Source organism: Camellia sinensis, chromosome 1 (assembly GCF_055761805.1).
Source record: "Camellia sinensis isolate YWXY chromosome 1, ASM5576180v1, whole genome shotgun sequence".
Lineage (NCBI taxonomy): Eukaryota > Viridiplantae > Streptophyta > Magnoliopsida > Ericales > Theaceae > Camellia > Camellia sinensis.
Window position 1 is genome coordinate 136,179,492 of NC_138961.1, and position 68,684 is coordinate 136,248,175.

The window sequence follows — 68,684 nt, forward strand, 5'->3', positions numbered from 1 at the left end:
AAGCAGAGTACTTGATCGGTCGACCGGACTAATATCTGGTCCGTTTGACCGGCCGAGCTTCTGAATTTACCTTCGTGACCGAGGTGGTCTGGCACTCCATCTGACCGAGCTAAAGTCAAGCTAGTTTTTCACGATTGTGCTTCCACTTACACTTGCCCTCATTTTCCTGTAGAGTCCAAAGGGACCACACCAACTCTGAGGCTCTCAAAGATCGAGCAGCCATCAAACAAGAGTTTGTGCCAAACCACCTCAGCCGAGCTAAAACTAGCCGGCCACACATGGGGCGCTACCGCTTCCTAGTCGACACCCCAGTCGTCCTAGCCGCGTTTCGGGAAGAATGCGATATCCCGGACAACATTCATTTAGAGCTCGGCGTTGAGGACACAACCCCATGAGGCAAATTAGACCAGTGTCCCTTCACCGTGCTGTCCATTATAAAAGGGGGCCTTCGCTTCCCGGTTAACCCGCTGATCTGTGAATTCTTGCGGCGCACCGGGTGCCAGTATACCTTCAGGCATACAGGCGATGGCCTTGCCTGCTATTTAAAAATCAGACCGGGTAAGGAGAAGATAGTGATCGGCACCCCAGACAAGGACTTGCATGACGATGACTTTTTCTGGGTGTCCGGTAATTACGAAACAGCCGACGTGCCGGGCTGGTTTATCAACAAGAAGTTCGGCAAAACATGTAAGCCGTGCTAATTGCTCGATTAGATTACATTCATTAACCATTTTGTACTAATGTACATTGTTCCTTTCCTTTTTGCAGCAATCGACGCTTTGCAAGCCAACTACCATTATCCCAACGAAGCAACCATCAGAACCGTGCTTCGCTACCGCAACCGGGATTGCCACGAACTCCTCGGTTATGTGCCAAATTATAGGTACTTGTAGACACCCCATTTTTGACCGACCTTAAGACTCAGACGTCACTGATTGAGCGCTTGGTGATGTCGCATATGGTGCTCGTTCAAAAGTTTCAGAGTCCCGGCTGCAAGCCTTGCCTCCAAACTTCTGGACTCTTTTGTGTCTTGCCTCGGTTTGCGAACCAGGCTCCGTTTTCTCTTCCCGAAGGGATGGAGAGGTCTCGTAGATCATCTCTCAATAGCCGTGGGCTACGTTTTGTGGTCGTATGCCATTTTTCCCGTTTAGAGCCCGGTTTCCGATTTTTAGGAGCCGACGGCCGTGTGCCTCGGTTCAAGACCGCCTAACCACCTCTGTTTGCTCCGATTTTTGGTATGCACCCTATTTCCTCCCTTTTAAGGACCACTGTGGCCCGAGAGACCAACTTCGTGGTCGAATGCCACCTCCGGTGCTTAACAGCCCATTTTCGGGGCCCTAGGCCGCGCGTTTCGGTCCCCAAACCTCCGTTTTGCATCCATTTTGGTTCATTTTTGTGGAGACCTTATTTTCATTGTTAGAAAGCTTGTAAGAGGGTGGAAGGCCAACATTTTTTCTGAAAAGCCAGTTTTATTTCTTCATCGCTCTCCGTCGCCCGTTTTTCTCACTAGAAAGCTAATGTTGACCACTCTCGAGCCACTTTCTTTAGCCCTAAACCCCATATTTGTGTTGTACACACCTGGGAGGCCACCAATGTGAATAGGCCGGCCAGTAATTGTTTCTGACCCTTTTGAACCCCTCTAAAAAGTTGGCTTTTCTCTCTCTTGGTTCATATTTTCTGGGTTTTGACCACATATTTGTGTTGTGCACACATGGGAGGCCACCTTTTTGGGGTGGCCGGCCAGCAATTTTGATTGACCCTTTTGACCCCTGGCCGGCCGGCCACCTGAACCTTTTAAACCTGGCCGGCCATGATCCTCTCTCCAAGTGTATTCCAGCTGTGCCAGCTGTTTTCCCCCAGATTCTGTATCCGAAGGTCTGTCTTTTGGGGGGAAATTTGAATTGTTTTTCCCCCCTTTTCCCTTGGCCTCTCTCCCTCTATAAAACCAACACTTGAGCTTCATTTCTAAGGGTTAGAGATTTTTGCTAAGGCACACAACCATCTTCCTCCATAGCTCTCCCTTCCAAGCTCTAAAGTCCATTATCCTTGGCCATTTACACACCACCTCCAAGCCTACAACCTCCAAACTCCATTCCAGAAACTTGAGGCTATTTTTCAGAGGTTAGGAGCACCTTTCCTTGGTCCAAAAGCTACTGAAGACTTGTGCTACAAGGGTGAGTCCTCTTCTCCCTCTTTCTTGCCTTATTTTGTTCTATATCTTAGTCACTTTTTCTTACATTTTTGAGCTCCGACCTGAACTATAAATAGTCATATTTTGAGCTTCTCTTCATGTTTGATCAAGGACTTTTTTCTGTTTGAGGTCTTCTCCTTACCCTTTGTGTTTAATCTCTCTTTTAGGCCTATTTTTGCATGGTATTTTAGTCTTATTTTTGAGTTGTTTTGGACTAGTCCATAAACTGTAAAATATCTTATTTTGAGCTCCTCCTCAACTTTGTTGAAGGGCTATCCTCTGTTTGAGGCCAGCTGCTACCACTTGTCTCTTTATCCCTCTCTTAGGCCTTTTTCTTGCATGTTATTTTAGCCTCACTTGTGATTATTTTCAAGACTTGATTTAAACTGTAAAGTACCTTTTTTTGAGCCTCTCTTCAACTTTGTTGAAGGGATCTTTGATATTTGGGGCCATCTGCTGTCCCTTGTCTCTAATCTCTCTTTTAGGGCCATTTTTGCATAATAGATTAGACCTATTTGTGTTCACTTTTAAGATTTGTTATAAACTAGAAAAAGTCTCCTTTTGACATCATCTTCATGTTTAATTAAGAGTATTTTCTTGTTTGAGGTCATATGCTTCCTTGTATGCTTGATTGTCCCTTATTTTGAGCCTTACACCTAAGCTCTTGTTGCATGCTTGGTTTGGCCTTCTAGCCACTGAAATCCACAGGATTTCAGTGGCTAGCACACTATTTTGAGCCTCCAAATCAGAGGGGGGTGACCCCCTTCCACCTTGACTTGTTTGGTGGTCATTTTTGGCCTTCCAAAGAGACCCTATCTTGCATGCTTTGAAGTCACTTTCCAGGGTCAATTTGGTGAGTTCTAAGACTACCATATTTGATTTTCATAGTTTCTTATGTCATACTAAGTGTCCACCTTGTATGTGCTTAATAATCCATTGCATGGCCCTCTAAAGGAGCTCATCATTTTTGCATGTATTAGTTGCATATCCATGGTTATTTGGGCATATTTTCACATGTTTTATTCACTGATTTTTTCTAGTTTGGTAAGATTCCATGTGCATCCTATACTTGCCATATAACTCACGTTTGCTAGTCAAAGTTACATGCTACTTTAGTCCATCTTGCTAGCATCTTTTGGTCATGCTTTGAACTGGAAATATTCATGTTTTGGGACTTCCTAGGCTCTGTCTTTAGAATTCATGATCAAATAATGCATGCTTTGTATAGCTATAAGTCATTCCATGTGTCTAGTTTCGAGTTTCGGGTTTCATCTCATGCATCGGGTGCCATTTTTCCATGTTTCGGGGCTGTTTAGCATCATATTTCGGTGCTGGAATTTGTGAGCCTGTATGCCATCTTGCATCCCTTGCCATGCCTTGTTAGAGTTGCATGTTATGCCTTAGGATCGGTCCTCGGTTTGTGTACATGTGTGCACGCATTTCGATAGTCCCATTTTCATCTAATGGCTACTGATGTGAGTGTGGCTGAGGTCCACTCATGTTGATGTAAGTCCATCATGCATTGTGTATGCCGTTTCATTTCATAGCATTGTGTATGCTAGGTTGTATGTTAGAGCATTGTGTATGCCTCGTTACATCATGCATTGTGTATGCCATTTCATAGCATTGTGTATGCTAGGATACATGTTAGGATCGCATTCATGCATGTCATGTATATTGCATTGTGCTTGGGATAGGAGTTAGCCCAAGCACGGGAAACGAGGGACGTTTCGTACTACAAGTGACGGAACGTGTCTCAATTCCCTGTCGCCGACACTCCGGATTATCCATGATGAAGTCTAGGCCTTGTTGTGTCCATATGTGCATTCATTTCATATTGAGTCATGCAATTCGACTTCTCGGCCATCATGCATCGAGATGTGTGATTGATGGCATGAGGATCGAGGACTACATTCCCTGAAGAGTAATCATGCATACATATGTAAAAATACTTTGCCATGCCCCTTTGTTGCTCTCTGTTGCAGCAAATCAGAAATCAGCAACCTTCCGGAGCCTGGCACGCATCCCAAGAATAATTGCAAACAGAGGCAAACTGGGGCATCGCAAGGGATTCTCCGTACAAGGCAACTCGAGCATGCATCATTCATCATTTGGAACAGAGCTGAGACGGTCCATGGATTTGTGTGCCAATTTACTGCTTTCCTAGATTAATTTGATAATTAATTAGGATTCTGTATTTATTCGGGACTGTATTATTTATTCATTTGGGACTGTATTATTTATTAGGACCCTCTGCGCGAGGGCAATGTTGTAATAAGTGTGTGTATGTGCGATGTATGTCTTCCAACCCCACGTCTTTCTCCCTTTTATTTATCAGCTTATGATGGTTAGATTAGGGCATGTTTCAATTAGCATACAGTATGATAGCATATTTGCATTCATTCATCTGTCTTGCATGCACCGGGCTCGGCGCATCATACTAACTGCATTTGTATCTCAATTCCAAGTTGAATACATGTTAGTTATAGCATTTCACATGCCATCTTTAGAAAAAGCCGAGCCTATCTTAGTTGCATTTTGCATGTGTTGCATTAGGCAGTTCTGTATAGTTAGGATCATGCATGGATTTCTAATTAGCTTCTGTTTTGGCTTGGAGTACTCGGTAAGTTTTATGCTTTAGCATCCTTGCATGCGTGTGAGTGACTGCCATGATAGCATGCTTATCATGAGGCTATATGCTTATATGATATAACTACCTAAATGCCTGTGGGTGAAGGCTGGGTTTTTTTAATTGGAACAATTCGTTGACCGTGAGTTTTAAGCCCACTAGATAGTGGCAAAATCATATTTTCTAAGCCCATCCGAGGGTGGCAAATCCACGTCTTAGCCTACTTGAGGGTACCATCAAACCATTTTCAAAAAAACAAACATGAAATGTTTTGTTCCAATTCAGGCGACCCAGTCTATACTTGTATGCTGTGCGCATCACATAGTAAATCTAGGCTAATAACCGGAATAAGAACCCATAATGTTTCCAAAAATAGATATCATGGTTAGTAGAGGCCGATCTTTGATTGGGCGAGCGGGGGTGCTCACAAAGTGACCTTCCCCAATCATACCCAAGTTCCCGAGCCGAGGCAACTTTGGTGATGACGGACACGTGGCCTTAGGCAAACGAGTCAGGGTTTCCTAAATTTCCCCAAAATAAAACATTTAGGTGGCGACTCTGTATCTGGCAAAGCAGTCTATGTTTGGCACTTCTTTCAAAATCTATTTTCTCAAAACGATTTGCCGAATTTGGACTCTTTGGTTCAGATTTAGAACCGTGACAATTTGAGAGTCCGAACTTGTAGTGACCCCAAAATGAACAGAACGGGACTCATCCTCCCGGGGCGTTCGGGGACGTCTACAGTTTTCTAGCGACTCTGCTGGGGACTTAGAGAACTTGACTCGAACTCATGATATCTGTTTTTGACTACACTTATGTGTTTCTTTACATTGCATGTGCATTGGTGCGCCTAGGACACCGTGTTTGCCATCTGCTATTCCTGAACGGTTTGCCAGAGGCTTGTCTTGTCAAGGCATGACCATAAGGCTGACCGGTTGTGGGCTCTGTCAGTATGGGAACACAAACCCCGGTTTTACCGGGGCACCCTTTTGACCATTCGACCTAGTGCATATTCGGAATCCATAGTGACCATTCCAAACTAGGACAGGTTGCTTACCCGATAGGTTGTTTGAAACCGCTGCGTGCGTAGTGAAACCCTAGCTCCTGACAAAATAGGACAGGGAAACCCTACCCCTCCATAGGGGTGTTTTGGCTCTTACTTGCTTGCTATGTGCTTTTAGGGTGTGTCCCTACAGGAATGCATGTAGCAGTTTATAAGTCTGGGTATCAGGCCGGCGGGCATCAGTATCTGGGAATCAGTTTTACCTGAGGGTATCAGTTCACCGGCAGAATTTTGGGCAGAATTCAGTAGAGAGCACACTCATTCAACTATGCTCATATCTGTTCAGGTGAAATCAAGCTGAGATGCTGCATGTTTTCCCTTTTGCTAGGTAGTCTGGGAACCATAGCTTCAGAGGGCTCCAATATCTCCCGGGTACACCGAACTTGTGTTGATAGACTTTGTCGGGTCAGAGATTCAGTTCAAAGGCAATCAGTGTTCCTTTACCAGAGGCATGGTGAAAAGGTCAGTCAGGCATAGACCACCAGTACAGTAACTACCAGCTCAGTGGTCTTTGAACAGCCAGGTTGAGATTTCTAAGCCTACTGTAGACACAGGTATACCAATTGCTCACTTAGATCAGGACAATATGTCGGGTCTGGAAGAGATGGTGCGCCAACTCCAGGATAGTATGAAAGTCATGCAACAAGATACTATCCGTCAAGCGGAATTCACCAAGCAACAGGCCGTGGTCATAGCCCAACAAGCAGAGACAATTGCCAGGTTAGAGCAGCAAACTAGAGTATCTACTTCACACCAGGCTCCTTCCCCACCAAGAGTTCCCATACTCAGGGAGGCAACCCATGTCCAGGATGATACGGACATTCCAGGCGGGCCAGCTCCGGCCCCGATGCTATCCTAGCTGTCTAAAACACCTACCAACCTGCCAGACTCCCCCTTTGAGGTCGAGACGGACCCCACAGCATTGAAAGTGAGCAAGCTTGAGAAATTGTTCAAAAAGTCTTAGGGGGCCCGCTCTATTCCTAATATAGAGGATGGTTATACCGACTCAGTGGTGACCTTGCCGGAGCGGTTTAAAATGCCACATATCGATCGATTTGATGGCTTTGAAGACCCAATGGTGCACCTCCAACTGTTTTCTGATATCTTGAGGCCAATGGGTTTGAGCACAGCCCAGAATTGTCACTATTCGGCCGAACCCTGTCTGGGATAGCCGCAATCTGGTATGCAAAATTGGAGAACTCTGTGAAACAGAACTGGGAAGGGCTGGCTGAGGCCTTTATTGCTCAATACTCCTACAACACACAGATCGAAGTCACGACTCATGATCTCGAAGTCACCCGCCAAGAGCCAAAGGAGGGTTTCTCAGAGTTCGTGACAAGATGGAGAGCAAAGGCCTCAATGATGGCTACAAGGCCTTCCGACAAAGATCAGATCAGGATGATTGTTCGGAATCTGCATGGCAAGTTGCTGCAAAAGATGGTCGTTCTACCTCTGTTTACCTTTCCAGCCCGTCATGAAATGGGGGTTCAAATCGAGGATGCCATCAGACAAGGGATCTTTGCAGAAGATAATGAGCCTTTGAAGAGGAATGTTGCTCGCAGTTCCAATGCTACTACTGATGATAGCACAACTGCAAAATGCTCAGAAGTAGACACTATCACCACTTCCCTCAATGACCAAAAACTAACCACTTCAACTCGGCCCCAAGCCCAAAAATTCCATCCTCTTTACATGAGTCTCTCCCAAGCTTTGAAAAAGCTGCAAGAAGAAGGGCACCTAGAACTCCTAGAACCCCAACCCCTTCCAAATCCTCTTCCACCAAGATATGACCCAGCTAAATACTGTGCCTATCATCAATAACACGGTCATGATACGAACCGTTGCATCCGCCTTCGTCATAAGATTCACGATCTTATTGACGAAGAGACCCTAGCTCCACCAAAAGGGCCTCAAGTTAGTACTGATTCGTCACCTCCCCATCTTAACCTCATCCATACACTACCATCCACCTTCGACCCCAGCATATACATCACCCCAGTCCATCTACCCAAGCCTGAGGACCCCAATCATCTCAAACCCATGAGCCCATTACTTCTGAGCTGAAGAGAATGATCGAAGATCTTCAGAGAACTATGACAGATTTGGCCTTCGGGACATCGGCTCCGTCATCAACCACATTACATACCAGGGAGTTCATGTCAAAAGGCTCCCCAGTCTTGGAACGGGCTGTATTTGAGGAATGCCAATCCCTTGGCAAAGTGGAGGCGAGTGAAAAGAACAAGATAGGGGTGGACATGGATCCCCATGAACATCTTCTGTTGGCTGTTGAGGCTTTAAAAGCCGAGGGACTGAACAAAGAGCAAGTGCTCGCAGTTGTTGCAAAAATTGTGGACGACATTTTCGCCACTCAAGTTAGGGGCAGTTTGAATCAAGGGGCAAGCCGGGAGAAGGGTCGTTGTATCAGAAACGTTCCTTTCAGCTATAATCCTGCACTCAGAAAAGATCAACAAACCAGGCCAGCACCTGCCAAGCCCTTTGCTGGTGCGTCTAGCAAAAATCCACAAACCCTAAAGTACCAACCCCGAGGTCGGAGGGTCTTCCATGCCCTCTATATGCCTCTGTCCAAAGCTCTCCAAATCTTTGTTGGACAAGGCCATCTCAAACCCCTCGAGCCTCGGCCTCTCCCGAATCATCTTCTGGCTACGCATGATGCTACCCAGTACTGCGCGTACCATCAACAAACTGGCCATACCACCGACAACTGCTTCCGTCTTCGCCATGAAGTACAAAATCTATTTGATAACGGGGTCATCCTCCCGCCGAGCTTAGCAAAGTCTACCGGCACTGGATCGGTGAACTTGGGGGGATAATGTGATGTGATCGGAGGATGAACCAGCTGCGGGTGGCACTCGATTAAACTCTAGACGTGGGAATGGCTCGCACTGTTCTGAGCAATACGCAAACACCAGTTTTCGTGCTTTCTAACTTGGGCATTGAGTCAGTCTTGTTGTTTTATATAGAGTCAGTCTTTTCTTACTGAGTCAGTTGGGTCTGTCATGTTGTACCGAGTCAGTCCTATTTTGTTGGAGTCGGGTGATTTCGGGGGTGTTACCTCGGACATCACTTGCTAGTTTGGTGTTTGTCTTTTCGTTTTCTTTTGAGTCTATTTTTGCCTTGGAGCCAGTAATGCCAACAGATTTGAATGAACAGCGGTGATTTTCACATTCTTGTGTTCGCTTCTGCCTTGTGCCAGTTGTGCCAGAAGTTTTGAATGAAATGGCAATGCTTTTCGCCTACTTTTCTGTGCCTCGAACTCATTGCATCAACCTAAATTTTCAAAACTTTTCTAACAATGTGATAAAAAACGAAGAGGGAGGAATTCCTCGGGTTTTGCAAAATTTGATCAATTGAGAGAAAGAGAGGCGTGCTAAGCCCTTAATGAATGAGATCATGTTTGTTAATGTGAGTACTGAGAAGGATCCTGGCTTGGTCCAGATTGGTTCTACACTGTCTTCAGCGCGAGCGATTAGTCGCTTTCTTAAAAGGTTTCAAAAATGTTTTGCGCAGTCCTGCGAAGACCTGTGTGGAATCGCTCTTGAGATTATACGGCTTAGGATCGCTCTCAGCCTCAAGACTCGACCCCTCATTTTCGAACCTTGAACTTAGATTCAGAATGTTCAATGGTCAACCACAATGTGAGACCTGTGTGGCCGGATCAGAAGTAGCCCTCGAACTAAGGGCAAGGAAGTCAGATCAAGAAGATCAGATGTCGTCAAAAAAAGCTTGCAAAGCTAGATCAGAAGCACCACTCGAACTAGGGGCAAAAGATGGCAGATTGTGCTCGAAGAGCCGAAGATGGATCGTTCCACAAATCAACGAAGATCGACAAGAATGCCAAACCCCAGAAGGGAGGAAAGAAGAAAGTATTGCTGAAGAAAAACTGAGTTCTGATCTACAACACTAAGGGCAAATTCAGCCTCCACGAGATGGACTCCTGCATCGTCAGCAAACAGCAGCCACTCTCTTAGATTTAGACGTATTCGAGATCTCAGAACCATTTGACATGGACCAAGCTACACTTTTACCCTTGAGAGGCTCGCTGGGCCGAAAACCTGAAAGGGCGACCCAGGCAAAAGTTAGAGCAAGAAAAAGAACAAAAAAAAAGAAGAGAAAAAGAAGAACAAAAATGCAAAGAACAAAAAAAAAATGAAGAAAAAGAAATGAAAAATTCTGAAAAAGAATGAACAAAGTAGAAAAGAAATGAAAAGAATTGAAAAGAAAAGAAGAACATAGCTCGCAAGGTTGAAAACTCGCAAAGGGCGGCCTTGGCAAAAGTTAGAGCATAAAAAGGAGAGGTTAAATACCCGAGTGTACCTTAACCTCGAACTACGTAAGGCTTGATTCCCATCTTTGGGATACGTAGGCAACTTCATTCTAAAGTCCAGCTGTAAAACACTTCAAATTGATTGTGCCCATGTAATGGTTTTGATCATCTTCGCTTTCTCTGTATCCGAGAATTTGGTTGTGTTCGTCACTTTGAGGATTAACTACAATGCGCTGCGGGGCCATTCAGACAAGAGGCAACTTTCCGTTGCCATTCAATGAGCTGTGGTGCCGTTCAAACAAGGGGCAACTTTCCGTTGCCATTCAATGTGCTGCAGTGCCGTTCAAACAAGGGGCGACTGTCCGTTGCCATGCAGCTCCCCTCAAGCAAGGGGCAATTTTCCTTCGAATATGAGGTTGTGCATCTCGAGAGTGGGTTCTATGCTTGTTGAGCAGTGGTCGTTTGAAAAAACAGTTTTTGAGAATTTTTACTAAGGTTGACTGATCTTCTCTAAAAAATTATTCCATTTTTCCAAAACTGAACCTTTTTCTTGGACCCAAAAAAGGAAAATTTTCAGTGCTCATAACCTAACTTGCATGATTTTGAATCAGAAAATCGAACAAGCGTGTTAATCTAACTTTCATTTTGGTTAAAATTGTTTTAGTAGAAAGCCAAAAACAAAAAATGGTCAAAATGATGAACTAGGGGCACAGTTGAGTCAGGTGTTCTGTCTTTTCCCCATTGTCAACATACATGCCAGAAAAGGTGCCATACTTGCCAAGAAGGGCACTCTACCTGCCAGAAAAGGCACAACTGAAGGCGACAACAAAAGGACTGAAAGCTCTCTCATCCTCCAAGCAGCGAGATATCAAGCCAAGTGCGAAGCACAAGATTGGAATGGATCAAGATACTCCATTCCCTCATCCGGCGCATCGACAGATGTCACCGGAGGAAATAGCCGCGAACTGATTATGTTGGGCAAGAGCTCGCAACTTTCTGTTTATCCATCAACCACCCAGGGGAGGGATAAAAAATGAGAGATTGAAGAATAGAGAGATGTGCGCTGAGAGAAAAAGTGAGGAAAGGGCTTTTTCATAAAAACAGAGCCTGAAGGCCGAGTGATGTGAGAATCACAAATAAGAAAATGGTGGGAAATAATACCCGGAGAAACTGGCTCCTCGTGCACCAAGAGGTCTCTTGTCTTTGTAACACAGTTGAGTGTTGTGTTTGTGTGTTTTGTTTGTCTCGATTCTTGTTTTGAGTCGTTTAAGTGTCAATAGATGTGTTTAGGTTGTTCTACCTTTGTTTTCCATTGTTGAGTCGTTTTGGCTGTGGTCAGTTGTAGGCTCAATACCCGGTTGAGAACCCTTTTCTCATTTCAATTTCAAAAATCGTTTTGTGCTCAGAGTGCCGTGTCGTTCTCCACATTTGTGCAAATCAGGATTGGTTCTTTCATAAAGCCGCGGGATTCAACCCAGGTCATGTGAAACAGTAAAACCAGGACCCATCTGAAGCTATGAAAGTTCCGGGCTACAAAGCAAAAGAAAAGAGGGAAAATGTCGGGCATCCGAGATTGTTTCAACTTCTGCAAGTTTCGTCATTGCATCCTGTATGTTCAGAATGAGCAGTGTCTTGTATAAGCTGTGTGTCGAATAAACAAAATACTGTGTTATGGGCTGTGAGTTCAGAATGAGTTGTGTTCAGAACGAACCGTGTGTTCAGAATCAGCGGTGTCCTGCGTGAGCTGTATGTTCCAAAATAAGTAGAATATTGTGTTATGAGCTGCGTGTTCAGAATAAGCAGTATACCGATACGAGTTGTGTGTTCAAAGTGAACAGAATACTGTGTTGACTGTTTCACTAGTTCAAGCTAGAATGGTGATCAGAAGTGCTCTCCCTGAGTACCATTCCCAGCGAGAGTAAAACGGTTTACCACCACTCACTCCATGAGGTGCTTTCTAAAGTGCCGCTTTGTTTGTTTATTGCATTCTTTAAACATCACGCTCCACATTGCTTGCAACATGTATCGTATCATCACACTTATTACATTTATGTGCATCTTGTGTTATCTCTTATTGTTTATCCTTTTACGCTGAGCAGCGTTTAGGATCGTTGTCCCCCGGGACTCAACTTAGGTTACGTGGAACACGCTCCCGAGTTGTTTACCTCTTCTCACGGTTTCAGCGTGGTTAGAGTGTTCTTTTCCTCACACGATTTCAGCGTGTTTGGAATTTATCCCAGGTTGCGTTGTAGACGCGCTGGGTGGGTTGTTTTTGGACCTCCTCTCACGATTTCAGCGTAGTTTGAGTGTCCCGTTCCTCACACGATTTCAGCGTGTTTGGATTTTATCTCAGGTTGCGTTGTGCGCGCACTTGAGCGGTTGTTTTTGGACCTCTTCTCACGATTTCAGCGTGGTTAGAGTGTTCTTTTTCTCACACAATTTCAGCGTGTTTGGATTTTATCTCAGGTTGCGTTGTGCGCGCACTTGAGCGGTTGTTTTCGGACCTCTTCTCACGATTTCAGTGTGGTTAGAGTGTTCTTTTCCTCACACGATTTCAGCGTGTTTGGATTTTATCTCAGGTTGCGTTGTGCACGCACTTGAGCGGTTGTTTTCGGACCTCTTCTCACGATTTCAGCGTGGTTAGAGTGTTCTTTTCCTCACACGATTCCAGCGTGTTTGGATTTTATCTCAGGTTGCGTTGTGTGCACACTTGAACGGTTGTTTTCGGACCTCTTCTCACGATTTCAGCGTGGTCTGGGGTGCACAGTTTTGTTGTATTTCCTAGACAGTTCTTGTTGGTATGCAGCCACATGAATCAAAGCTCTTTCTCGGCGCTCTTCAGCAAGGTCCAATTCCAGGGCGACTGCTTCAGAGTTCAGCTCAGGCTCAAAATTTTCACTGCGGATGGTGGGCATGCCAATTTCCAATGGGATGACCGCCTCCATGCCGTACGCCAAGGCAAAAGGAGTTTCCCCGGTAGACCGCCTAGGGGTAGTTTGGTATGCCCAAAGGACACTTGGGAGTTCCTTGGCCCATTTACCTTTGGCTTTCTCAAGTCTTTTCTTCAAACCATCAAGAATGGTCTTGTTTGACGCTTTGGCTTGGCCGTTAGACTGTGTGTAAGCCGGGGTAGAGTTGTAGAATTCAATCTTCAATTCTTCACAAAATCCTCTAAATAGGCGCCCGTCAAATTGAGTGCCGTTGTTAGAGATCAGAATCTTGGGGACACCAAACCGTGTTACAACATTCTGCCAGACAAACCGTTTGACGTCTTTCTTCTTGATAGTTACCAGGGGCTCCGCTTCAACCTATTTGGTGAAGTAGTCCGTAGCCACAATGAAGAACTTCCGGTTGCCTAGTGCCGTTGGGAGTGGTCCCACTATATCCAGCCCCCACATCGCAAAGGGCCAAGGGCTGGTGAGGGGGAGAAGTTTCCTGGCCGGCTGGTGGATTTGGTGGGCAAATTTCTGGCACTTCTCACATTTACGAACATACTTCTGCGCGTCTGCTTGCATGCACGACCACCAATATCCTTGTGAGATAGCCTAGTAGGCTAAAGATCTACCCCCAATGTGACTGCCGCAAATGCCTTCGTGAATTTCATACAGGAAAGCCTCCACGTTGTTTGGATGTACACACTTCAGATAGGGACCGGTGAAAGATTTCTTGTATAAAGCACCGGAAAGAGAGAGCCAAAACCGCTCTAACTTCACCCGGACTTTATGTGCTTCCTTCTTGTTAGCTGGAAGGGTCCGGTCTTTGAGAAACAGGATAATAAGATCCATCCAAGAAGGACCTAGATCGGCACAGAGTACTTCTGTCTGCTCAGTTTCTTCGATGCTAGGCCTAGGAAGGAATTCAATCAGGAGAGGGTTGAGAGATGTGCTGTCGACCATGGAAACGAGGCCGGCTAATTCATCCACTCGGCCGTTTTCTTCTCGACCAATCTGTTGGACCCTTATTGCTTGAAATTGCTTGATGTGGTCTCTTACCAGAGCTTGGTACTTTGTTATTCTGTCATCTTTAGCTTCGTAGACCCCGGAAACTTAGTTAACAACGAGTTGGGAATCGCTGTACACCATTAGCTCGGATGCATGCATCTGAAGCGCGCTGTTGAGCCCGGCCAAAAACACCTCGTACTCAGCCTCGTTGTTTAATGCAGGGAATCTGAGGGTGATAAAGTGTTCGATGGTCAGTCCATCCGATGAGATCAGAACTATGCCCAGCTCGACACCGTGGCGGTTCGAGGCCTCATGTATGAAAAGTTTCTACATTTCGCCAACGAAGAGCTTCCAACATTCTGAGGGGTCCTGGAAGGCCTGAAGGTTGAGAGGATCACGGTCGCTCTGCTGTTCGGCTTCAAGTTCAATGCTGATCAGTTCCACTTCCTCCCCCCTCGACGATGCGGCATCGAACCCAACAGGTTAGTCTATTATGCCCAAGTCTGTCGTTGCATCACTGGGCTACGGCAACATGCCGGCTGGAGGTTCTATGGCGGGCACGCAAGTTCCGCGTTGCCGACACTGCCCTGGTGTACAATTTCGATAGATTCTTCGTTGGCCTCTTCAGCGACCGTGGTGAGATCCACTGGACATACTTGGTGAATCCCGAGCGAGAACTCGGCAACGAAGTTTGCTAATGCTTGAGCTTTTATGGTCGTTCGGGGTTGAAACTTAACGTCGAATTGTCCCAACTCGACTGCCCAGTTTAGAATTCGACCGGAGAAGTCCGCTCGTTCGAACAAGGCTTTGAGGGGAAACTCGGTCAAAACGATGATTGTGTGGGCATGAAAATAGTGTGCCAATTTCCTGGAGGCCATCATCAATGCTAAGGCAAGTTTTTTCAGCGGCAAGTATCTCGACTCTGCCGGTAGCAAGGTTTTGCTCACGTAGAAGATAGGTAAATGCTGGATACCTGCTGACCGAACAAGCACTACGCTAATTGTATGCTGGGATACGGCCAAATAAAGGTAGAGCTCTTCGTCGGGCTTGGGCGTTACTAATAGTGGCACAGAAGATAAATACTCTTTGAGTTCGGCCAGAGCCCGGTCACACTCTTCGTCCCACGAAAACTTCGATTTTAAGGCGCGAAAGAAAGGGCGGCAGCGATCTGATGACTGGCTTATGAATCGGTTAAGCACGGCGGCCATCCCAGCCAGATGTTGCACGTCCTTAGCTAAGTTGTGCTGCTTCAAGTCCTGTATGGCTCTAATCTGTGTGGGGTCTGCCTCGATGCCTCGGTTTGTGACTAGGAAACCCAAGAATTTTTCAGATCCCGCGCCAAAGGCACATTTAGACGCATTCAGGCGTAGCTTGTGCTGTTTGAGGATGGCAAACATCTCGGCTAGGTCGGACAAGTGGTCTGCTTGATGGCAGCTTTTAACCACCATGTCATTGATATAAGCCTCCATCGTCCGGCCTAGCAGAGGAGCAAACATTTTGGTCATCATCCTTTGGAAATTTGCTCTGGTGTTCTTCAAACCAAAAGGCATGACTCGGTAGCAAAAGAGTCCCCGTGGAGTAGTGAAAGAGGTGATCTCACAGTCGGGGCCATGCATGGCATCTGATGATAACCGCGGTAGGCATCCAAGAAACTCAGCCTATTATGTCCGGCCGTTAGATCCACTAACTTGTCTATTCTGGGCAGGGAAAAGTTGTCTTTAGGGCATACTCAGTTGACGGTCTTGTAGTCGACGCAAACTCGCCACTTCCCATTCTTCTTGGGCACTACGACCGTGTTTGAAATCTACCGAGGGTAGTGCACTTCCTGAATAGCCCGAGCTTCAAGCAAGTTCTTTACCTCCTTTGCGACTACCTCGACGCGGTGCAGTGCCGATCTCTTGGTTCTCTGAATGACCGACCTTGCACCAGGAAAAACATTGAGGTGATGACAAATAAAGCTCGGGTCAATGCCAGGCATGTCGTAGGGCGACCAGGCGAAGACTTCGATATTTGCCATCAAGAATTCTACCATCTCGGTCCTTTCATGGGCGGTAAGGCTTGATCCGAGCAAGAAGAACTTGTTCGGGCTTTCAGTGTCAATCCGCACTTTTACTAACTCCTCAACAGCTTTGTCCTCAACCTTGGCGCCCACATCTTCAAGGACTCTGCGGTCTTCCTGTCCTTCAATCATTTGGACGAAACCTTTGGCAGCTCGGCTCCCGTTCACTGCCATGAAGCATTGTTTAGACATGACTTGATCGCCCCAAACTTCCTCAATTTTTTCCATAACCGAAGGGAATCTCATAACCTGGTGGTAGGTCGATGCCACAGCCTGCATAGCGTGAAGCCATCCCCTACCGAGGATCAGATTGTACATAGATGGGACCCGTAATACCCAGAACTCCACCTGCTTGACGACGGATCCGGCTTTGACCGGTAAAATTATCTTTCCCAAAGGCCATTCCGGTTGCGAGTTGAAACCAACCAGTGGAGAAATTGTCGGAGCCAAGTCTGTATCTCGGAGTTTGAGTTGTTTGAACGCGTTGTAGTACATGATCTCGATCGAGCTTCCCTGGTCGATCAGGATGCGCTTGACATCAAATTCTTTGACGCGGAGTGTGATCACTAAGGTGTCGTTGTGTGGCATTTAAATGTGCTCTAGGTCCCTCGTGGAGAAACTAATCACGTCTTTCTCCTCAGTCTTGCCCCTTTTGATCGCGTGCTGGACCGACAACACTTCCCTCATGTGTTCCACCTTTTTAATCATCCCTCGGAGCTCGCATACATGCGCCGGCTCCACTATGCCGTGGATCACATTAACCACTCGTTGAGGGGGCGCCTCCAAGTCATCCGGTCCACGCTGATCAGCCGGGGTAGGATGTGCGGCCTTAACACCCCCGTCAATGTAAAGATCCAAGTGTCCGGCTGCGACTGACTCCTTCAAGTGTTGCTTCAGAGGCAAACAGTCCTCTGTCCGGTGTCCTTGCTCTCGGTGAAATGTGCAGCGATATCGCAGATTGAAACCCTTTTGTGCGTCTCTTAACTTAGCAGGAAACCGGATGTAATCCTCGTCACGGATTTCACTAAGTATGCGATAGATTGGAATCTTAAAGACCGTGGTGATGCTTGTCCGAGCTTTCAACCTCCTGTTGGCATCAGCTACGTCATCGCGGGGGTAGTCATCTCGGTCATTACGATGACCCCTTTCCCGGTATCGACGATTTGAGCCTCGGTCAGAGTCCTCTGCGCAATCATTTGGACGGTTAGTCTCATGTCCGACCGCGTGGACCTTGCCAGCCGACCTCTTGTCTGTTGCCACCGAAGTTGTCTTCGCAGTGGAAGTCGCTGCATCATCCTCTACCCGGATGTGCTCGTTGATGCGCTGCATTAGTTGGCCCATGGATGTCGGCTGGCTCATAGTAAGCGAGTCTCGCAATCTATGTCCGACCGGGAGACCGCGTTTATATTGAGTGATTGCCAGGTTGATTGGGCAATCTAAAATCTCATTGAAGGTTTCCTAGTATCTGGAGTTGTATGCCTTGAGTGTGTCGCTCGACTCCATTTTGACACTGAGAAGGTGGTCCACCTCCTTCGGCGTTTTCGTGTTTGTCTTGAAACGAGTTACAAAGGCTTCCGCCAACTGCTGCCACCTTTCGATACTTTCCTCTGGCAGCCCCTCAAACCATTTCAAGCCCAGCTTGCCTAAACTTGACGGGAAGATTAGGCACATAAGAGCGTCATTCCGCTATGTCCGGCCATGACCTGTCGGAAGTGACTTACATACATGTATGGATCGGTCTTCCCGTCGTAGAGCGTAAACTTGGGCTGGTGAAAGCCGCGGGGAGCGGCGTTGTTTCTATCTCCAGGGAGAAGGGAGTGACACTCAGTCTCGTCGGATCTGTGTCTAGAATGAGGGGCACAGCTGGGCGGGGTGGTGGCATTACGACTTCTTCACTGGCATGATCCCCGTAAGATAGCCGCTGGAGCACCGGCACCCGCTGAGTCTCTCACCGGCGAGCTCGCTCCTTCAAGACTGCCCGCAAGTCCTCTAAGCAAGCAGAATGGGAATACCTCGACGTCGTCGCCAGACGTGAGGGCTAATAGGTACTATTTTGGGCGCTAGACTTCTTTTCCGGCGCGTTGAACTCTCAGACCCTATAGCTTCTGGTGATAGAAAGGGAGGGAGTGTGCCGCTGGCTCTGATTGCCTGAACGGCGTGGTTGGGTGCACTCACTGTGGCCTCCCACTCCAGCAACACCCTTCCCTTTGACGTGCCGTTTGAGATCTTCCATCTTCGCCGCCATTCTTCAGATGACGGCGTCTTGGTCCCTTAACTTGTGCTCCAGACGTCTGGCGTGTGATTCTCTCTGCCGCCGGTGTCCGTCTAGGCTCCGAGAGTGACCAAAACTCCTTCCGCGCTTATCCCACGCATCTCCTGAATGTTCTCTTGGGGAAGTCTCTAGGTCCACCATGGGTGGAATGGCGAGGAGTCCGTCTTTCCGTCGGACAACGGTATCTCGTCGTTATTCGCCATGGAAGGCGATCAGATGAGCTTGGAAGACAAGGTTTTGTCTGTCAAGTTCCCACAGACAGTGTCACGACCCAAACCCGGCCCTATGGGTTTAGCACCGTAACCGGCCAGTAATCCGAGATTACTGAAGGCCTGCTTAACAGTAATACAGTAAAACAGAGTACAGGGCTTGGCGGAAGCCAATACAGTAATTAAACAATGTCCAATGAGCTGTGACAGTCAGTATGCCAAAAAGATTTTTCATGCATTCATACATAAACAGTACAGAACAGTATGTACAATATTGACATCCATTCAAACTAGGGACTCAACCCTACATAACAGTACAGAAAACATTCCGTCTGTACAAAACAGTACGGTCTATACAAAATTTACAGTCACACAGTACAGGGACCTAATCCCTTGATAGCAGTACGGTAAACAGTCAGTCTATACAGTACAGTTAGACAGTATGAAGACAGGCGGGGGAAAACAAACAAAACACCCCCAAGCCATAGCATGGCAACTCGGAACCTCGCAGTGAGGCACAAAGGCTGGCTTGACAAAACTGGAGTTACCCTGACGCTCCTAGCTCCGTTCTGGTGCCTGTACACCTACATATATATATGAGCAGTGAGCTAAAGCCCAGTGAATAACATAAAGCGTAAAGGGGTTTAGAATGAATGTCCTTACAGTAATGAAAACAGTTCAATTCAATCAGTATTTCAGTTGTTCAGTACAGTAAACAGTCATATGTGGTACATCCTTTAGCATAACAGTAACAGTAGGTCTTAAAAGACCGAACAGTAATGATGGCCATCAGTCAGTAAACAGTAGTGGTTCCACGAGGGAACCGACAGAGATCTCTGTAACAGTAACAGTAACAGTAAACAGTAGGTACTAAGGATGCCACAGTACAGTTCAGAAATAAAGGACATACATTCATTCAATAATACCAGTTCAGTAAACAGTTCAGTTCAGTATTCAAAAGATGTCAGTTGAACATATCTTTACACAATTGTTACTCACAGAGTTTGGGCTACAGTATGCTAGAGCGTATCTCCCCAGTCGCCAACCCTACACAGTTAACAGATTGAACACACTAAGCTACACAGTTGGGAAATCTCATAACTTAATCCCTAATTTGCCTTGGTGTGTTCTACAACGATATCCTCATCTAAATGTCTTAAACTAGGCCTAAGAATGCCTAGGATGGGATGAGGATGCAAAAATACACTTAGAAAACATTTCGCAAAGTTTGCTGAAAATAGGGGCTTCGCTCGAGCGAGACTTTCTCCGCTCGAGCGTAAGTCCAAAATCAAAGGCTTCGCTCGAGCGAGAAATCCTTCGCTCGAGCGGTCTGCAAAACAGTAAAAGTACTGGATGCTGAGATTTTACGCGCGATGGTCGCTCGATGGTCGCTCGAGCGGAGCCCTGGACAAAGGTGCTCGCTCGAGCGGGGAATCCTTCGCTCGAGCGAGGAAGCCAAATCTGGAATTTCCAGATCTGCCTCTCAAGCTCAAACCAAGCATTCTACCACTCCAAACTCGACCTCTTGGGCCCAAATTCTGGAAAACATCACTAAATTCAATGTATAACAAGTTTCAAAGCTCAATTTATGAATTCAAGCCCCAAAGGTGAGTCAATTAAAACCACATTCAAACCCATTTTCAAGAATAACATTCAAACATGTCATGTATGAGTTTTAAACCAAATTAGAGCTCCAAAGCTTGATCAAATGAGCTCATTTCTTTTCAAACCAGTTGGAAACATGGTCTATAACAACAATATGAGCATGCATGTACTAATGTCCATGTAATCAACCTCAAAATGCAACAATACTAACATGCATGCATGAAATGAGTTCCAAATCAACAACAATGAACCAATTCTAGACTTGAATCACTAGAGGCTCAAGAATCTTACATGAATGAGCTTAAACACAACAAGGAGGGATTGAAATCCTTACCTAGAGCTTTAGTTACAAGGTGAGGAAGCTAAACTTGCAACCTATGTTCCAATTCCTTCAATTTTCAAGCAATTCACAAGCTAAATCAACAAGAACAATTCTCTCTCTCTCTAACTCTCTTCTTGGTCGGTTAGAGGCAACATAAGAGCTGATGAAATGTGTTATGTGAGTGTAATGAGAATCAAAGATGCCTCAAGTAGTGGGCCACTCATGTGGCAAAATGGTAAATAAGTCCAACTCTTATATTAGCTTATTTTAATCTAATTTAATCATACCTAATCAATTTTCAGATAATTGTACTATAAAATCACATAAATTACGAGGGTCACAGAACACTAATCGGTTTCAGATTCGGCCGCCGATAAGGCCTTCAATTAGCAGTTTAAACATATAAGTATGAACAGATAATCATACAATCAAACAGATAGAATGCAATTTAACTAACATATACTCAATCCATTCGGTTTCCAATTTCAGTCAGTCAGTTCAGTACTTTTAATCAGTTCAATTATCAGTCAGTTATCAGTCATTATCCGTTTCGTTTAACAGTAATCGGTGATTATCGGTAATCGAGCAGTCATTAGTCAGTAAACAGTATGGGGGTTGTTACAGACAGCGCCAATTGTACGGGGAGCAAATATTCCGGCGTGCCCGTACTTCTTTCTACCAAGTTCCGTGTCTGTCCGATCGACCTGCGAACACAACGGCGGTGAGCTACCTGGCGGTGTGTGGCCGGAAAATCCCTCCGACGGTCAAGTTAGCACACACTCAGGGATCGAGAGAGAGAGGACAGAGTTGAGTGTTCAAGTGTTTCTTACCAACATGATCTATCCCAACATGGGGGGCGCAATCAAGCTTATATACTCTCTGCACTCCAAATCTGCTCCCATTAGTTTCTTGACACGTGGTGCTGCTTTCCCATCCATTAGCACAAATTCAGCAATCACCACCTAACCAAGTTGTCAGGCTATATTAACGGAGCTCGGCAGACCGGCGGTACCAGCTCGGCCTTTCGTAACCGTGCTGCGTAGCGTGCCCGAGTGCTTCACGCGCCGAGCTCCATAACGTCCAAGCTCGGTTGCATCCCGGCAAAGCTGAGTTCGAGACAGGTCAAGCCGATTAACCGAAGGCCTTCTTGCCGAGCTAAACGCACGAATCGTGGAAGCCGGAATGGCAGGCAATCATCTCGGCTGAGCAACTCAAGTAGCCTAGTTTATACATAAACAAGTTCAAGTAGCTCGGTCCACCATGCTCTTGGGCCTTAACCGAGCAACACCATCTCTGGGCAAGCCCAAGTTATCATGGCTCGCACACGCACGACCCTCAATATGCCCGACCTTTTCCATGGCCCATTTCCAGCTCATAAATCTCCCTCTCAATAATGATATCAAAGTTATGATCATTTTTGACTTTTGAAACTAATTTAATGAAAATAAAAGGGCAAATTACCTACACCTCCCTTGAGGTTAGCTAAATTACAGATTCCTTTGAAGTTTCAGAAATTACATTCCACCCCTCGAGATTTATATTCGCATAACAATTTAATCCCTACCGTTAACTAAACGTTAAGAATGGTTAGCTGACATCACCAAAATATAAATTGATAGACGATATTGCCCATGTTAAAATCCCTTTAATAGATCAATAAAATTTACAAAAAAATTACGTTAGATGGAAAAAAAAATTAAGTTTTTTAAACCATGTTTGATTTGTTAATTAGAAAAAAAAATCAGAATTTAAAAATAAAATAAAAACTAATTTAATAAAAATAAATATTAAAAAATATATTTAATTTGTAAAAATTATTTCTAACCACTCAAAAGATAAAATTATTTAAAAATAAAATTATTTTTTATTTTTTATTTCTTAACCAAATTAATCTTTAATTTTTTTAAAAAAAATTTAATTTTTTTTTCTAAAAATCAAATCAAACATATTTTAAAATTTTTTTGACAAGTCATTTCTTATGATTTTAACTTATTTAATTATTTGTTAATTTTAAGATACTTTCACCATCTGACACTACAATATATAAGAGTTTTAAAGACCAATTTTTTTAATTTATAAAAGTGAGAATTTTGTTGTAAAAGACATTTAGGGACTAATTTCAATCGTCGTGAGGATAGTTGCTAAAAGGTTATCCTCAAAAGTAAAAAAATAAGGCTTTTAGCAATAAAATTTTGAAAATATCAATAATAAATAGATTTTTAGGGACAAGATAATTTGGTTTCAAAATGGTTTATTTTTTGAGACAAAAAATTTGATACCAAAAAGATAATAATTAATCACTAATATTCTATTTTCGTTACTAAAAATATAATAATGACACTTTTCACAACAAAAATATTTGATTCCCTAAAAATAATTTTGTCCCTAAATTTTGGTCTCTAAAACCTTAATTTTTTTGTAGTGTGATAAGTGTTTTTTATTTTAATTTTGCATTTCATAACTTATTTAAAAATGATAATTTAGTTAAACCTTATGGGGAATCTATAATTTAGCTAAATCTCAGGAGAAATCTGTAATTTAGCTAAACCCCAAAGGGGTGTAGGTAATTTGCCTTTATTTGTCAAAAAGGTATTTTAGTAAATTTATGATATTCGTTAACGGTGTTAATTGCGATGGGACGGAAACATTTTTTGAAACCTCATGGGAGAATCTGTAATTTCGTTAAATCTCAAGAGAGGTATAGGTAATTTGCCCAAAATAAAAACAACCACCCATTACATGATCATCATCCAATACATAATAAAAATTAATTTGGTAAAAAAAATAAATAAATGTGTAAAAGATTTATTAATTTTACATAATTTTATTTTTGGTGGGTAAAAATAATTTTAAAAAATTTAAAATTATTTTTTTGACATTTATTTTTGTCAAATTAATTTATATTTTGTTAAATTGACGACTTTCCCATTGAAATTAAGCACTGCTATCTTCAATTATCTTTATTTGGAACAAAATTCAAAATTTATGATTAAATATATCACAATTGAAAAGTCGAATATCAAAGTAACATAAGTCTCAAACTATAGAAACTATTATTGTAATTTGCCTAATTTTTATTGAACTAAATAAAAGTCCATTCCTAATAATTTGATTTGTTTAATATGTTAGATTAGAGTATCTTCAACGGTAATAGACATTTTACCTATCTAAACATTATCATAAAATACACATTTTATTTTATCTATCAACTGTTTCATGTTTCTATTTCAACCATACTATTTATTTTAGCTATTTATCCAAATACTATTAATTTTATAAAATGTCACATCAACAACAAAGATCGAGAAAAATGATAAATGATTAAATACATTTTATCTAGCCTTGAAAACTGACTAGCTACATGCAGCTAGGGAAGGTGAGTTGAACAAAAATGTCTAATTATATATCTAATGTATTAGAGTTAAAAAAATAAGTCATATTAGACATTTTAATTAACAAACATTATATGAGCTATTTTAAGAAGATGTTCATAATCAATTTTTTGGTTAAAAACTGATTATAATCAATTTTTTGTGAGAGAAAAAAAAGTGAATTATAACCCACTTCTCAAAAGACCCCTATATCTAGTAAAGTGAAGATGGTTTAGAACTAAAATAAAAATAAAAATAAAAATGTTAGATTATTGTATACAGGTTCACTAAGAGCATCTCCAATCCATCCTTCAAAACTTCAAATATGAAGGATCCTTCCTAATTTTGAGCTCCAACCCATCCTTCATTTCTTCCTCCCAAATGAAAGAAGATGAATTAATCCTTCAAATATGAAGGGAGGATGAAAAAAATGAAGGAGATTCTAAAATACTATCCACTCTATATTTTTTATTATATTCGAAATAACTTTTAATGAGTAAATTTAATTTTTATAAAATTGATATCAATAAAAAGTATGAAATCATACCTTTAAAATGAGTATAATATTAAATATATTTTATAAAAATTTTAAAATTAAATATTTATTAATGAATAAAAATTACTTTTTAATTGAAATTTAAACGAAGAAAATAAAAATTTATGATTAGAGTTTATATGAATAATGACCTTCTCTATATTTATTTATTTATTTTTGGATAAAAAATATTATTTTCATTCTAATAGACGGTGTGGTAGGAGATGCTCTAATGGCTGGAGCCTGCCCCTGCGTCGAATTTTCACACCCAGCCCAATCATCTCATTCCCCCACTTTCTCTCACTTTTCACTTTCACTCTCTCTTTCTCCGTTCCTCTGTAGTCGACGCTTCAATTTTCACTCTACAGTCCTCGTTTTTGAATTGATATTTGATATTCTCCCTATTCCCTTTAAAACCCTCCAAATCTCTACACCATCGGTCCTAATCCACAACCACAGGTACACTAATTCCCATGTTCATTCATTGTTTCCTCGCTTTCCCTCTGGGTTTGCGTCTCGATTCTCATCCTCCTTTTTCTTGCTCACAACTCTCTTCTTTCTAGGGTTTTTTTGTTCTAGTATTTGTATCCCCCCCAATTTTTTTTTTTAGGGTTTTGCGTTGGAGAACGAAATTAGAGCAAGTTTCCGGAATTTTGATCCAATGGAAGCCGCGGCCGGTGTTGCCGCCGCACGCGGTGTTTCTCTTCCGATGCCTTCTTCTCAGCCTTCCCGCAAAGAGTGGCGCGTTGTTTCCGAGCATGTGGTTCGAATTGCTGGTAGCGAGGTGCATAGTGACATTGTTTTGCTTCAATTCAAAAAGATAGGGTTTATGAATCTCTTTTTGATTTGTCAAATTTTGAATGTGAAACTTGTCGACCTAGGATTTGGAGCGTTCGAAGTTAGGGCAATCTGATGAGAGAACTATATATGAGGTAATGGATGTGTTCTTAGGAGTTTGGTTTTTTGTGGTTCGAATCAGTGGAAATGAAGGTGATTTTCTGTTTTGTTAAGGTGCAGCAGGGAAGAGAGCCGGCTGATGTTGACTTCTGTTCGATTACCATTGATGGAAGTTCGGACAATAATATAATGCAGCAGCGGCTTCACAGTGTTGCGAGCCAACGAGAGGAGCTGCAACAGATGGAGATTGAGCTTCGAGCTCAAATCATTGTGGGATCGGAGATCATGGAAATGCAGAGCAGCTTTGATGCTCAGATTAAAGAGCACACCAATGCCAATGTCAAGCTTCAGGTTTGTATTGTCGCTTTTCAGAGAGTGTGTTTGTGTTTGTATATTATGTCCATTTATGAATTTAATTGTGGCTTTTTATCACTGTATATAATTTTTTCCTGTTGTGAAGGAGGAACTACATGAAATGGAAAAAACTATACATGAGATAGAGAGGAAGATGGAAGAGAAAGATAGAGAGCTACATGCAATTAAATTAGACAATGAAGCGGTTCGTAAGCATTTTTTTGCTATAATTGTATATTGGTATGTCATTGTAGCATGTGTTGATTCACATGTTGAATGCAATAATTTTTCTCTATTTTGGTAGGCATGGGCTAAGGAAGATCTCCTTAGAGAACAAAACAAGGAATTGCAGACCTTTCGGTATGTGTTTCGGTCCCAAAGATTGCTACTTTAAATGTAGTCTGTTCAAGTATTGAGATCTTACATTTGGTCATTTGAAGGGTGATGCAGAGTATAAGAAGCTCAATGCAGAGTAAATTCAAAGAAGTTGTGATATTTGGAAATTGACACGATTTCAAAGAAAAAAAGTGATAGGAACCATTCATAATTATGTTTCTAGTATTATTGGAGTCTTATTTTATGATTAGTTTATATTTTCTAGGATTTTTGTATCAAGGGTATTATGGTAAATTTTATATTTGCTGACATGGGTTGTGGGGGGTTGTTTATAGGTCATCTTGTGGGTTAAGTTTCTAATGTAGTTTTAAAATAATTTTAGAAGTTAAAGATATTTTAGTAGTTTTTTTTTTTGGTTAGAATAATACCTAGGGACATGAAAAAATATCATGAAATACTTCATGAAAATTTTTCATTCTTTGATTAGTGTAGTGTTTTATTGTATGTGTAATTTAACAGAGGAGAATCTTTTGTGATCATCTTCATGATATTTTTTTCATGATCCCTAACATTACTCGGTTGGTTATAGTTGATTTAGGAAGTCTCAAGGTTTTATATAAAGTCATGTAATGATTATAATTGATAGATTTGATATTTTAAAAATTTTTGAGAGCTTTGAAGCTGCTTTGGGTTTGTGTGATGCAACCCTAACCTTAGGTGTGATGCCCATGGAATCTAGGTGTGATGCCTAGACATATCTTCTTCTCTTCTTTCTTCTTTTTTGTTTCAATTTAGTGTTTCCGGATTATTATTCACAGCTCTTTAAAAGTATACTTTTCAATCTCAAAACTCGTTCCAATCACCTCCAAATCAACCATAATCCCTTTCCCTACCTATTAGCCTTCAATTTAACCCTTGAAACCCTAAATTACTCACCGTTTAGGCCTTCAAATCAAACAACCTTTGTTTTCAAAATCTAGCGCTGTCACTGCTTGTTTTGCATCAACTGAATCAATAAAAATAAATAGGCTCCATTACATTATAGCAGTCGAGAAATTTTCCTAAAAATAAGAAAAAATGCATATTGACTTTTATATCAAAAAATGTGTCTTAAAAGTAGTAAGAACATAAACTTAAATTATAATGAAAAGAAGTGAAAGTATTGTGAAAATAGAATGCACCATGTAAGTATAAACATTGTACAATAGAAAGTTTGGTAGTAAAAATTTTATATTTCATAAAAAAATAGGTATAGAAGAAGAGTTTGTAACATAGCACTTGCACTTTACAATAGTAGCACAGAAAATAGAAGGCAACAAATTGTAAGCTAGGAAGGACAAATACGATAGGACAAAACTTTATAAAAGTAGGATATGGGTATGGATATGATACGTTTGTAAAAAAGTTATTTTTAAACTGTTAGTAGTGAGTTACACATAAGCTCAAGAATGTTAAGAAATCACATTGTAATTTTATAATGCAAAATACTAGTATTTAAGAATTAGGTCTTAATTTAAGTCATTAGCTAGTGTATTTATTAAATTTCAATAGGTATTACAAATATTTTATTTTAATATCAAGTCCAATATATTTATATTACAATAGCAGAATAATTGACATGAACTTGTCCATGTACTTTTCCTTTTTACACTAGTAAAAATGTTGTATGCTAGTTTACTGGCTTATTTATTTATAGATATTTATTTTTACCTTTGTTATATTTGTTTGTTAATCCTTACTTTCTATGTAGTTATATGGAACGTGCATGATACAATAAGATATGCCAATTTGACAAATTTTATTACTTTTAACTCAATATGTTCTTATTATCAAAGAACTAAGCAAAGTATTGGGAAAATATTATTTTATTTATCCTCACAATTAAGGTATATCATAATACTATGCAGGAAATGTTACAATTCTAATTTTGTAAAACAAGTAATACTTGACTTGGAGTGTATGATGTTTCAAATATTAGTATCCAATACTTCAAAATTAATGAAAAATTAAGTAGTATTCGATACTTTTAAGTAGTATATAGGAGTATCGGTATCCAATGCGGAAAGTATCCATGCCTCATAGATTTTTAGCAATGCTTATGTCAAAATAGATTGAAAACTTAAGAAGAGAAATAAATATAAAAAGAAGATATGCTTGTATTTCATAAAGCAGTTTGTATTAGTTGCTTACAAAAGTGGCTATAAATAAAGCAAAAATAAATTAAAAAAATAAAGTGACAGCTTGTTGAATGAGAGCTCTCTGATAAAAAAAAAAAAGAAAAAAAAAGAAGAGCAGATTGAGAAAAAGGAAAAGGGTTCTGTGAGAGAGAGAGAGAGAGAGAGATGCTCAAATTGTAGTGATTTTTATTCAACTTTATAGTTTTTTTAAATTATGATGATACAATATAACCTTTTTTAAAAAAATTGTTTGGACTGCGTAAAATTGGTATTTAGGCCACAAACATTTAAAAAAAAACCATATACAAGGCAAAACAAGGCTTAAAAATAGGAGCGGGGAGAATTGGACCAAAACTGAGATTCCATGATCCAACCATAGTTATCAATCGAGAATTGTATTCCGAATCAAAATCCTAATTTTTTAAACGTGAATTGAATGGAATTGAGAATGGCAAAGATTCAGTACAAACTATGAAAGATGATGTTACGATTGTACATATATGAAATAAATCGATTTTGGCATATGTTATAAAAGAGTTCTCATGTCATCTAATTGGGAAGACATTAGCTTCATATCAAGAGATGTGGGTCCAAATCACACCAACTAAATAATTATTCGACAACCATATATTCTCTCTTGACATTAAAAAAAATGGGCGTAGGAGTCGTATAAGTATAATACGATATGAGAGAATTAAGTGAAATCTTTAGTTTTAAAACCCAAAATACTTTAGAAGGGGTTTATGGTTATTGTTTTTTAAAAAAAGGTTATGGAGTTGTGTTTGACTAACTTGATCAATGTGATATTCAAGCATATTTCATTTGTAGAAGTTATGTAAGCATCTTTAGATGTGTTTTTTTTTTTTTTTTTTGGGAGGGAAAAAATGAGGGAAAAAAAAGAGGTAAGATCATGTTGGGTTTGACAGGATCTAATTGGATCCTATTTAAAACTCCGTGATAACTAAAATAACAATAAATCATGCATAAGCATTGGTCATTTTCATACTAAACAGTTTTAAAAGTTGTATTTTGTAATTTATCGAAAAAAAAAAGTTCTATCATGTCATTTTCACTAAAAAATTAAGTAAAAAAAGGTCGAAATCTGTTGGATACAATGATTTCAAGCATTGTATGAATCGTGAGAAGTGAATCGAATCACGAATTGATTGTGAATTGTGCGATTCATTATAGATTCAATCCCACAATAGATTCATCCATAGATTCGTCTCGATTTTTGAAAAATTGCGAATTGAATCCTGAATGAAATCTCGAATTGTAGGATTATGATAACAGAGGATCCAATTATTAGGATTGAAAGATGGTACATGCAAGGGATTTTCTACATGATCCCATGTCAATTTTGTTCAAATGGATCATAAGATCCGGATCAGGATTTTAACTACTATGTGATGTATATTTGTGTTTGCACTCAAAATATTTTAACAGTTAGTATGAATTAAATAAATAAATTTATTCCATATGAGATGAAATGGCCTAACATTCTGTGTTTTTGCCTTCTTGCCATCCTAATATAGTAAAATACATGCAGCAACTATGGTTCATTGTTACACGGACTCTTCAAAATAGATCAAATGCCCGTGTCGGACACCCGACACTCGGACAAGGGTATGAGATATGTGTCGGATATTTTTCAACGGATATTTCTTATATAATTGTATATAACACAATTATTATATGTGCATATTATTGTATAATTACTATAAATGTCATTTTGACACTATAAGTTACATATAGTACCATTTTATCTCAAATATTAGATTAAAAATATACAAATATGATATTTTTTTTCCGAGTCCGCGTACCCTTAAATTTAAGATTTAATGAGTCCGATCTGTAGATACATACCCGCACCTGACACCTGTACCAGAGTCCATGTAACATTCATTGTCATCATTTATAAATCTTGAAGACTTGTATCAGTTAGGGATTGTTTTGCGGGTTTGGGTTTTGTGGATGTAATATAATGGGGTACATCTGGTTTTTGCAGGAGAGAGCGTGATAACTGTGATGCTGAAAGAGCTCAACATCTTCAGCAAATACATGAAATTCAAGAACATATGCAGGAGAAAGAGAGGCAGTTCCTTGAGTTGCAGGAACAGGTTTGTTAAGTTCTATGTTCCATTCCATTTGTTTATTTAATGATATAATGAAATGGAAGCTACATTTTGTAGTATCTTAAACAGGTTTTGGTAATTTGTTATGTTTTTACATTTTAATCATGTGTTATTGAAAATTCACTTAGGCAGTATGAAAAGGATGTGGGTCGTTTGGAATAGACGTTTTATGACATTTATACGTTGAATTTGGCATGCTTCTAGATTTCCCTCTGATGTGCTTGTTGCTGCAGAAGCATTGACTCTATTGCCAACAATATTTTCTTGTTGGGGGCCAATTTAATTATTTTGTCATCCCATTGGATTTTTTGGCATGCATTTGGAGGTACATTGTCTAATATTGTCTTTATCTTTCAGCATAGGGTTGCTCAGGAAACCATCCTTTTTAAAGATGAACAGTTGAGGGAAGCTCAAGCTTGGATTACACGTGTCCAGGAGATGGATGTGTTGCAATCAACTACAACTCACTCCCTGCAAGCTGAATTGCGAGAGCGAACAGAGCAATATAACCAGCTTTGGCTTGGTTGTCAGCGACAGGTTGTTTACCTGCAAAAATAATCTCTAAAGTTGACTGTGGACTTTAATTGCTTTACTGAATTGTGCATTGTTTTAAAATTTATTTGCGTAAATGAATGGAAGCTTGGCTATATGCCAGTCAATGTGGTCCATTTCTGTTTGGCAGTCACCTTTCTACTTAAAGTCAAATTTCTTGTTGTTTCTCAGTTGATTTGTTAGCTTCATCGGTGAGAGATTTATTTTGATTTGTATGTGTTATCTCTGTTAGTTTGCTGAGATGGAGAGGCTTCATTTGCATACAGTACAACAACTCCAGGTTGAACAGGCTGATGCAAGAGAAAAGAGTGGAACTTATCCCAATGAATCACTTGTATCCCAAACAAATTCAAAAGATGCTTCTCAATTTGGACAGAATGATGGAAACCAACTGGATGTTAATGGAATTGTCACACCAAGTGCAAATTCTGGGGTCCTTCCAAATGGAAATGTAGAAAATGTTTCATCTTTTGTCTCAACTAGCAATGCTTCAACTCAGGTAGAATACTTTGTTTTTCATTGTTTCTTCCCCCGCCCTCCCTTTTCTTTGAAATTATCTTGCAAGTGGAAGTGCACGTTATGATAAACAATTTATGTAGTAAAACATTTTATGTACTTTTTTTTTTTTCATGTAGTGATCCATGTGCAACAGTCTTGAGTAATATATTGTGTTGAATCTTAGGTTCTTATTATGTGAGCACTGAGAGGCCGAATCTGCAGTTACCTAAACAAATTTTCTTTTTAAGTTGCACAAATTTCCATTCAGTTCTAACATTCTCTTAGGTAGTGAAACATAGAATGACAACTCCTAATTTTCCGTGTGTTTGTATATGGGGGCAAAAGAATTGTATGTGTTTTCATGAACAGGGTGAGGATTGTCAATGTTGATAATTTGTAAGCACATGTCTCAGGAATGACTTGTACGAACACGAGAAATGGATATGAGTCATGACAACTTTGAAAGAATCATGACACGACACGACAACAAATTACTATACATATTTTTATATATACATAATAATAACTTTTTCATTTCTTATGTTTTACATTTATATTTTATTAGATCAAGCTAGTGCGAATTTTTTTCCACACTCTATAATCCATGTACTTGAAAGGTTGAATGATCAAAAATTATAATTTTAATCTTACAGAGATTAAAGTAGGAGGAATTAATATATATTGATTCACACTGTTTTGATTTTAATCATTGACTAAGTTATTTTTTTTAACATACAATGTGTTTTCTGAATTATTGTGATGGACATGTGTATTGCCTAATTGTCTGATGCATGTTTGGTTTTAATATGTTTTTAAAAGTAATTTGACAATTTGGATGCATGTTCCATGAGTAAGGGCATTTCAACACAGACACAGTATTTACTTAGAATCGGCCATGCTTCTTAGCACGTGGTCATCATGTTTCTATATGTGAAGGCCACCAAATGCTGGTGACAATTGACATCCTACCTGTAATTTCTTTAAGTGGTTTTGTTTATTAATGAGTATCAATTCTAGAGCTATAGAAAAAATTTCAGGCCTGTAAAGCATTGATCTTCGTATCTAGTAATTCTTTAATGCATTGATCTTGATCTCCCGTAAGCATGACTTTGAATTAGTCAATAAAGCTGTTATATTTTAAATCTACGACGTAGCCCTATTACATAGGAAAATTATGCATGGATGTGGATTCCCATTTCTACAGACTTGTGTGTTGGGAGGGAGGGAGGGAGGGAGCAGTGTTTTTAAAGGCTCAAGGCGCTGAAGGTCTCTCGGGGCCTAGGCGCAAGGCGAAACGCGGGCTTTATTGAAGTAAGGCGCACAGTCTTTATAAAAAATAGAAAAATTAATATAGACTAATCATTCATAGTACTAAGATAATTTTTTTAAAAATAAAAAGTAATCAAGATTCAAGATTCAAGATTCAAGACAAAATATAGAATAATTCTCAAAACTATGAAAGTGCATATTACATAACATTCCAATTTTCAAAGATCAAATAATCTACATTCAATAAAATAAAAATAAAAACATAAACAACATCCAAAACATAAATATTCAAAAAAGATCAATAGCATATTTACAAATAATTAATTATTTGTAATTTTTTTTCCCTAACAGATAAAGAAACAAAAAAAAGAATCAATAGCATATTACAAATAATTAATTATTTGTGAATAATTAATTATTTGTAATTTTTTTTCCCTAACAGATAAATTATTCTCTTACATATTACAAATAATTTTTTTTTTCAATAGCATATTGCAGATAATTTTTTTTCCCTAATTTTTGTATTTTTTTCCCTAATTTTATAATTTCAGAGACTCAACTCAAATAATTGAAAAAAAAAGAAAAAAAAAAAGAAGCAAACCAGAGTTGAAGTCCAAGTCTGAAGAAGGAGTGAGAGGAAGAGTCGAAGTTGAAGTCGAAGACCAAAAAAAAAAAAAAAAAAAAAAAAAAAAACAGAACTGAAAGTTGAAGCAGAACTGAGAGTCAAAGAAGGAGAAGGGGAGAGAGAGTCGAAGTCGAACAGACCTGCGAAGTCGAAGTCCCAAGTCGCAGTCGAAGTCCAGCTCTAGCAGTCGAAGTCGAAGTCGATTGCGAGGCGAAAGAGGAAGAGACAACTTCGATTAGGGTTCATCTGAGTCGTATTTGGCTCATATGGTACATGAGTTGTAATCCTCTGTGATTACGAGCCTTGTGAGAGCCTTGTAATCCTCCGTTAGATCAGATCTATCTCTTAAACAATCAGTCGCGCCTAGGCGAGAGCCTTGCACCTCTCTCGTCTGGTTCAAGTCGCTGCTAAGGCGCGCGACTTACTAACAGCGCCTCGCTTGGTACCTGTTCAGTCGCACTACCTGCGCCTCGCCTCGCCTCGCCTCGCCTCGCCTCGCCTCGCCTCGCCTCGCCTTGCGCCTAGGCGCGCTTTTCACAACACTGGGAGGGAGGCAATATGAAAAAACCTTAAAAACAAGGTTGAGATGTGCCGAGAATACACTAATAAAATATAATTATACATCAAAATCAATTATATTTTTTTTGGACAAATGCTTTAAGAATTCTGAGTGTTGTACTTAAAATAAGTAGGCTTTGAGTGAGGGCCAGGCTCGATTTAGGGTGCAGTCGAGTAAAACTAGGTTTTGTGTGAGGGTGAAAGCTCTATCACGATTAAGCTTGAGTACAACAGGATTGATTGAAGTTTGATTAATTGAGGTTGACATGTTTGTGCCAGGCGGAGGGTGGGGTTGAATAGTTCAAATTGTTTAACTTATTACCTTGTAATAGTCAGTTCATTTTGATTAGCCAATTCTAAAACATATGGATTAATCATATGACATCCACACAATATCCTTTTAAGAAGCTTTGGACATGGACACACAATACAACACGAATACACCAGTATGATCATTTTCAAAAATAACATGATAGAACATGCGGGATAGTTTTAATATTTATTATATATGTCATATATATATGAATATATTATTTAAATATAGTAAAAAATGTAACATATCACATCCCTATAAATCTACATTTTTAAAATTAATGTATCCTAAGTTATTTTGTTTAAACTTATAATTAATTTTATGTGTATCTAAATAATAGACATGTGTGTCCTTCAATTGTTTGAAGCGTGTTCATGTCTAATTTAAAAAACGAAAAACCGTAATAGGACACGTTTGGATGAGTATTTGACATGTGTCGGAAGTGTCCGATGAGTGTAGGTATCCAACATGAACACAACAGGGGCACACTGCCTAATTAGAAGTGCTCGTACTTCTTACAATACCATAGTTATGAAATAATAACATGAACAATACGATATACGTTGACAACACCGGGACAACAGTCCCTGCAAGAAAAAATGACAGGCACCCTTGTCACGAGAGACAGTCCACTAATTCAAGAGTTAATATAAAGAAAGATAAGTAAAAGACTTATAACCCAACCCTGGATGTGCTTAGCTCTTCACTCATTGAATTCGCAAGCTCAATCGCCACTTGCAAGTGCACGTGTCTGCCTTTTCTTGTTTAGATCTCCACTTTTGGCAACTCTATTGCATTTGACTAGTTGGAAATAATAACCAAGGCACAGTAAATCTGATTTACAGGGCTATACCCATGTTGTTTTTAGAAAATCAATCAGAGAAGTTTTTGCAAATGAGTTTGGTCTTCTTTTTTGATATATGTAGACTAGGTCTCATAGGTATTTAAGGTCTCCAGAGAGGTTAGGGCAGCTTATGAAATATTCTATATCTACAATTGGGAAAAAAAAGGAGCCTTTTTTTTATATATAGTTTTTTCCAAACCAGGTCATGCACAGATTCCAAAATCTGCCAGCGTGCTCAAGCGCACCTTAGTAGACTTCAATGATGCTGAAACATCGTCACCTGCTCATGCTCACTTCGAACGAGCTTCAAACACTTGAGCAGGCTTGGAATTGTACCCTCAATATATCCAAATGCTCCAAAATTTATCTGAATACCCCAATTTTGAAGCCATTAAGTACCCAACACATGAAGCTCTGAAAGGTGGGCAAACCAAAGTCATTTTATGCACCAAGAATGTGTCCTAAACTAATGATGTCTAGCAATAAATAGTATTATTGCAGCTTGGATAAGGCTTCATTAGACTTGAGTAAATTGTCTGACCGACAGGTTATTAAGAGAAATTTTCAATATTTTATTATATTTTTTCTTCTTTTGCAATCTTTAAAAAAATAACACCATTATAAATAGTATGAAATCATTACTGTGTTTCTAAAGGTTTCTACTTGCACGTTGGACCCATGAAATTAATTTCATTACCTCATTTGTAAAGTAATTTGTTAGATTGACAACACGAGCCTTGTGATTGAATTAGTCAAACCTTGTGTGAATGATATAGAGAAATATTACTGGGACATCAAACTGGTTATGTGATTTTAAGTTCAGATTTTTGCTAGAGAGAGATCATGAACTAGAGAAATGCGCTTCCGGTGGAAGATTTAAAAAAATCCCGACTAAAGTTAAATTAATTATGTGGAGTATAATAGGGTACTTTTGGTATTTCTGTGGACCTGCAGTGACAACACAATCTTTTGTGGTGGGACCATGGTTGGGGATATTTAACAATGGATTCTTCCTTTATACTCGAAATATCACAAGTAGGGTTATGACCAACTACATGGTGATTATTTCTATACTGCTGACTGAGTATAAACAATGGATTGCTCAGTGGTGTTCATTTCATGTTATATGTCTTTTGCTGGTGACATTGTCAGACTGGATGCAGTCAGAGTGGGGTTAACTCTGAGTTCTCTGTTTGGGTGTTCAATTAGCAATGGAAGGTCTTAAGAAAATAAGGAGAAGTCCATCTATATTCTATATAATGTCTGATAATTGAACCAGGAAAGCAGGATTAGCAAGGGAAAACATTTACAGCTGTGTTATGCATGACTTAAAATCTCTGGCTTGTTCTGGTTTGCAACTTGTGGGAAGTCAACTTTCATGATCTTGGACTAGTGCCCATGTTGGGAGGGAAGAACAATACCCCGAGAACAGTAACTTTGCAGATTTTAGGTTCTTGACTAGTTATTGATGTATAATTAAGCAAGGGATCGTTTAGGCTTGACCAGTGGAATGCTAAGGGTGAAAGAGAAGTATTTAAACCTGGTTCTAGGTTTTTCAAGGTTTAAAGTCACTGAAATTTGTGGTGCAAAAGAAGAAAAGACTGCACATCACACCTAATGTTTGATTGCATCACACAATCTGAAAGCAAGTTGGAAAAATCTAAAAATTCTCTGAACATTTATTGACTTAGAGCCATTACATTGCTTTATATAAACTTTGGAGATTGACTTCACCGAATAGGATTAGAATTCCTAAATAGGAAACTAAACTTTTTTTTTTACTTGTAAAACCTATCTAAGAGCAAACAAGATCCACAAATAAAATCCAATTAAATAACTTAATTTGCAAGATGGAGCAGACCATACATATTCAGGAAATTCTGAAATTACCAAAATACCCCATCGTATAAGTAAAAATTATCAAAATACCCCCAAGTAAAAACTTTATAAAACATAACTAAAACTCTTTACATTATACTAGACTTAAAACTAGACACAAGAAGACTCTTCTTGATACTAGAATTCAATTATGGGAGTCCCACGCGGGCCCCTACTTAAAACTACTGAGCTTCCAAATTTTGCTACCTTTTTATATTTACTTATTTTTAGCACCATCATAGGGCGTGGAACTTGTCTTACAATTTGGGAAAGTTTTCATCCATGCAGATTCATGCTTTCTGGGCCTTCTTATATTGTAGTTGTAGGGCCAATGTGTTCATTTTTTATTTTTATTTGTATTTTTTGTGATCTATTAGATTTTTTTGTTTGGGCTAGGCCTTTCTTCCTATCATGGTGAATTTCTATAGTTACCTACAGACAAACAGTAAATTAAATTTATGTACATTCTTATGATAATTGTAACTTTTTATTTTTTTATTTTTTTATTTTAACTTAACAAAAAAACTTTTAGGCCAATCATGTTCATGGTGTTCCAATTGCTCCGTCATCCCTACTTGGGATGCCTACCTACCTTCCACATGGACAGGTGACTGCTCTGCATCCATTTATTATGCATCAACAGGGAGTTCCCCACTCTCTGCCATCGCATGTTACTCAATCTCATGTTGGTCATTTTCATTCGGTGCCCCCACTTTCTCCATCCCTTCAACATTGGCAGAACCAGCAGGTACAAGCAAGTGGAAACATTTTTTTTCCTCATTGGTCATGTAACCCATGGAATTGTAGTTTTGAGTATACTCTCTCTTTTTCTGCAGGCTTCATCACAGGATTCACAGGTGCCAACTCACAACCAATATCCTCCATCACAAACTGATCAGAACTTGTTGAGATCAGATACCAATTTTGACCATGAAGTTTCTGTAAATGGGCAAGCCATTCATTCAGACTATTTGGATGTTTGTGTCAGCCAAGAAATGGAGCCTGATGCTGTGATCCCATCATCAGCTGAGGAAGGACAGGTTGCGTACACTAAATGTTATTCCTTAGAATGATGCATTACCAATGTTTTATTTCATATGCTCTTTCTTATTGATCCATCAAAACTCTTTTCAGGTTCTTGAGCAGGTTGATAAAAGCTACCTGGTAGCCCCACAACCGGAGCAGAGCTTGCAACATATTTCTTCCCAATTTCATGATGCTTTAAGACTTGACCCTCTTCCACAAAATAACGAGACCAAGGTTTGTCTTTTATTTATTTAAATATTGGGTGACCAAGGTTCGTCATTGTCTGTGCACTAGTTCTGTTTGCTTGGGATCATCGCAGTTCTGTCTTAAATGGCTAGGAAATTGTCAGATACTCAGCTAAGTCTTGAATTTCAACTGACACAGGATAGGACACTTACTGCTTTGACTAAGCATGGACTGGAGGGTCAAGGGTTCAATACCGAACAATCAAGTTCTCCCGCCAATGCACCGTCATCTGAAACTCCAATCAATCACGTGAATTTCAGTGAAATCTCAATGAAAGCCACTGGTGCCGTTTCATCTGAAGCATCTGTCTCATCTGGGCTGAAAAATACACATACAGGAGGAAAGGCTTCAGAGATTGCTCTTCTTGATGAAAGATCATTGTTGGCTTGCATTGTTCGCACGTTACCACCTAGATCTGGTGGTAGAATCAGGATTAGCTCAACTGTTAGTGCAAATTAATTCTGTCTGTAGTGACTTTTAGCTTTCCACATTTGGGCTCATTGATTATTTTATTTTCTATGTCAATCACAGCTTCCAAACAGGCTTGGCAAAATGCTTGCACCTCTACATTGGCATGATTACAAGAAGAAGTACGGAAAGCTTGATGATTTTGTGGCTGGTCATCCTAAAGTAAAGCTCTATGATCTCTTCAGCTTATTTTCTCTACATTTCCTTTATGATTGATGACAGATGTATATTATAGTGAGAGAACCTCGTTTTTCCATTTCAGTTATTTATAATTGAAGGGGACTATATACAACTTCGAGAGGGTGCACAAGAAATTATAGCTGCTACAGCAGCTGTTGCAAAAGTTGTAGCAGCAGCAGCAGCTAAAACAGCATCTTCTCCTCACTCATTGTTGTTGCCATCTGTTGCTGTTACTCCCATGGCGCAATCTCACCGACTGAAGAGGGCGCCATCCATTGATTCCAATTCTGTGAAGTCTGAGAAGACCATTTTTAAGGAGTACGTAGATAATTCTTCACAGCTCCCAGTTCCGAATCATCATTCTAATGGTGTTTGTCTAAATGCTGGAGGTATCTCAAATATTAAAATTTTGAGCAAACCGAAATATTCTCTGGAACTGAATGGCACTGAAAGTAGGCCTGGCCAGTCATCTGGACTTACGACAGTTGGAAATGGAGGAAATCTTCATAGGTCAGGTTTGGCCGGTTCTCTAAGCAAGGGATCAACTCATGGGAGGCCTAGTGTGAATTTTGTAGGGAAGCAGCAGGGCAGGTATTATCTAAGCACTTAGACAGCAGCTACACAGCACTCATCCTATGTTTAAGTTTGTAGGTTTGTAGGTACTATGCCTACTGTCAAGTATAAGACTATGAGTTTTGCTTTATCTATATGACAGGACAACTGCGGTTGCATCAACTTCTAGAAGATAGTAAGTTCTCTCGTTGCTGTATTGTGTTTTATCAAAAAGAATGTGTTCTATGATTTTATTTATTTTTTGGCTAGTGGTAATGACTCAATTAATTAAGGTAGAAGGTCAAATATTTCTTCTAAAGTATTTCGTAAGTAGCACATAAATGAACATGTGACGCGATACGTATATGACATTGACATGCGGAAACGTCGATTTTCAAAAAATGCATGACAATATGCCTGGGACAGGTTTAAAATTTATATTTTTATAAATTTATTATATGTAAAATAGATTAGTAGGTTATTCAGAGGTAATAATACTAATTTAAATTAAAAAGTTATATATTAAACATCAAAATATTATTCACGAAATAATTACAGTCTAATGAATGCAAAACAATTTTAAAATACAGAAATATAAATGTTTTACAACATATTTAGGGTGTATAAGCTGCATTCCAAAGAATATATAGAACATTGCTACTATGAAGAGATTCATCACATAGGTTGTGTTTGGAGGGTTCAAAAAGTTTTGCCAAAGTGTCTTAGCATTATGAATTGTTTTTAATCAAGACAAGTTGAAGCGTTGGACACGCTGTTTAGAAGTGCCTGTAGAGTGTCATGTCTGACACGGGTGTCCGGCACAACACACCTTCTCTATAGAAGTTTTTGTGCTTTTGCTTGTGATGGCTGACGACTCCTTGAAAGACCCATATTTTTGGGAGGTACGGAGTGCTTATATATATGATCACCTTTGAGTAGTAGTTATTAAAGTCATATTACCTTTTTATTCAAAGACTAGTTTGCTGGTTTCCAATGTCTATTCTACTACTGTTTTTGACCCCTTATTAATGAACTTGTGATCCTGTACTCATTAATTTATTGTGTAACAAAGGGTTATTCTACTTTTATGTTTTTTCTGTTATAATTTTTCTTTTCACATAAAAATACTCGTTCTGATTTAAAGTTTTTGTTCTTTTAATCATCACTAGTAATTTTTTCAATTGTTTGGTTTGGCACAGGTTACAATTTGGACATCATATTGATCAAATCAATGTGCAACGGTGTGCAGGTCGGGGATAATGAGGGAGGGAGATTCTTTTAAGTTGGAATCTCTTGTTTTGGTATCTTCTGGTTGGTTCGAATACTTTTGTTGCCCTCCTCCCCTCTGCTCAATTCTTCTCTCTTCTTTTCTGCTAGAAGAATTGCTTATTTCTGCATGATTTTGTATTCTCAAAACTGTACATCCAGCTGCCTGGCGGCTGTGATATTCATATATGCTCAGTTGCATCTGTGCAACAGGCAGCTTCACTTTTTTGTTTGTGGATTCTAAATTATTGGAAAAGATTATTGATTTCGAATTTGGCTGTTTTCTCTTTAATTTTAGCCCAAGTTATGTAACCATCTGATGCTTTGAATGGTTGGTTTGCCTGCTCTCGTGGGTGATGACTGGGTTGAGTATATAAATTAACAAATCTTACAGCTAAATTTAGGGTTAATTACCCGTCAGTCCATTAGAGCATCTCAAATGGACTTTTTACATGAGGCATTAGTTATTATAACTAGCATTACTATATTTTAATCACTCTAACAGGTTAGTTATTAAAATAACTATTTTAACAAAATTATTCGAGGCTAAATACATTTAAAGAGCTTTGGGAGATTCTTTAAAGAGATAAGTAAAATAAAGATAGGTAAAATAAAGAGTAATATAAAAAAAAAAGAAATAGGCAAAGTAAAGAATTATCTTTTTTATATTTTAGTTAGTAAAAAATAAAGAGTATTGTTTGAGTTGTTTAGATGGAGACTTCAAATAAGTTCTATTGATTTTATGAATGAACTAATAATATCTATGTTGTCTTCATTAAATTCTTATCCATCCCAGATTCTCTTCTATTCTCTCTCTCAAAAGTAAGTTCTATTTTTATGAATGAACCAATAACTCGTTCAATATATATGTTGTCTTCGTTAAATTCTTATCCATCTCATATTGTCTTCTAGTCTCTCTCTCTCTGTCACTCGTTCGCTCGCTCTCTCTCCAAAGAGTTTCACACCCATTATTTCCAGCCACTATCACTGCCACTATTGCCGACCACCATTGGCCACCACCATTGTTATTGTCCACTGTCACCATTCATTGGCTACTGCCACTAATCTAACACTCCATCATTTTGGATCCAGTACCATTGTTTACCAACCACCTCTACCATTGCCGATCTAGTTCTAGATTTACACCAATGTAGTTTTAATGGTGAAATCAATTTCAAATAGCTCCAAACAATAGTGTTTTTCCAAATCTTGCCTCTCGTTTCTTCTCTATCTCCTTATTTCTCAAAGCAGATCTATTGCAAATTTAATTAACAATGATAAATTTATTAGTCTACCTTGTTTTGTATATATGTATAGGAGGGGGGATGTATTGCGAGTAAGTCAGTGAATAAGTCAAATTTAATATCTGTAATTTTTTTACATATCACTTAGTGATATTTGTCACTGAATGTTTCTTTGATTTGTGTGTGTGTGTGTGTTGATCTTGTATTGATCTATGACAATGAAGACTGATGTGAACATTTTTTTGGTAAAGATTTTATTTTCCCCTTCATCTATCTATTATCCTCCTCTCTCTCTCTCTCTCTCTCTCTCTCTCACACACACACTCACTCACTCTCTCTGTGTTGTTGCTACTAAATCTGAGTAGGTGGTGGCAGTAGTGATGTGGATTGGATGAACAATATTTTTGTTAGAAAATGGTCAAAAAAATGTCGTCAAAAGTCTCTAAAGATTGGAGGTGGTTATTGGTAGTTAGAGACGGGGGTCGAAGGTGGCTGCCGACAATCATCACCGGAGATCGGAGGTTGTAGTCGGTGACCGAAGGTAATTGCTGGTAGCGATGGGTATTATGGTTGATGTGCTGAATGAGATAAGGTGAGGCGAGGGCATTTTTTGGATATTAATAATTGAAAAAAGAAGTACGACTTATAAGTAAATAAGTTTGGTCAATAGGACTAGCTCATAAGTGTCCCTTAAATTTATTTATGTGGTCTAGTTTTAAATAGTAACATGTCATTACTGACTCGCGTAGAGTATGAAAATTGTTTTTGATATTTGTTATTATGTATAGCATTTTTTCATATTTTATTTTGGGTGTTTCTTGGGCTGCTAAACTGTTGAAAAGTATAATAATGATACAGGTAATCAATCATCTGCTATTGGAATGGAGTTAATAGTTCTATACCCTTTGATAGGGTTGGTAGATTCTACTGAACGTGGAATGGTTTCAGAATGATTTGCAGTTTTTTGATCGAGGGGATGGTTTTCTACAATCGTTTTTTTATTTTATTTTTTTTAAAGTTGCTTTTGAATTATGAATTTTTATAGATATTTAGAAAGAAAAATGAAAAAGTACATTCTTTTTCTATTTCCTTTGCTTTTTTAAATTTCTATCTAAATTCATGATTCATACATTATTTAAATGTCAAGAAAAATAAAAAAAGTGATTTTTTTTTCTCTTTATTTATTTTGAAAACCATCACTTTTTATTTTTATTTTTATTTTTATTTTCTATAAGGAGCTCCATGTTTGCTTATGTGGATGAAGATTTTTAGCCCAACCCATGGTGTGTTGGAGGAGAAATTGATTTGGATTTATGTTTGGATAAGATCCCCCTTTTATTTGCCCTCCAAAATAGGAGAAATTATTTAGTCAATACGATTTATAAGACGTCATATCTTTCTAATAATTCTTTCTAAACAAGATGGTCACATGTCTTGGTGTGACTTTGCCAAAGCCAAACAAAGATCCGCCAAAAAACAAACATTAGCAACATTCCTTTTGGATTGTGCCCCTTTCCTCAAATAAAAGTGAATACAACCTGCATTTGCGGGTTGCCCAAAGATTGTGGTTGTATTTGGTTTGTATTTTGAAACATATTTTACAAATTTTTTTAAAAAAATTTTAAAATTACTTATCTTTCCATTACATATCAATCAATTACTTTTTCTCTCTCATATCTCTTTCTCAATCATTTTTTCTCTCACACACATCTACTCAATTATAATAAAATATCAAATCATTCCAAACTCCAAAACTATTTTCAAAATATTCAGTTAAACAAAGCAAAAAAATTTCTAAACTCTCTCCCTAATTTTTTTTTTTTTTTAAATTTATCTCAAAACACAAATCAAACATAGTATCTTCTTCTATTGCAAATTTTTTTTTTTGGTTGGTATGTGTGTGTGTAATAAAAAGATAATATCAGTCCAATGCAATGCTAAAACCTCCACTCCGGAATTTTAAGGAGAAAAAAAAAACAAATTATAGAGATGTGGCAATATGAGAACTTCCAAAGCACTACGACACCACCTATCGGGATAAACAAATGGCTATAAACATCTCAAAATTGAGAATCTCAATCCCCACTACCATGTCTGAAGCCGAGTGCCCTCTTCGATTGCCACCAGAACCAATCTCTCGGGGGTTTGCCAAACTGCCTAAAGTGGCAAGTCCCATTTGCATGGCCTGATGATGTCTCATGCCCGTCTGCCCCTATTGGATGAGTTGCTATTGTTAGAGGAGAAATTGATGTCAAATTGTCCCAACTCCAATGCCCATTTCTAAATCCTTTCAAAAAAGTCTACCCTTTCGAATAAGGCCTTCACAGGAAGCAAAGTCAATACCACTACAGTGTGCGCATGGAAGTAGCGCGGCAACTTCCTTGATGCCATCATTAAAGTTAAGGCAAGATTCTCTAATGGCAGGTATGTCGTTTCGGCGTCCAACATTGTCTTGCTCACATAATAGTAGGGCAAGTGTTGTATTCCTTCTACGCGCGCCAGCACCACGCTGATTGCATGCTTGTAACAATCCCGACCCATGATTAACGTTAATCTATGCTTAATTATGCCTAATAGATAATTAAAATGAAATTTTGCATTATATGTTGCCTTATGTATGTTTATATCTGTTTAACGTAGGAATATTTGTTCATGTCTCCGTTTCGGTTTGCGAATTGAAAGCCTTATCGACATCTGATTCAGAAATTGACTTGATTTATGTGTTATTTGAGATTTTTAGAATTTTATGGTAGGTTTAATTGAAATTCGATTCGGAACGATTAAATTAGAATAATTAATGCTAATTGAATAATTGATCAACAAAGTAATTAAGCCAATAGCTAAGCCTATATAAGGCCACCTCAACACCTCATATACACTTTTTGTACTCCAAATCCTCTAGATTGAGTTCAAACTTGTGAGAGAGAGAGAGAGAGAAGGAGAGAAATTGCGATCAAAGGCTAAAGAAAAGGGGGATTGCTAGGAATTGTTGGAGAATTGAAGAACATTTAGAAGTTTAAGCCTCTACTCTTGTGAATTCAAGATCTAAGGTAAGAAATCTAACCCTTAGTTGTATAATTGAATTAGCTTTTGGAAGAATTCAAGTAAAAGAGGTGAACTAACATGAGAATGAGCTAGGATTAAAGAATTGTAACTCCAATTTTACATGCATGTGCATATCATGAAGTTTTAAAGTTGATTTTACAAGAATTCTCACATGCATGTTCATATCTTGGTTTTGTTCAAAGAATTCAACTTATTCTTGAGCTTAATGACTCATTTGATCATGTTTTGGAAGGTTGGAATTCATGACATTACATGCAAGTTATGTTATCTAAGTTTCAAGTTTAGGTTACTACAATTGGCATAGCTTTTGGGCTTGATTTTGCAAAATAGTTTGTAATTCATCATGTACTATGAGTTTTTTAATGTTTTACTAGGTTTTGGTCCACAAGGATGTGTTTTGAAGGATTTGAAATTGAGTTTAGAGCTTGGAAACAAATTTGGAAATTTCAGAATTCTGCTCCTACGCTTGAGCGACCACTCTAAGTGCGTGTACTTCCACTCGAGCGACCAGAAGTTCGCTTGAGTGTGAAATGCAAGCTCCCAGAAGTTCTCATGTTTTGCAGTCTGCTCGAGCCATAAAAGTTGCGCTCGAGCAAGGTCATGTCTCTCACGCTCGAGTGAGTATCGAGCGAGCATCGAGCAAAAAAATCAAGCAACCAGCACTTTTGCAAAAGTTTACAAACCGCTTGAGCGAAGGAATGTGCGCTCGAGCGACCATTCACATTTTGCACTAAAGGTTGAATGATAAAAAATTATAATTTTAATCTTACAGAGATTAAAGTAGGAGGAATTAATATATATTGATTCACACTGTTTTGATTTTAATCATTGACTAAGTTATTTTGTTTAACATACAATGTGTTTTCTGAATTATTGTGATGGACATGTGTATTGCCTAATTGTCTGATGCATGTTTGGCTTTAATATGTTTTTAAAAGTAATTTGACAATTTGGATGCGTGTTCCATGAGTAAGGGCATTCCAACACAGACGTAGTATTTACTTAGAATCAGCCATGCTTCTTAGCACATGGTCATCATGTGTCTACATGCGAAGGCCACCAAATGCTGGTGACAATTGACATCCTACCTGTAATTTCTTTAAGTGGTTTTGTTTATTAATGAGTATCAATTCTAGAGCTATAGAAAAAATTTCAGGCCTATAAAGCATTGATCTTCGTATCTAGTAATTCTTTAATGCATGGATCGTGATCTCTAGTAAGCATGACTTTGAATTAGTCAATAAAGCTGTTATATTTTAAATCTACGACGTAGCCCTATTACATAGGAAAATTATGCATGGATGTGGATCCACATTTCTACATAGACTAGTGTGTTGAGAGGTAGGGAGGGAGGGAGGCAATATGAAAAAACCTTAAAAACAAGGTTGGGATGTGGCGAGAATGCACTAATAAAATATAATTATACATCAAAATCACTTGGCGCAGGCGCCATTCTCCTCCACCTGTATGTGTTGGTGGACTCTCTCCATTAAGGCCTCCATGGTAAGAGATGGAGTCATTGTCATGAAATCTCTCAGTCTATGCCCCACGGGCAATCCTCGAATGTACTATGCAATCGCTAGGTTGGTGGGACATTCACCAACCTGATTGAAGGTCTTCCAGTATCGGTTGTTATACGACTTCATTGTTTCCTTCTCGCCCATGTCAATGGCGAGCAATTGGTCGGTCTCCACAGGTATTTTGGTATTTGTTTTGAACCTGGTAACAAATACCCCAGCGAGTTGCGCCTAGGAGGCAATGCTGCCCTCTGGCAATCTCTCAAACCAAGTCAAGCCTAATTCCCCAAGACTTGAAGGAAACATGATGCACATCAAGGCCTCATTCCGCCTGTGTATAGCCATTACTTGTCAACAGTGGCTAAGGTGTATGTACGGATTTGACTTCTTATCGTAGATTGTAAACTTAGATTGGTTAAAGCCTAAAGGCAGTGGTGCATTCTTTATCGCTAGAATGAACGACGAGCTCTATAATCTTGCCAATGCTCTGTCTGCTGGCTTATAGGTGAGGTGCGACATTAGCATTGCAATCTTGTCACTTTCATGCGTCCTAGGAGCCAGTCACTGCAATGCAGACACCCTTTGGGGGTCCTGTGCTTGGGCAACTTCTCTCCTTCGTGTCCTCTCATCCAAGACAGTCCACAAATCTACCGACTTGGGCAACTTAGTATGTCGTGTAGATGTTTGATGAGTGTGTGAGGGTCGATAATTACTCCCCTCATTGTACGACCTTTTAGACCTTGCCTTATCAGACCTGGAGTAACGAGTTCTAAAGGTTCTTGAATGAGTGTCGCCTGTCTAGAGGCTTTTACTCTCGGAATGCGTGGGCGTGGCATACCTAACCTGATCCCCAAAATAGCGGGATTGCGTTCGCTATTCGTGGATCTCCACCCCAGCCACGCCTTTGCCCTTCACTTGGCACTTTAAAGTCTCAATGTCTACTCGTTCTGCTCCCTCACTTGATCCTCTAGAACCTAGGTGTCTGTCCGTCGCCTTTGTCCATCTGAGCTTCTGGAGTGGCGAGGGATTAAACTTCACTTTTCTCGCACATCCTTGTGAGGATTTTGTCGTTGCGGGTCTAAATCTGCCATAGGCGGAGTAGGAGGCAAGTTGTCACTCCTCCTATTTCCTTCTGGCGTCTAGCCATAAATGGAAGACTGTGGTAGATCTTCATTGTGTGCCATTGAAACTTGCTAAAGGAAAACTCGATCAAAAGGTAAGTTCTCTAATGCTTCCCATAGACGGCGCCAATTGTACGAGCACGAAATAATCTTCACCCGTATAATCCTAATGATCAAGCTTGCACTACTCTAAAAGTCGTCATAATGCCTAAAATCACAAATGTGAGCTAGCCGACGGATGTGTGCCGGAAATCCCTCCGGTGCCTAAGTCAGCAAATAGACTAAGGATACAAAATCTCTACAAATTTGGGAGTATGACTTACAATACCTGGATAAGAGTTTGGCTTGAGCTTTTGTAGACTCCACATGACACAAACCTTGTAGGATTCTAACTCTCCTTAGTAAAGTGCTCCTAGGAATCCCATTCCTAAGGATAATGGTTATCCTTTGACATCTTCTCCATTACAAATCAAGTGAGATGGTTCAACTCTTTGCTCGGTCAACACACCTGACCGAGCTAATTTTACTATGTTTGCCATTGACAATACCCAGCAATAAACACTACCATCCTAAGCTTACATGGCACACCACTAGGCTAACATAGCGCGGCCCGACACGTAACCTTATTCCTAGTTTTGTTTGACTGTCTTCTGTTATAGCTCGATTAATGATGAGCTTTCATCAATTCAGTCAACTTTCTTTGACCAATCCAGTATTTACTCGGTCTAACACCGAGTTAGTTCTTCCATTTAGCTCAACCCAAGCCACATGGCCGCTTCTACTTATCTCAGTCTAACTTTGGTTACACAAATTACCCTCTTAATAACAATATAAAATTTATTTAAAATGTGAAGTAAAAATTATTTATAATCAATTAAATTTTATTTATTTTTATCAGAGTTATACATAAATGACTTATATATTTATGTCAACGTGGCCATCACCTAATCATTAAAAATTATCTTGGTATATGTCCAACTTATGAATCATTTGACCTATTTATTTATTAAATTGGTAAATAAATATCTATAAGTATTTTTTATTTTTTAAATTAGAAATATGAACATATTTTATGCATATCTATTAAAAAATTTGTACTTAGGTAAAAAATTATATATTTATGTTATCAAATAAATAGTTACATATATTCATATATTAAAAAATTCTCTAAGCTAGAGTTGTCCTAAATTATATGTCATATTTTAGTATTAATCTTAATAAAAATATTTGACAACAATAAATTTAAACATTATGTATAAATTATATCATAATTTATCAATTCATGACTGATATGAGTTAGTTTGGGGGTTCTAATATTGGATTAAACATTTAACGGGTCAATTTTTGGGTCATATTTTGATGATTCGAACCGTTCACATTTTAGGGTTCGTAGAGTACATCACGTCTACAAAAAATCTAGTCGATCAGATAACGGAAATCACATGTTTTGATCAATTTTGTATGAACCGTTTATTTTCTCACCATTCATTTTTTTTACATGGTTACCATTATCTGATTGATTTGATTTTTTAAAGGGATGATGTACTCGACGAATCCAAAAATATAAATAGTTCAAATTATCAAAATGGTGCTCAAAAGTGAGCCCAAAAAGCCCAACAACGCCTCTCCAATCCGACGGAGGATTGGAGAGAACCCCCGATTGGAGAGAACCCCGACCATGTTAAAGAATCAATAATGTTTAAATTTTGAGTTAAAGAATTAAATATCTTCTATATGTGTATGTATGAATGTATCAAAATCATGCATTAATACAATCTTAAGGAAGCAAGTGAGCCCACAAGGCTCAATAACACCTCTCCAATCTGATGGAGGACTAGAGAGAAACCCTAGCCATATTAAAGAATCAATAATGTTCAAATTTTGAGTTAAATAATTATTTATTTTCTATGTGTGTACATATGAATGTATCAAAATCATGCATTAATGCAATTTCAGGGAAGCAATTTTGAAAATAAATTTGGTATGGTATACGTAAATTAAGTAATTTGTAACGGTAATTATGGTAGCATAATTTAAGGGTTTAATATAAAACTCCATAAATTTAATTATGAACTAATTAAAATGCGACTCATAATGACACTAAGTACTTTCATTATTAAAAAAAATTAAAAATTAAAAAAAAATTGAGTTAAGATTTTGAACATTGAAAAACCCTATTACTGTTTACTATGTATGAAAATAATGAGTTTGATATATGCGTTGAGTAGTAATGGGCCTAGTGAGAGAAAAAAACAAAAAAACAAAAAACAAAAACATGTTATGAAATTTTAATTATATAAATTATTTTATGCTTTATGATGAAGAATTTAAAATATATTTTACAAAGAAATATTTTTGAGGGTGAGATTTATTTATTTTTTAATTAGAAAACTCCTTTTTTTGAGTGTATGATTTATTAATTATTTTTTCTTAATTAGAAATTCTTTTCTTGTTTGATGGTAAGGAAGAAATGATTTTAGAAATAAAAAATACATTCTTTATTTAAAAAAGAAAGTGTTAGTGGGTGATTTATTAATTATTTTTTAAATTAAAAAATCAAAAAATTTGGATTGAGCACTTAGAGCTCTTTTAACTCTCCTCATTAAAAATTTTCTTTGACTTATATAATATATAGATTTTGTGTAGAGATTTAAAAAGGCAAAATGAAAAATTTGCCTTTTAAAATCCCCATATAAATTCATGATTCCAACCTAACTTAAATGATAGAGAAAATGAAAAAATGATTTTTTTTTTTGGAAAATGTTTGGTACCTCAAAATTTTGTGGCTCAAATGGCTCAAATCTGTCAAAACGATGTCGTTTTACACTCATTTACACTCAAAACGACGTCGTTTTGAGTGATTTGAGTCACAAAATTTTGAACTACCTAGCATTGTTGTTTTTTTTTTTTCCACTATTTATTTTGGAAACCTTCACTTTTTTTTCTTTTTTTTTCTTCTTTTTTTCCCAGCAAGGAGCTCCAGGTTTCCTTTTGCGGATGAAGATTTTGAATCCAACCCATGGTGTGTTGGAGAAGAGAATTTGCTTTGGATTTATGCTTCCCATCCAGCAATTAAGATAAGGGCCCCCTCTATTTGCCCTCCAAAAACCCAGTAAAAATTATTTAGTCAATTAAAGGACATCTTATCCTTCTAATAATACTTTCTAAACAAGATGGTCGCAAGTCTTGGTGTTACTTTGCCTAAGCCAAAGAAAGGGAAAAAAAAACATTAACAACATTCCTTCTGGATTGTACCTCTTCCCTCGAGTAAAAGTGAATACAACTTGCATTTGCGTGTTGCCCAAAGATTGTATCTTCTTCTATTGCAAATTTTTTTATGTGATAAAAAGATAATGTCGGTCCAATGCAATGCTAAAACCACCACTCTGGAATTTTAAGGAGAAAAAAAAAAAAAACTATAGAGATGTGCCAATATGAGAACTGCCAAAGCACTATGACACCACCTATTGGGATAAACTGATGGATGTAGACATCTGAGAGTTGAGAATCTCAATCCCTACTACCACGTCCAGAAGCTGAATGCCCTCCTCGATTGCCACCAGAACCAGTCTTGCGTGGGTCTGCCAAACTGCCCGAAGTGGCAAGTCCCATTTGCATGGCCTGATGATGTCTCATGCCCGTCTGCCCCTGCTGGATGAGTTGTTGTTGGAGGAGAAACTGATGTTGATCTTGAGACTGAAGGGCATTACTAGGATGGAAAGGCAACTTTGGAGGCAAAACACTAGTTTGTTGTTGCTGAGCTGTTGTTGCAGGCTGAGGTGGCTGTTGGATGTGGTGCTCTTGTTGCACGACAGATTGAAGGGAAGTCTGCATATTTTGTAGTTGTAAGCAAGAAGCTGTAATGCCACAAGAAGTTTTGAAACCACCACAATTCGTCAGTTAACCAACCTGAGAAGACATTGTTGGTGCTTGCGGTTGGGCATCAGCGATTGCAGCTAAATACATTAAGTTCTTCTGAAGTTGGGCTTGATACCTGAGTGATTCAAATTGTCATGAGGGTGTGGTGACCTTGTTGTTTAAACAAGTATCACGCAAAGTTAAATATATTCAGATAAAAAGAGTGATATGACCCATTCGGTTTTACCTTGAGATTCCCCATGCAAATTCTCAAAAGTTAGATGTCTCTTAAAACCGACGTATTCTTATGATTTTGAAGGGTAATATGCATAAATATGGAAAAGATCATGAGTTCCCCAAGTTGTGACTTGAACTAGTGTCCAATACCGACTGAAAATTTATGTTTCTTTGAAAGTTAGCCAAAAACTTGAGATTAAATTTGGTAATTATAGCACTAACTAGTGGTATATCACTGAAATTCAAAAGCAGAACATCAGTCTGATCATAAAATGTTTGAATATTGCAGAATTTTAACCCACTGATTTAAGTGGGGATATGTTCAAGTTTTCCCATCCTACTTGAAATTATTACTTCAAAATAAGGATTCCTTGAATTCTAAACTTGCAGAAAAGAAAAATGAACAACTAGAGCTGATTGTTTGGACAGAGAAAACCTACATAAATCAGCTTAACTTTCCCAATAATTTTCAACAATAATAAGGATGACAGACATAGAGCCCTGCCCCAACTACTTGGGATGGTTGCACAAATATTTCTTCACAGTTCTGCCCATGTTGAGGGCCATCATCCTATTAATTTCAAGGCTGACTTGCCATTTCTCAAGGCCTCCAAACACAGTATTGGCCACCCTGCTAATTTGACTTCACCCAGAATTAAAGTCCAGTTGTCTGAAGGGAAAAGAACGGCAGAAAACCAAGGCAATCTACATTGAAAGCAATCAAACCATTGTAGCCAACTTACTCATATGTAGTCCTTGATTGATGCTATGTTTAAGTTCGTGGATGCATTTCCATCTAATCACACCTATTTTAATCTTGCTATCATCGTGACCCCAACCTATACTTATTGTATGTATAATTTGTTAGTGGCAAAATCCTGCACCATATCTTGATTGCTTCTACTAGTTGTAATTTATAAAAATTGGCCTCCATGCATCCAATATGCCATGATATTAGCTACCTTTGAATCTTATACCTCCATCTAAATTTCCAAGAAGGCAATGAGCCACACTATTCTCTTCTCAACTAAACTAACGAGATTATTTATAACATATGCCATGAAATCTCACCTAGAAGAAGAAGAAGAAGAAGAAGAAGAAGTGGCCAATTAGTTCATCGCAAGCAGCAGATAAAGTAGGGGAACAGTGTCCACCTCTTTTATGATTATATTGCGCTTGGAAACTCATATCTTTCTGCTTAAATTTGTCTTTCCTATCTCAGACGTGTCCCTTACCATGTTAACGTCCATATGATACTCATTCTCGGAAACTTCCAAACTTCCTCACTAAGAACCTGAAATCATATTGATTTTTCATAAGTCGATGAAGACCATAAGAACCTTCTTCTTCACAAGTCACAGTCACTAGAGTGTATGTTAACGACACAAATACTTGAAAACTTGTTATGTCTTCAGCATCATTGACTATCTTCCTTCTTTTGGTAATAAAAATAACTAACGAAAAAAGGGGGAAAAAATCAAATTATAAAAAAAATATCATCAAGTTCAAAGCCATTCTTATCTTCAACTTTCTAGGAAATCTCTTAAAATTTACAATTCCTTGGGAATACTTGCAACGTCGGCACTCGCAAGAACTATAATTGGCTTCTTTGATTACTTTTGTGACTTTGAATATATCGAGAGTTAGGAAAGACACCAAGGCCAATTTCAATCCCAACAAGTCAGTACTAAGGTAAGCCAACTCAACATTCAGGCAAAGGCCCCCAGAGTTCCATGTCCAGGAAAAATCCAGACACATGTAACTTCTGTGACTGTGATCACTGAATTAAAAAATAAAACCGAGCAGCATTCATCCTGAAAAGACCTATATATGTTGGTTTCCTGCGTAACTAACTTATGAAATTAACTCTTCTGCCTTCCTCAACTCATTATCCTACACAGTTACATGACCCTCACACATTCTACACAACAAAATTTATAGCTCTTACCCTTTTTGTTCTAATCAAAATTATTAATTTTCAATTCATGACTGTCTTTTCGGTCTTTGTTTTAAAAATAAAAATCATCAGACACCAGGCCTAAACTTAGCATTGTAAATTATTTGCCTTGTTTCCAGAGTGATACCAATCAAGGTTTTCTTCTTTGTACTAACTGTCTTCTTTCGTTAGTATCAAATACAAATACAAATACAAATACAAATTCATGCACACAAAAATGAAAACAAAAAGAGGCTAGAGAATTATGAGAATCAGAAAGGAACTGCAAATTGAAAATGTTGAATTTAGAAGAGATTTCTCAAACCATGTTAGATATCCTTCATGTGAAACTAACAATTCCAGTGCATTTCAAAAAATGATTTATGTTGCCTGAAGTTAGACATGTAAAAGACTCTAACAAAGTTTCAGACAAAAAGCATATGAAAACAAGTCTGCATACCAATCGCCATCCCCGGAATTTTTTTTTTTTATTATTTTTTTTTAAAAATAACAATAGTAGTGCAGTTCATATATATCTTTGTGATGCCTTGGTCAAACAATTAAAAGCTGCAACAAATTTTAGGAATAAATGAAAAACTCGGTCCTACAATTTGAAGCGTTCACTTACTGGGCACACTCGGTGAGTTTTCCAAGGTTTTGATTTTCCAGTATGGCCAAAATCAACATTTTGTTCTCATCCAAGTACTGCATCAAGGACAAGATACAAGAAAACTAAGTGAAAAAAAGTCTATTAAACATTATTGTATCATTCATATACCGAAAAAGAAGGCTGAAATCAGTGAATTCAAACAAGGTCAATTATAGAATCTGCTTTGTACAGAAAATGCAAAAGCGTGGAGTAAACAAACCTTTTGAATTTCATCGGTAGTGATGGTATTTGGCATTGAAGGGAACAATGATTGTGTTTTCATCGCTTGCGGTGTCTGGGGCTGCATTTTTTTTCTGCTCTCTGATGAGTTGATGTATAAAACCCTTATTAAACCCTAGTTTTATATTTGTTGAAGAAGAAGAATAAGGAAATGAAATTATGAGAGAGAGAGAGGAGACCGAGTTGCGCTGGCAGTTGAATACCCATACAGAGGAGGGGGATAGGATACCGCGGTGACAACGAGGCGGCATTGACGGGTTGCTGGATCTGTTTGGCTATCGGGAGATTTATATTCCCCATCACAAACTAGGGTTTCGTTGTTCTGGTGTTGGATGATCTTAAATATTAGGTACTAGAATTTTTTAAAACAATATTACTAGAAATGCTAATGAGTAATGATACAAACTTTAAAAATTCTATCAAAATTTTTATTAAGGGGTTGTTTGGAATGATCTAAATAAGTGTATTTTTTAAATTTTTATGAAATATGAGTTAGGTTTGAGTTGAGTTTGAAGTAATATGTTAGAGAGGTGATGTGACTTAAATAAGATGATGTGAATTAAATAGGATAGTGACTTTTTGACTTTTAGATTTTTTTAAACATGCCAAACTAACCCTAAATGTCTTATATAGAGACCCACACCATGTCAATCTTATGTGGGTCCCACACCCATGTGAGACATTAATAGAAATTTTGATAGAATTTTTGGAACCATTTTTGAACACTGATTAGTAAGGCCTTATTTGGGATAACCTAAAAAACCCAAAAAGTTACTAAAAAAATTAAAAAATCTATACTATTCTAGGGTAGCTTGTAGGGGAAGTCACTAAGGCAAAATTCTTATTTTGCCATTTGAATTCAACTACCTAAAAAGTCAAAAAAGGTAAATTGTCATTTTGATTTTACCACAACTAGCATATAACCCGTGCTATGCACAGATTGTGTTTACAATTATCTATATATGTGAATTGTGATTTTTAAATGTTTTTTTTTAAATGTCTTCTTTTTTTTCCTTTTTTATATTATATTAAAGTTTAATATTTTGATAATAATCATATGTGTTGGACTTTTCAAAGAATTAAATGTCTTTTTATTATTATTATTATTATATTATATTAAAGTTTAATATTTTGATAATAATCATATGTGTTGGACTTTTCAAGAAATTTTTTTATGCTTATTTTTAATACATTAAAGTGTTATTATGAGGGGATAATAATCATATGTGTTGAGACTTTTCAAGGAATTCATATGTGTTGGATTTCAAAGAATTTTTTTTATACTTGTTTTTAATGTATTAAAGTATTATTATGAGGGTAAGACTTGGGAGTTGAGAGAAGTTAATAAATGTTAAAAAAAATTTTTAAAATCAAAAAATTAAGAAATTTAGATTGGGAGATTGGAACTCCCACAAGGCTTGGGGTTAAAAACCCCCTTTTGCTTAATATATAGTAAGTACTAGCCTATTACCCGTGCTATGCACGGGATAATTATAGATATTTATATTTGTTTTAATTTTTTTAATATATAAATTATATTTTTTAAGATTTTTTATAAAAATAATTTAACAATCTTATCACTAACCATAGTGTACAGGAGAAATTAAAAAGGCTACTGCAGTAACTATGCACGGGCTATATCTATAATCATTTGTATGAGGGGATTTTAAATGCTAATCAGGTATTTTGACCAAATCAATAAATGCAGGCATGTGAATTGAAAAAAGTTAATAAATGCTGATCAGGGAATTTTGACCAAATCGATAAATGCTGAGTTTTTTTTTTTAAATCAAAAATTTAGAAAATTAAGATTGAGATATTGGAGCTCCCACAAGCCTTGGAATTTAGAAACCCCATTTTCCTCAATATATTTACAATTATCTATATATGTGAATTGTGATTTTTAAATATTTTTTTTAAATGTCTTCTTTTTTTTATTATATTATATTAAAGATTAATATTTTGATAATAATCATATGTGTTGGACTTTTCAAGGAATTAAATGTCTTCTTTTTTTTATTATATTATATTAAAGTTTAATATTTTGATAATAATCATATGTGTTGGACTTTTCAAGAATTTTTTTTTTAATGTTTATTCTTAATGCATTAAAGTGTTATTATAGGGGATAATAATTATATGTGTTGAGGCTTTTCAAGGAATTCATATGTGTTGGATTTCAAAGAATTTTTTTCATGCTTGTACTTAATGCATTAAAGTATTATTATAAGGGTAAGACTTGGGGGTTGAGAGAAGTTAATAAATGCTAAGGTTTTTTTTTTTTAAATCAAAAAATCAAGAAATTTAGATTGGGAGATTGGAGCTCCTACAAGCCTTGGGATTAAAAACCCCATTTTACTTAATATATAGTACTAGCCTATCACCCGTGCTATGCACGGGATAATTATAAATATTTATACTTGTTATTAATTTTTTTAATATATAAATTGTGTTTTTAAAGATTTTTTATAAAAATAATTTAACAATCTTATCACTAACCATAGTGTATATGAGAAATTAAAAAGGCTACTGCAGTAACTATGCACAGGCTGTATGTATAATTATTTGTATGAAGGGATTTTAAATACTGATCAGGGATTTTGATCAAATCAATAAATGCAAACATGTGGAAAGACATGTAGATTGAAAAAAGTTAATAAATGTTGATAAAGGGATTTTGACCAAATCAATAAATGTTGAGTTTTTTTTTTAAATAATTTTTTTTTTAAAAAAAGGCTAATGCAGTAACTATGCACGGGCTGTATCTATAATTATTTATATGAGGGGATTTTAAATACTGATCAGGTATTTTGATCAAATTAATAAATGCAGACATGTGGAAAGACATGTAGATTGAAAAAAGTTAATAAATGCTGATCAGGAGATTTTTACCAAATCAATAAATGTTGAGTTTTTTTTTAAATAAAAAATTTAAAAAATTAAGGTTGGGAGATTGGAGCTCCTATAAGGTTTGGGATTTAGAAACCCCATTTTCCTTAATATATACTAGCCTATCACCCGTGCTATGCACGGGATAATTATAGATATTTATATTTGTTTTAATTTGTTTTAATATATAAATTATGTTTTTAAATATTTTTTATAAAAATAATTTAACAATCTTATCACTAATCATGGTGTATAAGAGAAATTAAAAAAGCTACTGCAGTAACTATGCACGGGATATATCTATAATTATTTGTATGAAAGGATTTTAAATGCTAATCAGAGAATTTGACCAAATCAATAAATGCAGGTATGTGGATTGGAAAAAGTTAATAAATGCTGATTAGAGAATTTTGACCAAATCAATAAATGCTGAGTTTTTTTTTTTTTTTAAATCAAAAATTTAGAAAATTAAGATTGAGAGATTGGAACTCCCACAAGGTTTGGGGTTTAGAAACTCCCTTTTCCTTAATATATTTACAATTATCTATATATGTGAATTGCGATTTTTAAATGTCTTTTTTTTTTAATGTCTTATTTTTTTCTTTTTTTTATATTATATTAAAGTTTAATATTTTGATAATAATCATATGTGTTGGACTTTTTAAGGAATTAAATGTCTTCTTTTTTTTATTATATTACATTAAAGTTTAATATTTTAATAATAATCATGTGTTGGACTTTTCAAGAAATTTTTTTATACTTGTTCTTAGGATGCATTAAAGTGTTATTATGAGGGATAATAATCATATGTGTTGGGATTTTTCAAGGAATTCATGTGTTGGACTTGAAAGAATTTTTTTTATGCTTATTCTTAATACATTAAGGTGTTATTATGAGGGTAGGACTTGGGGGCTGTGGGAAGTTAATAAATGTTAAGGTTTTTTTTTTTTTTAAATCAAAAAATCAAGAAATTTAGATTGGGAGATTGGAGCTCCTACAAGACTTGGGGTTAAAAACCCCCTTTTGCTTAATATATAGTACTAGCATATCACCCGTGCTATGCACGGATTGTGTTTACAATTATATATATATATGTGAATTGCGATTTTTAAATGTCTTCTTTTTTTCCTTTTTTATATTATATTAAAGTTTATTATTTTGATAATAATCATATGTGTTAGACTTTTCAAGGAATTAAATGTCTTTTTTTTTGTTATATTATATTAAAGTTTAATATTTTGATAATAATCATATGTGTTAGATTTTTTAAGAAATTTTTTTTATGATTGTTCTTAATGCATTAAAGTGTTATTATCAGTGATAATAATCATATGTGTTGAGACTTTTCAAGGAATTCATATGTGTTGGATTTCAAAGAATTTTTTTTATGCTTGTTCTTAATGCATTAAAGTGCTATAATGAGGGTAAGACTTGGGAGTTGGGAGAAGTTAATAAATGCTAAGATTTTTATATTTTTTTAAATCAAAAAATCTGAAAATTTGGATTGAGAGATTGGAGCTCCCATAAGATTTGGTGTTAAAAACTCCCTTTTGCTTAATATATAGTACTAGCTTATCACCCGTGCTATGTACGGGATTGAATTTACAAAAAAAAAAAATATTTATAATTATGTCAAACATATCTTTAAATTATTAGCATAAAATATATGTAATTTTAAATGAAAATTTTGACATTGCATAATTAAAGTAATAAAAATAAGAATTTATTACATTTGTTCGAAATTCAATGAATAAGTAAAATAAAAAATAGCTAAAATCTAAATTGTTATGGGCCTTCCATCAAAGATTGTCACAAATTAAGTCAATTGATAATTAAAAAACACAAATATTTTTGTATACTTACAATCTAATCATCATCAATAATGGGGACTTTTTGTGAACCTAATGAATGCAATCCATTTTTTTTTTCAAAAAATACAATGAGTTAAAAATCAAATCATAAATTAAGTCAATTGATAGTTAAAAAACACAATTAATTTTTCTTCTTCAAAAAACACAGTGAGAAAAAAATCAATTACAATTTTTTTTTTTCAAAAAACAATCTAATCATTATCAATAATGGATACTTTATGTGAACCTAAGAATACAATCTCTTTTTTTTTTTTTTCAAAAAACACAGTGAGTTAAAAATCAAATCACAAATTAAGCCAATTAATAGTTAAAAAACAAAACAATTTTTTTTAAAAAAACACAATGAGTTAAAAAAATTAATTACAAATATTTTGCTTCAAAATACAATCTAATCATTATTACTAATGGGTAATTTATGTGAACCATTGAACTAACTACAATTGTTAGTTAAAAATACAATGAATTAAAACCCAATCACAAATTAAATGAATTGGTAGTGAAAAATACAATCACATCACAAAAAAATCAATTACAATTTTTTTTTTGAAAATATAATCTAATCATCAGCAATAATTATTACACTGTTAATTGGTAATTACATTTTAATTGTGAACTCTCTCTCTCTCTTCCAAATCATCTTACGGTGTTGATTTTGTTTGTCAACTTTGAAGTCATATTTAAAGGCATCTTTAAAGTTGCTTTATTAAAGCGATGACTTAATCTTGCTAGATGAGCCAATAAAGCAGAATGTCGAAAAAGGAAGAAAAAAAATAGTAAAGAAAACCAAAAATTAAAAGATTAAAAACTCACATTTAGCACCCAAAAAAATAAATTAATAACTCACATTTTTTTTTTTAATCACGTGTTACTTTTGTTTACCAGGGAAAAAATGCGCAAGAGATATTTGGTTCATACTTGAACACTTGTCCAAATCAAGGAAGTAGAACAATTCGAACAGAGGTGCACCATTGTTGATCTCACTTATCAATTTTTCATGGCATGAAGAATTGTCTAGCAGCATGGGTTAACAATAATGATCTTTTGGTAAACAGGAAGCAATCTTTATGTCACTTCAGTATTTCCAAGAACCAATCAACCGAGCTTTGCAGAGATTTGAACGTCAAAATTAGTCAGCTTGAAGTCATCAAAGAACCATTAAACTCACCGTCACTGTTCATATATATATATATATATATTTTTGAGAAAAAAATCAATTACAATTACAATTACTGTGACTGTTCAACGGTAGTTAAATATTTTTTTTTGGTACTTTAACTATCAATTGAACTCAAAAAAAAAATAAAAATAAAAAAAATAAAATCATTAAATTAATTGCAATACAATCACATTAAAAAAAGAATTATTGAACGAACTACAATCACATTAAAAAAAGAACCATTGAACAAACTACAATCACATCACATTTTTTCAATAATAAAAAAAATAAATGAAAAAAAAATATTAAACTAATTACAATCACATTAAAAAAAAATTATTGAACTAACTACAATCACATTTTTTTCTTTGTGAGCGTTTATATTTATCTAACTTCAATTATATCAAAAAAATCAAATTATATTTTTTTTTAGCTAGACCAAATACAAATCACAAAAGGAGTTAACTTCAATCATACAAATCACAAATATTTTTATGCTATCTAACTACAATCATATTTTTTTCATAATAAAAAAAATAATCATAAAGAAGAACCATTAAAACAGTAAATAAAACGATTAAATCACATTGAAAAAAAGAACCATTGAACAAATTACAATCACATCACATTTTTCTCATAATAAAAAAAATAAATGAAAAGAAAGAACCATTGAACTAACTACAATACAATAACATTAAAAAAAAAGAACTATTGAACAAATTACAATCACATCACATTTTTCTCATAATAAAAAATAAATAAATGAAAAAAAGAACCATTAAACTAATTACAATACAATCACGTTTAAAAAAAAGAATTATTGAAATAACTACAATCACATTAAAAAAAAGAACCAATGAACTAACTACAATAAAAAAATAAATGTAAAGAAGAACCATTAAAACAGTAAATAAAACGATTAAATCACATTAAAAAAAAGAACAATTGAACAAACTACAATCACATCATATTTTTTTCATAATAAAAAATAAATAAATAAAAAAAAAGAATCATTGAACTAAATACAATACAATGACATTAAAAAAAAAACCATTGAAAAAACTATAATCACATCACATTTTTCCCATAATTAAAAAAAAAAACATTAAACTAACTACAATACAATCACATTAAAAAAAGAACCACTGAACTAACTAAAATCATATTAAAAAAAAGAACCGTTGAACAAATTACAATCATGTCACCTTTTTCATATAATAATAATAATAAACCATTAAACTAATCACAATCATATTTAAAAAAAAAAAACCATTGAACTAATTACAATCACATTTTTCTCTTTATGAGTATTTATGTTTATCTAACTTCAATCATATTAAAAAAATCGAATTATAATTTTTTTTTTTGGCTAGACCAAATACAAATCACAAAAGGAGATAACTTCAATAATATAAATCAAAAATATTTTTATGCTATCTAACTACAATCAAATTTTCTCATAATTAAAAAAATAATAATTGTAAAGAAGAACCATTAAAATAGTAAATAAAACGATTAAATCACATTGAAAAAAAGAACAATTGAACAAACTACAATCACATCACATTTTTCCCATAAAAAAAAAAACGAAAAAAAAGAACCATTAAACTAATTACAATACAATCACATTTAAAAAAAAGAATCATTGAACTAATTACAATCACATTAAAAACAAATACCGTTGAACTAACTACAATAAAAAATAAATGTAAAGAAAAATCATTAAAATAGTAAATAAAACGATTAAATCACATTAAAAAAAATAACCATTGAACAAACTACAATTACATCACATTTTTCTCATAATAAAAAAATTAAATGAAAAAAAGGGACTATTGAACAAACTACAATCACATCACATTTTTCCCATAATTAAAAAAATAAATAAAAAAAATAATTATTAAACTAATTACAATACAATTACATTTAAAAAAAAGAACTATTGAACTAACTACAATCACATTTTTCTCTTTGTGAGTGATTATGTTTATCTAATTTCAATCATATTAAAAAATTAAATTATAATTTTTATTTTTTTAGAAATTATAAAAAGAGATAACTTCAATCATACTTAACTACAATCCATTTAAAAAAACCATTAAAATAGTACAGAAAAGAAGGAATTGCTCACTATTAAACGTGGGAAAGGTTGCAAAGGAGAAGTTGGATGTGCCGCCGGTAGAGGGAGAAGTTGGAAGTGCTGCCGGTAATTTTTAAAGAAGAATCAAAATAAAAAAATAAGTTTAAATCAAAAGGTGAAGTGAAGAAGGTGAAAGGGTCTAATAGGTATGGTAAAAGTGAGAAAGGTTGCAATAGATATGTGAAAAGTTAAAAAATATGTGTATATGAGAAGTCAAAAAGATTTGGAAAAGTAAAAAAATATGTATATGGGAGAAGTCAAAAAGATTTGGAGGAATTCAATAAATGTTGAGATTTTTTTTTAAAAAAAAATAACAAAATCAGGAAACTTAGATTGGGAGATTGGAGTTCCCACAAGGCTTGGGGTTAAAAACCCCCTTTTGATTCATATATAGTATAGATATTTTATTACACATCTTTTGGTAAAAAATTAAAAAATTATCCCAAATATATATATATATATATATTTACTTTTTTAATCAAAAATTAAAAAGTGCACTTATATAACACATCCTAAACAACTACTAACTAAGACATTAGTTAGTCGTGTGAGTTTAACCACTTAAAATGGTCTTATCTAATATTATATTAATTAATGTACTAACTAACACACTAAGAGCATCTCCAACGGTTCATCAAATTTTTCACCAAATCTGAATAAAAAAAAGACCATTTTCTCAATCTGATACAGACTGCTCCAATGGTTGTCATCAAAGTAGGGGTCGACCGGCTGGTCAACCGGTTAGTGTATTTTTTTTACCTCTTTGAACTTTTTGACCTGTTTGAACCAACCTATTTGCAAGGGAACCGGTCGCCCGGTTGGTCTCCCCCAACGGTCACGCACAGTAAATTGGTGAAATCTTCCCCTGTTCTCACTTTGATGAAAAATTTGGTGAATTCTCGTTTTGATACCAATTTGGTGAAACCATTAGAGCTGCAAAAAGTGACTTTTTCACCAAATTTCAAATCTGATGCAAGGTTTGGTGAAGCGTTGGAGATGGTCTAAGGGGTTGTTTGGGGTGTCTTAAATAAGTGTTCCTTTTATCTTTTTGGACTAAAAAGTTGAAGAAAAAATATGGATGTTTGGATTAATTTTTTGACTTTTTATGAAAAAATGTGTATTAAAATATTGTATAAATAAGTTTATAGGAGAAGATAATTAATTAATCCGTACAGGTTGGGCAATGCAGTCGGCTGGGTAGGACATGGGAAAAGATTGCCTCCTTTTCGGGCTTTGGTTGGACGATGTTATTCGGCCCATGAGGGCCCACCACGGGTCCCGTTTTTCTAATCGGAACCGTTCAATGTGTAGAACTCGTTGAGTACTATATGCTTGTAAAAAATCACGTTAATTTGATATCGATAGCTATCTGATCGTATTAGTTTTTTTGTTAACTGTTAACTATAACACCATTCATTTTTTATACAAAATTGATTTGATCATGTAATTAACGATATCCGATAGACGTGATTTTTTACAGACATATAGTACTAGACGAGTTCTACATATTAACGGTCGGATTATTAAAACAGGACCCATGGTGGGCCCCCACGGCCTAACTTTACCATCTAACTTAGTGAATATACACATGTAATTTTTTTTTTCCTTTCACTGCCTTTCAAATTGACGTCAGTACCTAGGTGGGCGCAAAACTGATTTGTATTTTAATATTTGTATATTAATTTTTTTATATTTTTTTGGTGAATAGTGGTAACTTTTTAACTTTTTTGGTAAATTTTTTGACTTTTTGGCTTTTTTTAAAGTTACCAAACCAACCTTAACTAAGACATAAGTTGTTACCCAAAAGACAACCTAAGAGGGGGGAGGGGTGAATTAGGTTTTTACAAATAAAATAATAATACCCTAATAAAAATTATGACTACCACAATAGATAAATATAGTTAATGAAATAAAAATAATTAAAACAAGTGTTTTAACAACTATGTCAATAATGATTTTAGCACAATAAAAATATGAAATATAGTTATGGAAATTTAAATAAAATAAAGAGATAATGAAGAGAGAGGCAAACAAATTTATAGTGGTTCGGCTTCAACTCGGCCTGCGTCCACTTCTCAAGATTCACTTGAGATTTTTCACCATTCTCTAACTTCACAGGGTACTAACAACCTTTTCACAGATGGAGCAATCCTCCATGGATTTTACACAGACTTTCTAAGTCCAAAAAATATTGAGAGTACTCCACTCTTATAGGATTGAAAAGAAGGTGTTTTTGCTTTCACAGAAAGCTACAAGAATTATCTCTCAAAGATAGATATAAAAATGAGACTCTAATTTTTCTGTAATCCTCATACAGGAAAGATGGGCTTAAAGCTATACGAGTTAATGTATAATTTTTGAGAGAGGATGTAAACAAAAATTGAAGAACACTTCTCAAAAAATTTTTTAGAGAATAGATGAAAGTGATTTTAGATCAAAGAATATTTTCTGATTTTTGTAACTTGTTTGTAGTTGTTGTCACTTGTTTACATCAGAGGCTTTGGTATATATAATGAAACTTATAACTGTTTTATAGCCGTTGTATTCATTTGAATTTATAGCTGTTTATAACCGTTGTATTCATTTGAATATCTTCCACTCCATCATTACTAATTTGAATATTTTCCACTCCATCATTACAAATTTGAATATCTTCCACTTGAGACTTTGGAACTACTGCTGTACTGGGTTGTTTGAAACTCTGTTGTTGGGATGTTTGAACCTCTGTTTTGGACTGTTTGAACTCTTGATTTAATCAAATATTAAATACATTCTAACAACATTTAGGATAAAGGTTTAGGTGAGAAATAGTGTGACAAAATAAATTTTGATTCTATTTTTCTCTTTCAAATAAATTAAAACATAATTAAATAAATCATCAAAATTGTTAGACTGATTTATTTTGATGATTTATTTAATTATGTTTTAATTTATTTGGAAGAGAAAAATAGAATCAAAATTTATTTTGATGATTTATTTGAAAGAAAAAAATAGAATCAACATTTATTTTGATGATTTTATGTTTTAATAAAATCAAAATTTATTTATGCATTTAATATTTGATTAAATCAGGAGTTCAAACAGCCCAAAAACAGAGGTTCAAACAGCCCAGCACAGCAGCAGTTCAAAAGGTTCAAGTGAAAGATATTCAAATTTGTAATAATAGAGTGAAAGATATTCAAATTAGTAATGATGGAGTACAACGGTTATAAACGGCTATAAATTCAAATGAATACAACGGCTATAAAAAGCTATAATTTTCATTATATATACCAAAGCCTCTAATGTAAACAAGTTACAAAAAACTTAAAAATATTCTTTGATGTATAATCACTCACATCTATTCTCAGAAATTATACACTGAGTCTTATAGTTTTAAGCCCATCTTTCCTGTGTGAGGTTTACAGAAAAACCAAAGCTTCATTTTTATATCTATCTTTGAGAGATAATTCTTGTAACTTTTTGTGAAAGTAAAAACACATTCTTTTCAACCTTGTAAGAGTGTAGGACACTCAGTATTCTTGACTTAGAAAGTCTGTGTAAAATCCGTAGAGGATTGCTCCATTTGTAAAGAAGTTGCTAGCACCCTCGTGAAGCTAGAGCATAGTAGAAAATCTCAAGTGAAGCTTGAGGAGTGGACGTAGGCCAAGTTGAAGCCGAACCACTATAAATTTGTTTGCCTCTCTCTCCCTTATCTCTTTATTTTATTTAAATTCCTGTAACTATAATTCATATTTTCACTGTGCTAAAATCATTAACTGACATAGTTGTTAGAACACTTGTTTTAATTATTTTTATTTCATTAACTATATTTATCTGTTGTTCTAGTCATAATTTTTATTAGGGTATTATTAATTTTTAATTGTAAAAACCTAATTCACTCCCCTCTTAGGTTGTCTTTTGGGTAACAAAAATAAATAAGTCTAACAATCTCCCCATTTTTTATGATGGCACACAATGATGTTTTGATTTGATTTGGGAGTAAGAAAAAACTCCCCCTCAAGTCATGCTCTCTAAATTCATTTCTAAAAATATAGGTTAGCACATGTGTAATAAATAAGCTTTAATTAGAAACATGATATGAGACTAAGATATCAAACTATAAATACAAAACATCAGATTAGTTTTCAAATAATATCATAATTTGAAAATAATACCATAATACATAACATCATATAATTTCTCCCCCTGTGATATTATCAAAAGAAAATCATGGGTCAGAATCTGGAGGAAGAGGAGGAAAATGATAGTGATAAATGGCATCAATACAATTCAAAACATATATATACATATATATACGACTCGCGCGCCTCTCTCTGTTCCGTCGAAAATCGCGTCGGACACGTATCCTCGCTTTTGCGTCAGCTGAACGACAAAAGCGAGACGGGTCAATCAACAGCCTCAGCTCTCGCTCCCTCTTGTCTTCTTCTCCTTCGTCTTATTCTTAATCACGCTCTTCTCCTTCTTCTCCTACGTGAGAGAGATAGAACAGAGAGATTGCGTAGAGCAGAAAGGCTGCCAAAAACGACCCTCATGTCGATTACATCTCTCTCGGCTGCTTCATGGTCTCATCCCGTCCCCTTACTCTCTTTCCGGACCTGAATGATCTCGTAAGCGCTGCTGGGCCGACTGCCCCGGCTCCTACTCTTCCTAACCTTCCTATGATGTCGATTGAGCAAATAATGACAGCTCAATCAGACATTGAAGCCAATCATTTCACACTGACGTCCTGTATGGAGACAGTGACTGCAGTCACAAAATTAGCTCACCGACTACAGAACAGGACGAGTAAGCGCCACCAGGTCAATGGCCAACTCTTACTGCTCCAGCGCATGTACAAGGATGCGCGAGCAGAGATTTGTGCATTGAAGGCTGAAAATAAAGAGTTTAAACGGAAGACCACTTCCATGGCCCGATTTGGAACAACATCGTTCTTGGCCTTTGATAGTCAGCGGTGAGTTGTCGCTCTCGACGAAACCACGGGGGCAGGCCTCCCAAAGTGATAAAAAGAGGAAGAAAATGATGGAGAGGCGAGTAAGTAAGATCGACGTATGGCCATAAAAAAAATGAAGGTTTTTTTTTTTTTTTTAATGTAAATATGTTTATTTTGATCGGCGTATGACTGTAAAAAAATGAAGGATGTTTTTTTTTTAATGTAAATATTTGTATTTTGATTTGTTTTTGTTTTTTATGTTTAAGTACTGAAAAATGAAATTAAAAAACAAAAAAATAATAAAAAAATTAAGCCCAAACAAAAAAATAATAATGAGAAAAAAAATAAAAGTAAAAGAAATTAAGCCTAATAGCAAAATAAAAAAAATAAAATAATGCCAGCAGAAATTAAACTTAATGTGACGTTGGTGTTGTTGGAATGGTAATGCAAAAAAGATACCATGAGGGTTTTAAAAAAATCAATGTATGCAAAGTTAATTTTACCTCAAGATGCAGAACCCAAAAAAAATTATACAGTTGAGAATAGCAAACTGTTAAGGAGAATAAATGTATGAAAGACTTGAGAGCATTCAACTGATATAAATGTTTTCATATCAATGTAGCAATACACATATATCATTTTAACAAAAAATTCAAGTTTTACAGTCATAACAAAACTTTTTAAGTAGAAATCGACATTTCAAGCTCGCCACGAATAAAATTGAAGTGATCCTCGCTTAGGGGTTTTGTGAAAATATCTGCCAATTGCTTGTCGGTGTTTACAAATTCAAGTACAATATCTCTTTTTTGAACACGATCTCTTAAAAAATGATGTCGAATTTTAATATGTTTTGTTCGTGAGTGTTGAACCAGATTTTTGCTTAAATTGATGGCACTAGTATTATCACATTTAATAGGGATATGATTATAATGTAAATCAAAGTCCTCTAATTATTGTTTCATCCAAAGTATTTGGGCACAACAACTTCTGGAAGCTATATATTCAGCTTCGGCCGTTGATAAAGCAACATAATTTTGCTTTTTGCTAAACCAAGATACTAATGAGTTTCCAAGAAAGTGACAAGTGCCACTGGTGCTTTTTCTATCAAGTTTGCATCCAGCAAAGTCAGCATTCGAGTAACTAATTAAATCAAATGCAACACCTCTAGAAT

General features: G+C 36.5%; 2 protein-coding genes across 10 annotated transcripts; one reads left to right on the forward strand and one right to left on the reverse strand.

Annotated features, from left to right (window-relative positions):
- The first annotated feature begins 24,695 nt into the window (after positions 1-24,695).
- On the forward strand, positions 24,696-40,936 carry LOC114317620 (uncharacterized). Of its 9 annotated transcripts, none has more exons than XM_082884893.1 (17): positions 24,696-24,941; positions 25,046-25,266; positions 25,364-25,414; positions 25,494-25,730; positions 25,840-25,938; positions 26,038-26,093; positions 30,255-30,366; positions 30,739-30,918; positions 31,166-31,432; positions 37,451-37,666; positions 37,755-37,958; positions 38,053-38,178; positions 38,329-38,634; positions 38,722-38,820; positions 38,921-39,429; positions 39,554-39,586; positions 40,590-40,936. In XM_082884893.1, coding segments are annotated over exons 2-17 (2,619 nt in total). In that variant the 5' UTR covers positions 24,696-24,941; positions 25,046-25,143; the 3' UTR covers positions 40,591-40,936. The 9 variants fall into 9 exon arrangements, with proteins under 9 accessions (XP_082741019.1, XP_082741033.1, XP_082741024.1 ...); XM_082884907.1 differs by having other exon boundaries at positions 24,704-24,941; positions 25,500-25,730; XM_082884898.1 differs by having other exon boundaries at positions 24,704-24,941; positions 25,093-25,266.
- Positions 40,937-50,901: 9,965 nt separating this feature from the next.
- Positions 50,902-54,787, reverse strand: LOC114317621 (GRF1-interacting factor 3). The gene is made up of 4 exons (XM_028264370.2): positions 54,505-54,787; positions 54,264-54,340; positions 51,514-51,598; positions 50,902-51,432 (listed from the first exon to the last, which is right to left on the reverse strand). The coding sequence occupies exons 1-4, from the start codon at positions 54,589-54,591 to the stop codon at positions 51,115-51,117; spliced, it is 567 nt and encodes a 188-aa protein (XP_028120171.2). The 5' UTR covers positions 54,592-54,787; the 3' UTR covers positions 50,902-51,114.
- Positions 54,788-68,684: the final 13,897 nt, after the last annotated feature.

What these genes read in the sequence shown, in the direction of transcription:
- LOC114317621 (XM_028264370.2), bottom strand. Translation starts at nt 54,591, where the DNA reads ATGCAGCCCCAGACACCGCAAGCGATGAAAACACAATCATTGTTCCCT. An exon ending in CTACCGATGAAATTCAAAAG is followed by an intron (nt 54,341 to 54,504) that starts GTTTGTTTACTC and finishes TCCTTGATGCAG; the next exon opens with TACTTGGATGAGAACAAAAT. An exon ending in AAACTCACCGAGTGTGCCCA is followed by an intron (nt 51,599 to 54,263) that starts GTAAGTGAACGC and finishes TGAATCACTCAG; the next exon opens with GTATCAAGCCCAACTTCAGA.
- LOC114317620 (XM_082884893.1), top strand. Translation starts at nt 25,144, where the DNA reads ATGGAAGCCGCGGCCGGTGTTGCCGCCGCACGCGGTGTTTCTCTTCCG. An exon ending in ATGAGAGAACTATATATGAG is followed by an intron (nt 25,415 to 25,493) that starts GTAATGGATGTG and finishes TGTTTTGTTAAG; the next exon opens with GTGCAGCAGGGAAGAGAGCC. An exon ending in TTAAATTAGACAATGAAGCG is followed by an intron (nt 25,939 to 26,037) that starts GTTCGTAAGCAT and finishes CTATTTTGGTAG; the next exon opens with GCATGGGCTAAGGAAGATCT.